At 37.6% G+C, this 72089-nt stretch overlaps 3 protein-coding genes across 6 annotated transcripts; all 3 read right to left on the minus strand.

Moving 5' to 3' along the window:
* Positions 1 to 13649: 13649 nt before the first annotated feature.
* Positions 13650 to 49635, minus strand: flot2a (flotillin 2a). 4 transcript variants are annotated; one of them, XM_052115346.1, is made up of 11 exons: positions 49441 to 49632; positions 36848 to 36929; positions 31412 to 31502; positions 21479 to 21602; positions 20824 to 20942; positions 20550 to 20663; positions 19273 to 19392; positions 18926 to 19140; positions 18151 to 18334; positions 16184 to 16333; positions 13650 to 15951 (listed from the first exon to the last, which is right to left on the minus strand). In XM_052115346.1, exons 3-11 carry the CDS (start codon positions 31484 to 31486, stop codon positions 15913 to 15915), a joined length of 1140 nt encoding a protein of 379 aa, XP_051971306.1. In that variant the 5' UTR covers positions 31487 to 31502; positions 36848 to 36929; positions 49441 to 49632; the 3' UTR covers positions 13650 to 15912. The 4 variants fall into 4 exon arrangements, with proteins under 4 accessions (XP_051971306.1, XP_051971297.1, XP_051971324.1 ...); XM_052115337.1 differs by lacking the exon at positions 49441 to 49632 and adding an exon at positions 48636 to 48858; XM_052115364.1 differs by lacking the exon at positions 31412 to 31502 and having other exon boundaries at positions 49441 to 49635.
* Positions 49636 to 57657: 8022 nt separating this feature from the next.
* On the minus strand, positions 57658 to 58721 carry LOC127635453 (C-X-C motif chemokine 11-6-like). Its single transcript, XM_052115522.1, has 4 exons — positions 58614 to 58721; positions 58337 to 58463; positions 58089 to 58181; positions 57658 to 57932 (listed from the first exon to the last, which is right to left on the minus strand). The coding sequence occupies exons 1-4, from the start codon at positions 58669 to 58671 to the stop codon at positions 57908 to 57910; spliced, it is 303 nt and encodes a 100-aa protein (XP_051971482.1). The 5' UTR covers positions 58672 to 58721; the 3' UTR covers positions 57658 to 57907.
* A 10457-nt stretch (positions 58722 to 69178) lies between these two features.
* On the minus strand, positions 69179 to 70150 carry LOC127635457 (C-X-C motif chemokine 11-6-like). Its single transcript, XM_052115536.1, has 4 exons — positions 70055 to 70150; positions 69801 to 69927; positions 69593 to 69682; positions 69179 to 69465 (listed from the first exon to the last, which is right to left on the minus strand). The coding sequence occupies exons 1-4, from the start codon at positions 70110 to 70112 to the stop codon at positions 69447 to 69449; spliced, it is 294 nt and encodes a 97-aa protein (XP_051971496.1). The 5' UTR covers positions 70113 to 70150; the 3' UTR covers positions 69179 to 69446.
* Between the last annotated feature and the right edge of the window lie 1939 nt (positions 70151 to 72089).

Here is a 72089-nt window from a genome sequence, read left to right on the forward strand (position 1 = left end):
ATTCTCTTATAATTTACTCACCCTCATGCCATCCCAGATGTGTATGACTTTCTTTCTTCTGCAGAACACAAACAAAGATTTTTAGAAGAATATCTCAACTCTGTAGGTCCATACAATGCAAGTGAATGGGTGCCAAAATTTTGAAGACCAAAAATCCACATTAGGGCCACATAAAAGTACTCCAGACAACTCTGGTCATTAAATCAATGTCTTCATAAGAGATATGATAGGTGTGAGTGAGAAACAGATCAATATGTCCTATTTTACTGTAAATAATCCTCAGTTTTTCAGTACATTTAGATTTTATTTTAGTTTTAGTGTTATATTAAGGGATAATTGGAGAATGGGGAAAAAAGGCATTTGTGTAATGTACTGTAGGTCATATTGCTGGACTCCCCAATGTCCAACTTGTAAATAATATTATTACGAGTGGCCTCCAAGTAGAATTTCCTTTATGACCCCACATGCTTTGAAAAGGCCTTGCTGAAAATACGCTTATGCAATCAGTTATTTGCACTTATTTTATTACTGACTGTATAGCTTATCACAATAAATAATGACACTAACTATTTTGTTATAGAATTGTACTCAAATAATTGTTTAAGACTACTAAACAGACAGTAATGAAGGTTTTAGGCCATCAGCTATCACCTTCTAACAACATCTTCATGTTTCAGTTATGGCAGGTTTAGAGATTTAAAAACACTGCAACAAAAACGAAAACTAAATCTTATTCAAGATTATTTTTATTTTAGTTCAGTTAGTTTCAGAGCCAAATATTAATTTTTTTACATTTAGTTTTAGTTTTCACATGGATTTAACCACTGAAGTATTATGGATTACTTTTATGCTGCCTTTATGTGGATTTTGGAGCTTAAAAATGTTGGCACCCATTCACTTGCATTGTTTGGCCCGACAGAGCTGAAATATTCTTCTAAAATCTTAATTTGTGTTCAGCAGAAGAAAGAAAGTCATACACATCTGGGATGCCAGGAGGGTGAGTAAATGATGAGAGAAATACATTTTTGGGTGAACTGTCCCTTTAAATCTGCCAAACGTTCTCCTTTTTGTTATTTTTTATTAGTCAATTTCTCTTGACACTAAATTTATGAGGTGTTAATCAGCATGTCCATGAATCTCAATTAAACTGCCTTTAGGACTCCCATAGTGCAATAATGTCATGTACATATGTAAATTCACTCATATTTAATTCAATAACAGTACAACCCCGCCTTACACATATATTACCACTTGCACATGTACATAGGCCATTCTATGTTAAATGTCCTATTTTTGTATGTCTATTTAAACTCTTACCTTATTTTATATTCAGTGTCTCACTGTAATGCTCTGTGTGCACTTAATCACCTTGTGTACGTGAGCACACTTGGCAATAAAGCTCATGCTGATTCTGATTCTGATCTTGCTGATATGGGATCTTGACAGTTAATAAGAGAGGATTAATTTAAATTCTTGTGATTATTAGATCAGGTCACCAAAAATGAGAGTGAGAGTGAGAGAGAGAGAGAAAAACCTCCCAGCACGGAATAATCTCGACCATATTTTAAATAAAAATGGTACAGAATTAGTGCACCTCTGCCAAGCCTCAGGCCTGTACATACTTAATGGTAGGATCAGAGGGACCTCTTAGGGAGGTTCATGTGTTATTCAAGTCTTGGAGCTAGTGTAGTTGACTATGCCATCACTGACATGGACCCCTCCTCCTTCAGTGCATTCACTGTCAGACAGCAAACTCCACTCTCAGATCATAACCAAACTAATATATATATTAAAAGACACCACACAGCAAAACAAAGAATGGAGAACTGTCAAATGTATCAAGTCCAGCAGAGATACAGATGGACTCCAGACAGCACAGACAAATATATCCAGGCCCTGAATTCTGAAGAACTGAAAAATCTAATCACTACATTTATGCACAAACTCTTTGGAATTAACAAGTATGGTGTAAATTTGGCTACAAATGAAATCAATTATATATTTCAAAAAGCAGCCTGTAAAACTGAGTTGAAAAAGACAAACAAAACGGAAAAGTGGTTTGAAAACAGACTGCAAAACATTAAGAAAATAACTTAGAAATTATCAAATCTGAAACATAATGAACCAAACAATACAGACATAAGAATTGACTACTGCTCCAAATTACAACAATACAAACAAACAATTAGAGTAAAAATGCATCACCATCTCACCAAAAGCTTACTTGAAATTGAACAATTGTTAAATCAAAATCAGTTCTGGGATTTGTGGAATAATTTGAGCACAACAAAACAACAGGATTTGCCAATCCAAAATGGAGAAATCAGGAAAAAACATTTTGAAAACGTATATAAAGAAATCCCACCAAAACAACTAAATGACAATTATAATCAGGTCAAACAAAAACTACAAATATATGAAAACACAATAAAACATAACCAGAATCCACTGGACTTTCCAATCACATATAATGAATTAGTCCAAAAACTTAAAAGTCAAAAATGCTAATAATCTTGTGGTGCTGACAACATCTTAGGTGAAATGCTGAAGCACAGCACACCTGACCTGCAGACGGATGTGCTCAAATTATTCAACCTTGTACTTAGTTCGGGCTATTTCCCTGACATCTGGAGCCAAGGACTTATTACCCCAATACACAAGAGTGGGGACAAATTGGACCCGAATAATTTCAGAGGCATTTGTGTGAGCAGTAATCTTGGGAAGTTATTTAGTTGTATTTTAAATAATAGAATTGTAAACTTCCTTAATGAACACAATGTCCTGAGCAAGAGTCAGATTGGCTTCCTTCCAAATTATAGAACTATGGACCACATTTACACCCTACACACCTTAATCAATAAACACGGAAACCAGACCAAACAAGGGAAAATATTTGCATGCTGTGTTGATTTCAAAAAAGCATTTGATTATATTTGGCATGACGGACTATATTACAAATTGTTACAAAGTGGTGTAGGGGGTAAAGTTTATGAAATCATTAAATCAATGTATTCAGACAACAAATGTGCAAAACAAATTGGCAACAAACTATTCTTCACCCAGAAGAGAGGAGTGAGGCAGGGCTATAGTCTGAGTCCAACAATCTTCAACATTTATATTAATGAATTAGCGGTGCAGTTGAAACAGTCTACAGGCCCTGGACTCACTCTGCAAGACAAAGACATCAAGTTTTAGCTCTATGCAGATGACCTGGCGCTGCTGTCACCCACCCCACAGGGACTACAGCAACATCTGGACCTACTGGAGAACTACTGCCAGGGCCCAGTTCTGAAGAAGACAAACATTATGGTCTTTCAGAAAAAGCCCAGATGTCAGGAACACAGATACCAGTTCTCTCTAGGCATCACCGTCCTAGAGCACACTATGCAGTATACTTACCTTGGGCTGATAATCACTGCATCAGGGAGTTTCAGTAAGGCAGTGAATGCACTTAAAGTAAAAGCTTGAAGAGCACTATACGCTATTAAGAAAAAGTTCTATAATATTGAATTACCAATTCCAATCTGGTGTAAGATCTTTGATAGTGTCATACAGCCCATAGCGCTGTATGGAAGTGAGGTATGGGGAGTTCACAGTGATCAAAACTACACTAGATGGGACAAACATCCAACAAAAGTTCTCTTACAGAAATCTGCAAATTAATTTTGAAATTACAAAGGAAAACACCCAATAATGCATGCAGGGAAGAATTAGGACAATTCCCATTGATTATTAATGTACAAAAAAGATCTCAAAATTTTTGGATGCATTTAAAATCAAGTCCCACAGAGTCGTTACATTATAAAGTGCTACAAACCCAAGAACTGAACCCTGTAAAAAGTCCCCTCAGTCAGCTGGTTCTGAGACTCACTAACTGTAACCAGCCTCACATCAGCACTGCTTTACAACCAAACATCAGAATAAATCAGATCATCAAACAATCTCAAATCACCTATCTGGAACATTGGGATCAAGACACTAAAACAAAGCAAATTACAATTCTATCTGACACTAAAATCAAAGTATGAATTCTCCTGACTGTCAGAGATACAAAGCAGACAGATCCTGAGCAAGTACAGGCTCAGTGAGCACAGCCTCACCATCGTGAGAGGCAGACACAGAAAAACATGGTTACCCAGAGAAGAAAGGGTGTGACACTGTATGACAGGTGAGGTTGCACTTTCCCCTTCACTGCCCAAAATTTCAAAATAAAAGGGACATTTATATAGATAAATTAACAAACAGCATAGACAAATTTATTACCATGACAGAACAAGAAAAAGTGAATATAATACTTGGAGAGGGACACACAGCAGCACTGGCTGCAAGATACGTTTTAACGTGTCACAGCCTGAGAGACAGTGGGTGAATCTGTGTTATGTGTTTTACCCCCATGTGTCACCCCAATGTTCACCACAGTGACCCTCAGTGTATGTGTGTACATTCATTTATGTGTAAGTATATGTCAGTTCTCTTCAGCTATTTTAACACTGTGGTCTTCAGCAGTTCTGATCTTGTTTTTGTATTTATGTTTATTATTTATTATTTATTTTTATATTTGTTAAATTGTTCGACTAAATTTAATTATAGATGTAGTTCTGTCTTTATACAGCCTCTGCTTTGGCAATATTGTACTGTTTACACTCATACCAATAAAGCTACTTTGAATTGAATTGAATTGTGAGAGAGAGAGAGAGAGAGATGAGAGAGAGGGAGAGAGAGAGAGAGAGAGAGAGAGAGATGAGAGTGACTTGACTTTTAAGGTCTCTTTATTACAAAAAGTTGCAAACAGTAATAATAATAATAATAAATAAATAATCACACAATTATGATTGTTGTTTAACAAGCAGCATTTCTCAAATATATATTTATAAACAGTCTATATTCTGGTGGTAAAAACTCATACATTTTAGTCAACAGTCTCTCTACCACCCGAACTGATCAAAATGACCAATTTTGGTAATATTTGCAGTCCACAATGCTTTTCTGAGGGATACTGAATTAAAAAGATCTAAATCTAGTGCAGAATTAAAAAAACAGTGGTTCTTCTCACACCATTTTGCTCCCGAAAAATTTCCATGATTTTAACATTGATCTATAAAAACAAATGTCAGACCTGACAGGTCTAGTTTTTCGGTATCCATAAGAAACAAGTGCCGGTCAACTCCCATGTTGCCCGCTATCTTCAGGAGGGCACAGGCTATCCCAGCCCAGCTTACATCCTCACCATATAAGAGTCTCTGAGCCGCCTGGAGTCTAAAAGCTCTGACTCTGGATCTGATGTCGACAAGTCCCTGTCCTCCTTCCTGTATTGGCAGATAGAGCACTGGTGCCTTTAACCAGTGCTGACCAGACCAGCAGAAGTCCACAAGGTGCTGTTGAATTCTTCTTACTAGGTCATCTGGAGGCTCTAGAACCATAATTTTGTGCTACAGAGATGATGCAACCAGGTTGTTACAGACCAGGATTCTCCCCCTGTAGGACAGCTGGGGTAGCAACCATTTCCAGTGAGACAACAAAGCACACACTTTTTCCACTAGACCCTCCTAATTATTTTTCCTATATTCATCTGTCCCTAAAAATACCCCTAGATATTTAAAACCTGTTCTCCCCCACTGCAGCCCACCAAGTAGTGATGGACTAAAAAGTCTTGACCACACCACAGAGCATCACTTTTTTGCCAATTAATTTTGGCTGAAGACGCTGTCCCATAACAATCTAAAGCATTTCCTAGACATTGAACATCACTATAATTTCTAATTAAAACAGTGACATCGTCTGCATATGCCGAGAGCCTGATAAGCCACTTAAAATCCAAAGTATTGAGCTGTAAACCTGTTAGCTATCTTCTCAACCTACACAGCAAAGGCTCAATGGCTATACTGTAAAGTTGCCCAGAAATAGGACAACCTTGCCTAATGCCTCTGTTGACTTTTACAGGAATACTGAGGCCACCAACTAATTTAATCACACATGTGGCCACAGCAAACAACAGTTTTATTTTGGAAATAAAATTGTCCCCAAAACCAAAAGCCTTTAAGGTATCAAAAAGAAAAGTATGATCAACTCTGTCAAAAGCCTTTTCCTGGTCTAATGACAGAAAACCTATATTGGTATTGTTAAAAGAGGCAAAATCATAAATGTCTTGTACCAAATGTAAATTATCTATTATGGATCTATTTTTTAAACAATATGACTGATTTTTTTTTTGTATAATTGTATGCAATACACCATTTACCCTATTGGACAGACATTTAGAAAATATTTTGTAATCAGAGCCTAAAATTGCTATAGGTCTCCAATTCTTCAAGAGAGTTAGGTCACCTTTTTTTGGGAGTAGAGTTAAAACTGCCCGCTGACAACTCAAAGGAAAAATTCCTTCCTTGATGCCTTTTTGGAGTACCTCAAAATAATCATGTCCAATAACATTCCAAAAACTCTTATAAAATCCGCCAGGTAATCCATCCAATCCTGGTGTATGTCCTGAGGAGAGTCCCATAACAACAGCTGTAACTTCTTCAAATGTGAGTTCAGTCTCTATAGATTGTTTGTGTTCTGCTGTTAACACAGGAAGACCTTGTAGCAGTTGATTTCTTCACTGTTCATCTGGGTTGTCAGCAGCATATAAACTAGAATAGAAATCTACAGCAAGTTTGCGCATCAGTACTGGGTCTGAAGTGTTATGTCCATTGTCATCTTTTAATATGAACATCTGTTTTTCTTGTTCTGCTTTTTGATCCAAGTTAAAAAAATACGATCCATGTCTCTTATTTTTTTAAAACGACTTCTTACAAGAGTTACTTTAACTTTTTCATTTAAAAAGAAGCTCAGCTGATTTTTTTTTTCAGTCCACAGTTCTTGTAGATAACCAGCAACAATATCATTCATGTTCTTTTCAATGTCCAAGATCTCTTTTTCCAAACACTCTAATGTCTTTTTCAAAACTAAAGAGGAATGAGATGTATATTGTTGACAGTAACCTCTTATGTGCACTTTACCAACTTCCCACCACTGAATAATACTTTCATAAAGACACTTTTCACTTTAACAGGTTTCCCCAAAAAGTTTAAAATCCTCACAAAAATGTTTGTCTTCCAAAAGTTTAACATTAAAATGCCAGTAATAACTTGTATGCTTTCTTTCAGTTAAAGTACACTCAATAGTGATAAGTTTAGTTGAGTTGTTGGGATGATAGATGTATTAACAATCATATTTCTTAAATTGTGTGATTATATAAAACCTGTCCAAACGTGCTCCAGAAATGCTGCCATTGCTAATTTTCAACCATGTATACAGCTGTACTGATAAATTATGCTCTCTCCACACATCTGAGAAATTACGTTTTTTTTATTATACTAGCTAAACAAAAAGCTGACTGTGCATGAGGTTCTTCTCCATTCCTATCTTGTATAAAATCTATAGTGCAGTTCCAATCTAATACAATAAAATCACCATCCTGCTGTTGTTTTAAAATGTGCTCTAGTTTGGTAAAAATATGCACTCTGTCTGGGCTCCTATATTAGGGGCATAAATGTTCACAAACAGAAAATTAAAATTCCCAATTTCAGCCCTTACAATCACTAATCTCCCTGGTACCACTTCATTTTTGAGTAAAATCTTTGTTTTAAGAGCAGGGGAAAAAAGCACAGCTACTCCAGCACTTAAATTAGTCCCATGACTGAGAATGCTCTTTCCTTAAACCCCAATCAATCTCATTATTTTGACTGCTATGGGTTTCTTGCAAAAAAAAAAACAACACCAAGATCTTTCAAACTTATAATTTCTGAAAATAAACCAAATTTTCTCCCATCCCTCATTCCATTTACATGAATTGATCCCACCCGCAAGAACTCCATAAGAAATGGGACAAGGAAGAAAAAACAGAGAGAAAAAGAAAAGTAAGCCATTAAGATTATTTAGTTTTCCCCCTCACTTTCCCTGTCTTTTGCCTTGTCTGAGAAATGTGATATGCTTTTTAAGACGAAACCGCTTCTGTTGTGAGAGCTCGTCATAGCTACTCACTTTCCTAACCCATATCACAGAAGAAATACATTTATCAACATCAGGGAAGTAATTACCTATTTCAACACCAACTTTTCCTTAGTTTTATCAAGAAATGTTTTAATTTCATCAACAGTATACAGATCTTTATCAGTTCCTCTTGAGCCATCTGACAATTGATCATCATCTCTTAATCCATCATCAGTAAACTGGGATAAACTATCCATCTCATCATCCATATTTTCCTCTAAGCCTTCAGCCTGTGCCACATCATTAACTTCACACACATATTCATATTCCACACCACTCTGTGTCTCACACTTATCAACATTGTCTAATAGATTCCCAGGTTTATCAGATACAGAACTGCACCCAACTTGCTCCACACTCTCAGCATTTACATTAAACTCACTCGCCTCTTGCACCTTGCCCTCCTCTGTGTTCCCTTCATCCTGCCCATCAATTCTCTGTTCTTCACTTTCTTTTGTTTGTTGGTCGGTATTAATTACATCATCACGAGATGTAGACGCACGCTGGTCATCTTTATGTGGACACATGAAGCGTTTATGTCCCAAGTCTCCACATTCAAAACGCTTCAGGCTCTCAGTGCTGGCGTTAAAATATACAAATTCTCCCCTCGAGTAACATGGAAAGAGACTTCTAAAGTTCGCTCCTGTGAAATCAAAAACATAAAGACTTGACGTCTAAAAGAAAGAACGTGCTTGAGCGCGCTGTTTTTACAACAAATAGCACCACATTTTATTGCATTACCAAATCCTGAAAATGTAAGGCATATTTTGGGAGAAAACTCCATCTTGATCACAACAGCAGCAAAATATGTAGCAGCTTGCCACAAACTAAGAGAGTCAGCCATCGGACAAAACTAAAGTCAGAAATATTCTATCTTAACATGTCTGAATGTATGTAGTTTTCTTTTTTCTTTCTTTTTTTTCAATCAATAATTTTCTTGTTTAAATTTTTTTTATTCATGTATTGATTGATTGATTGATATATTCTTTATGTACTATATAATAATTATTTGTTCATTGCTCATGTAATAGCCAATGCTTTGGCAATACTGCATAAGTCATGCCAATAAAGCTCATTTGAATTTGAGAGATGAGTGAGAGAGAGAGAGAGAGAGAGAGAGAGAGAGAGAGAGAGAGAGAGAGAGAGAGAGAGAGAGAGAGAGAGAGAGAGAGATAGAATCTAAGAACTTTGAAACTCTCCTCTTGATGTAGATTACTTAATATTTTTGTGATTTAATTATAATTCCTTTCAACCAGGACAGTAAATGAGCTGAATTTTAATTAATCATTCCAATCTACCTGATGAACTCATATCAAGTTTTACGTGTAGTGAATCAAACATTGTGATTTAGGCTATTATGTCCCCTGTCCTGATGGCTAAAATGGGATCAACCCAAACCCTGGTCAGTAATTTTGATGTTTTCAGTCAATCTAACCTTCATGATTTCTGACTACTAGGTTTAGAGAAAAAGAGACCCAGGATTCAGACAGACAGGTCAAACAGGATTTGAATGTGGCAGAACAAGCAAGGTATGATTTCCTGAGACCTAAAGTGTAATGACTAATCTGAATATATCTTTACATCATATTAAACAACTTGTTTTTGTTGTGATGATCTGGTGCCCAGCATATGAAGACTCTTTTATTTTATCCTTGGCCTACTTAATTAGCTTTTTTCTGCTTTATCTTACTACTCCTTTTGCTTCTCTAAAATTCAACCCTTTCCCCATGTTATGTTTATAGCTTTATTTTAATTGTGTTAAAACAATCAGTACTTCATTGAAAAGGTGCGATTATCAAAGAGAAGTTGTAAAAGTGTTGTAGTTTCCACACCCTTCACTGCTACTGCATATGTTTATTGATAATATTTCAAAATAGTTTCATAGATATTCTTGAACATCAAGTGATTAACTTGTTAATCACTACATTTACTACATTAACAGTAGTAAATGTCTAACCTTATCTCAGCACTTTCAATTCATTCATGATCGTGTCATAAACTGATAGTCAGCAGCCACAATTTCCTATAAAGTATCATGCAAGCTGATAAAAGCTGACTAATAAAGGACTTGAGAGACTCTTTGAAAAAAAGATGCTTGCACACAGAGAGTGCTTCATGGAACAAAAGCTTAAGTGAAATGTATTAGCCTTCTCACCAATGGAAAGGAAACGTCATGCATGTGTAATAATCATGGAATAACGTTATAAGCACACACCTATCTGATTCTCTCAGTTAAAATTCTATCTTTTGTCCAACACTAGCATTGGGACATCAGAGGAAGATGAGGATGTGAATGTGACTGTATCCAGTTCTGTTGACTGCATCAGTGCATTGATTAGACAGCACTGCTTCCTCTGTCAATCCTTTTATATCAGCATTCATAAACCCAAGCAATGCTGGAGTATATTCACCACACCAAACACACAACATTCTCAACCTCAAAAACAGAAACCAAAACAGGTTATTATGGGTCTGGTTACGCTTCAGCAATATTGTATTTCAGTAAACATAATGCAGATTTTGTATTTTTGTTGCAGTGCTAGAAAATTATTGTTTTTGCACTGATGATAAAAAGTAATTAAACGTATTAAAGAGGTTGTTCTCCCAAAAATGAATTCTGTCATAATTTACTCACCCATCATTTTGTGTTCCAAAAGGGGAATTTTTACAGACTATCCAGGCCACTGTTTCCCATATAATGAAAGTGAATGCGGTCCAACATTTATTTTTGTTCCTCACAGAAGGCTATTGCATAGCAGATGAGTCGTATGGACATGGATGCCTTTATTTTGTATTATTATTATTATTTATTTATTTTGTCATTTTATAACTTGACAACCTCAGACTTCATTCACTTTCATTAAATGTAAAAGATAGGCCAGGATATTATTATGTTTGAAATTACATGAGGGTGAGTAAATTCTGCTTATCACTTCTAGACAAGAAATACATATATGATTGAGACTTGGGAAAAAAGCCAACAATACCACAGTTTTTGTCTGAACTGATACATTTACATATGGTCTAAATGTGTCACTCTGGTTCCCCAGTACCAATGAGGCTAGACCCTCCAGCCTCCATAGTTTCTGTGCAGCGCTGTCCATGGCTCAGAGCTCCTGTGCCCTGTCATCCACAATAGACACCAACCTCAGCAGACTGCCATCTCAAATCGGTGGCCCGCTGACCCCTCAGCAGCAGCACCACCACAGCCCAGTCTCTCAAGCCCCCAGCAGATCAATAATCCATTCCATCCAGGCCAAGAATCCTCAGCTCATGCAGCCTTATCTCCAGACCCTCCTCATCCTTCCCGCCAATGCCCTGACATGGAGCTGTGCTCTCTGCCTCCTAAACTGAGCCGCATGCAACTAATTGAAAGTTCTCTCAGGAACCTGGAGATGAACCCAGCCTCTGACTATATTAATCCATGACCCCTCACCGACATCTTCAGTAGGAACCATGTCCAAGCATTAGCCTCAGGAACATCAGGGAAGGTCCCTCAACATGAGCAGTATCTCCAGGAGATCGAAAGAGAGATTCGCCCCCATATTTATCCAGCAGTTCAGGAATACATTGGTCAGCAGTTTACATTAAACAGCATGCTGGCTCAACAGGCAAGAGACAGTCAGTCCGAACACAGGTGACAGATGGACTATCCCACTGCAAAGCCACAAACTGAATACTATTGCAAACAACATATTGGGAAATTAATTTTATTTTGTTCTTAAAGGAATATTCCGGGTTCAATATAATTCAAGCTCAATCGACTGTATTTGTGGCATAAAAAAGGCAAAAATCAAGTTTACAGCGAGGCACTTATTTTGTTCTTAAAGGAATATTCCGGGTTCAATATAATTCAAGCCTAATCGACTGCATTTGTGGCATAAAAAAGCAAAAATCAAGTTTACAGTGAGGCACTTATGATCGAAGTGCATGAGGCCCATTTTTGGAGGGTTGTAAGGCAGGAATTTGAAGCTTATCATTTTATAAAATTACTTGCATAAATGTTTCTGTTGAAACTTGGGTATTATTTGAGTCGTCATGGCAACAAAGTTATTAAATTGGATATCGTTTTACACAGTAAAGGTTAGTAAGAAATTTGATCACACTAAAATCATGTTAACACACATATTGTTTTTGTCTTGTGGCTATACTTTTAAAATCTGTGAGTATTTTAATGTTTACGGATTGGCCCTCTTTCACTTTTTTTTCGGAAAAGGCAGAACAAATAGAAATGAGACTGAGCTTAAGTTATATTGAACACAGTATATTTTGTTTAAACGGTCAGTGATCATTTTGTTGCTCATTTCCAATGTCTACTGCTCTGCTTTATTTTCATGATTGCCTGCGTCACTCTGAACAGATTAAGCTTGTGGACTAAGTGCATCGCAGGCGAACAATGTAATATTTTCAATGGGATATGGGGTTGTTGAATGCGTGTAAGTCAATATTTATGTTTAGGATTAATAGTGTGTTAATGATCTGTGCTGGCTTCAAGACATACAGCTCAAATGTTTTCAGGATATGAAAATCATGATCAATATCACACTTTTAGCGTCATAATATCTGCTGTTTTATGGGCTTCCTTTTTATACTGAACCTAACTATAGTGTCCTGTGTTGACAGTATTTGTTAAAGGAATAGTTCACCCATAAACTCACCCTCATGCCACCCCAGATGTGTGTGACTTTCTTTCATCTGCAGAACACAAATGAAGATTTTTAGAAGAATTTCTCAGCTCTTTTGGCCCATACAATGCAAGTGAATGGGTGCCAAAAGTTTGATGCTCCAAAAAAAATAAAAATCACATAAATCAGCACAAAATTTATCCATACAACTCCAGTGGTAAAATATGTGTATCCAGAAGGTATTTGATAGGTGTGGGTGAATAAACAGATCAATATTTAAGTCAACAATTTTGCTATAAATTCTCCTCCCTGCTCAGTCATTCTCCACTTTCAACTTTGACATTCTTTTTCTTGTGTTTTTAGTGATTCACTTTCTTCGTGCAGACACCCCTTCTGGGAAGGAAGTTGAATTCCAAGAAAAAATCTATTTAAATATTGATTGTTTCTCTCACACACCTATCATATCACTTAAGAAGACATGGATTTAACCACTAGAGTTGTATGGATTACTTTTATGCTGATTTATGTGTCTTCTGGAGCATCCACATTTTGGCACCCATTTACTTGCATTTTATGGACCTACAGAGCTAAAATATTCTTCTAAAAATCTTAATTTGTGTCCTGCTAAAGAAAGTAAGTCAAAAACATCTGAGATGGCATGTGGGTGAGTAAATAATGAGATAATTTTCATTTTTTGAGTAAACTAGCAAAAACATTCTCAGAACTGTAAAGTTGCCTTGGATATAGCCCATATACCGTATTGCTACTTCGGTGTCTGTGTACTAATCTACTGTACCACAGTGTATTCAGATTTTTGGTAGCTCACAGTGTACTGTTGTGCATGTAAACACGCTCAGTGACCGCATTTCTCAATTATTTTTTAACACATTAGGTATGTAATTGTCTTTCCTATTCTCCTCTCTAAATTTCTGTATGTAAATGTAATGTTAGCAAACATTAAAATAAAACAAGACACATTTATTGAATGTGATATGAAACAGATTTCTAAACAGATACATATATCTTATGTATATTCATAGCAAAGATGGAGGAATTAGAATGCATTAATAATATTCACTGCTATAGAACACATTCCCAATATCTGATTGTTGGTGGAAACAACAATACAAACTTTGGAACAAACACACTCAGCTAAAAAAAAAAAACAGCTGAGGTCATTAGTTTGGATTAAGCATGAAGAAACAGCCTTTGAAAAGTTAGTTTTAAATGTGTGCAGCATCTTCTAAACAATGGCTACATTTTCAACCAACAGCTCCCTTTTTCGCAGTTAAAATGTGAATTCCAAGAAAAAAAATCTACTTAAATATTGATTGTTTCTCTCACACAAAACCAACCAAAATGCATAGAATACAGAACCCAGAAATAAATTTTTAAGTTTAAGTGAACTGTTGTTCACAAAAAAACAAAACAATACATGCTTAAAATATTTGTATTCAAATGCTTTCCATTTTATATCATTGTGGTTTGTGTTTACCAAGATGGTAAATAACTTTTCACAAACACCCTCATGGCAAACATATGTGGCAGAAAATTTTTTTTAACGTTCAGAATTTTTAAATTCACACTACCGGTCAAAATTTAGGGTCACTTCCTCATTCTTTATTAGTATTGTTGTTTTTCACATTTAAGGATAATAGTAAAGACATAAAAATAAAATAAAAACTGTGTTATATTTTAGCATCTTCAAAGTAGTCACCCTTGCCTAGAATTTGCAGATATGAACTCTTGACATTTTCTCAACCAAATTCTTGAGGTGTCACGCTGGGATGATTTTTAAAAAGTATTGTTTAACAGAGTTCCCATCTATGCTGGTCACTTATTAGCTGCTTTTCTTTATTATTTAGTCCAAGTCATCAATTTCAAAAACTTTTTTTATTTTAGTTTTAAAATGAAATTAATTAATATGTTGGCACAATTATATTTTTGTCTACAAAACTAATTTCAAACATTTAAGCATACACCTTCAAATCAAAAGATTTTTAAGATCACGAGAAAACTTCAGTCAAGTGACCCCAAATTTTTAAACGTCAGTGTACATGATAAAATACCTGACAGAACCCTCACATTACCTGGACTTTGATAATTAGTTTCAACACACTTCAAGAACAATGAATACACCTTAACAGGCATATGACAATTAAAAAAACATTGATTTAAAAAAAAAAAAATAATAATTTTTATCTACTAGTTGGCTTGTTATTTTCACAAAGCTGAAAGAAAAATACTAACCTTCTCTGGAAAAACACACAAAAAGCAGTTTAGGTGATAGACTTTCAACTCTATAGTACAGTGTGTTTACTGAACAAGATCAAGATCAAAACCTCCAGATCACTGCCAGTTTAACAGTAGAAAACAGAGGGTTCTATAATATTAGTCTGTCTGCAATCACAGCGTATAAAACAACATAAATGCAGTGAATGAATGAATGAGGACTAAAGCTTTCAACATCTGCATAAACATTAGGCGAGGTAACATGTCTGTTTTTTTTGTGATAAAATAACATGTGTTCCTAAATCTATCAAGTTTTAGCCTTTGATTGGCATACTGAGAAGAATGCACTTGGACTGCTATTCATATAGAAGAATAGGTAAAACTTACAAAAAAAAACCTATACATACCAAAATGTTAATGTACCACATGGAGCAGACCCTACAACCCTTTTGAAGCAGACTGATTGTCCACAATCAAAACAGGTCTGAGCTCATCATGCCTGAATTGTACAAAGACACATTTCTAAATAAATGAACGTCTAAATGTCTGGTTAAAGATATAATAAAAACGTCAGTCCTCTTCATTACAAATTTCAAAGACCCTGACACCATGTGTACTGCTATCAAATCACTAAACATGTTCTACCAAATCTAATGGCTCTTCTATACTTCTATATAAATTCATACATTGCATAAATGTAACCTGTGGTGACAATCGCAGCCACCCACCACAAATAGGAATGGCTGCTCATTTCTGAATTTTATGAAACAGCTCTGTGATTAATAGTATATTAATGATGAGGTACTTTGTTTAAACAAAAATAACAAATACAAAAGACAAACATGATCAAAAAATGCTAAAAAGGGCACATGCAGACAATCTGGTGCTGCAGAAGTAAGGCACCAGGGGTCTAGAAAATAAATTTTTCATTTCTGTAGAAAGAAAACTGCTTTCAAGTGTTTCCTTTCATGGCAATCAACGTAGAGCTGAGTGTCAGAAAGACAGCTGAGTGGAAGGGGTGTGTTCATGCCTGAGGGTTGGTCATTTTCTGAAGCAAAGGTATCTGCAGAGAAACAAAACATTCAATGAAAACCAAATGACTGAATATAAAGAGGAATTCTTAGATGGACAAATAAATACAGGCTACTGGAACACAAATCTATTTAAATATATAAAGTGTTAATTGTGCTGGTAATATCTATTCAGTCTATGTGTAGGAGATCATTCCATGGGTCCAATACAATATTTCCCAATATTTAATGCCTTCTCTATTTTCTTAATTATGCCTCACTCACCTTGGACAGATCCACTCCCGTGAGAGCGTTTACAGAAACAGGTAGTTCAGCCAGCAGTCGATTAACTTCCCCAGTTATACGGCCACCATCTCCACTCAGGATCACAATCTCATTGGTGCGGGCCAAGGGTGCCGCCACCTTCCCAGCAATCTGTGAAGATGCAAATTCAGGCATTAAGTAGTAAACAAAATCACTTCAGATTTATTCTTAAAAAAAATTGAATAGACCTTTTTCATTGTAGACGACATATTTATTGTGACATGAATGAAAATGAGCTGGGAGAGACAGACACACAAGATATTCATTAGGGGTTGTCTTGCATTACTTAAAAGGGATAGTTTACCCAAATATGAAAATTTTGAGCGTTGTTTCCACACCCTCATGTTGTTTCAAGCCTGTATGACTTCCTTTCTTCCCGTGAGCACATGAGAAATTTAGGAGAATGTTGATGCTGATTTGTCCCCATACAATAAAAGTGAAATCATACACTAAAGGCCCCAGCACACTCACGACAAAGTGTTTCTTCGCTCAGAGTCAAAAAGTTCAGAAAAGCTGAGCAACAAAATACTGTCTGAAAACATTCAGATACGTTTAGAGGTACATTTAAATAAGAGGACGCTCAAGACTACATGTAAAACATCTTCTATACATTAAAATGGATCATCAATGACTTCATGCCTCATTCTATGCATAGAATTCACACAAGATCAGTAAAAGAAGCTGTATTAACTCTATGATTATAATTAATATAGCTGCACAAGATAATGTGTAATTTGTAATGTTTACCTTTTGCAATCAGGACGCAAATGCAAACTTGCTATACGCAACCATATTATATGTTGATTACACTATTATTATTATTTTAGGTTGAAACTGATACTACTGCAGAGATGGGTGTATAAAAGAGTGTTAATGGGTAGAATACAGACAAAAGAATGATGATAGGAATTTCTTACTTTTGGCATGACATGTTCTTGGAAAAAGTCTTCACGCAAACAATCTTAAAGATTTAGGTAAATTTGCACCAGCTCCCTAATAACTCTACACGCCAGTGTGTTCATTTTGACTGAACTTAACTGACTGATCAGGAATAAGTAGTGGCCTAAAATAGGTGGAGCTCCAGGTCACAATGGCCGATGAAGTGGACCAATGGCAGAAGGTCTTTAACAGCCTAAAGGCCTTTTCACACCAAAGGCGACCTGATTATAAGAGGCGAATGGCCCTTGAACTTCGAAACGATGCGAATGAATGCCATCAGGACATTCACGGTTACGATAATAAGCAAGCAATTTTCAATGCACCTTTCAGCTGGTATGATTCACAGCTCAAATTTAATTCATTGGAGCAATTCTTCGCTGGGGGAAGAAAAAGAATATAGACACACTCACCGTAAAAAAAAAAAAAGCTTTGCTTTGTCACCACACAAAGTTTTGTTCTAGGCTCGTTAGGAATCCATTGTTTACATAAAAAATTTTTTATCACAGTGAAGGTTCGTGTTTTGTGTGAAAATACCTTAAGAAGTTTTCCTGAAAGTTTTCCCTGGTGAGTTGTTACGAACCACCAAAACACATTTTTGGAAAGACTTTATTCTCAATGCTGTCATACTCGTTCGTGGTTCGATTACGTAGAAAGTGTGCAGGGGTCTTAACATTCTGCCTAACATCTCAATTTGTATTTCATGTAAAAAAGAAAATCATATAGGTTTGGAACAATATTACGGTGATTAAATAATGATAGAAAATTTGTCAACAGAATTTTTTATTTTTTTTTTTTTTGCGTCAGCTGAATTGTCTAGTTTTGATTTGCAATTTTTTTTTATATGGCAAAAATCACTAAGATCCATAACTACATTTGGATGGTCCTTTCACATAAACTACCACACAGGAACTGAGACTAATGTGGAGAAAGGGACAACAAAGCAAGCAAGAAAAATAAATAAGTAAACAATTTTCCAGACTACCACTCACCTTTGGTAGAGCCTCCAGGACAAGAGCAATCTTTGCAGCCTCCCCGTACTGCTGATAGGATTCAGCTTTGAGTCTCATCTTCTCTGCTTCAGCTTTACCAACAGCTTCAATGGAACCAGCCTCTGCTTCTCCAATGCGCTTGATCTTCTCTGCTTCAGCCTGTGCTATCAACACCTTTTTCATCCTGAAACAGACGAACATAAGAGAGAAAGATCAAGGAATAATGTAGATGGAGGGAGAGCAGTTTCTGGATCGTATTCTCTGAATATAGACATTTTCGTATCATTTCAGACTTATGTAATGTATGACACCCTGGTTAGTGTATGTGTCCATTCTATATTGAAGTTAGAGGGATTCACCCTTGTTCCCATCTGCAACAGCAGAGGGGGAGGAGAAGGACAACGTGTAGAAAAATTAATGGAAGAGATTGTGACCCTCAATGTGTCAGCTGTAAGAATGGAAGTCCTGCCTTTCTGTTAAAAAAAGCCAAGCGCATTTTAAATGTGTTTGCTCACTCTAGAATGCACATGCATATTATCTTGGAAGTTTAAAAAGTAGGCTTTTCTAACAGAATTTGACCTAAAGAACCAAAAGGAATGATTCCAGATTTTATGCTGATTTGAAACAGTTTCAGATTTAGGTCTTTACCCATTCAAGTAGATAAGAGATGTACTTGCATAGTGTACATATTGCATACATAGAATTAGTATGAGAGGTACCAACTGCCTCATTCTCTCCCTTTGCTCACTAATTCCGTCTCTTTCATGTCACTCACTTGTTTGCCTCTGCGAGCTGCTGCATCTTGTAGGCTTCAGCCTCAGCTGGTCTCTTCACTGTGGCGATCAGCTCTTTATCTGTCCTGACAATCTCCTTTTCCTCAATGGAGATCTGCTTTTTCCTCTGAACCACCTCAATCTCAATCTCCTCCAGTCGTATCTTCTGCTGCTCTTTGGCTGCCTGAAGCTCATAGGCCAACTGCGCCTCAGCTTTCTGAGAAAGAAAGAAATAATTCCATGCATGTTCATTAAATCACACCACATCTATGAATGATCAGTGTAACAACTGCAGTGTTTAAGGCATTTAAGAAAGATTAAAGTAACCCGAGGAGCAACTCAGCCCTACCTTAGTGTTCACTTCTTGACTGAAAGCAGCTTTCTGCATCTCCAGCTCTCGCTTTGAGTTGGCCATTTTTGTATCAGCTTGGAACTTCACATCCATCATCTCTTTCTTGCAGTCTGCTTCCTGTAGCATGGAATTAAATTACGTGAGAAAACAAAACAGAGAACACAAGCTTAAGGCTCTTTCACATCATTCGTATCAGAACTTCAACACATCACTCTTCACTCTGATGCTACTTGCCATGTAGTAAATAAGCAGGAAACAGTAAACTGTGAAAAAGGCTATTGGAGCTTAAAACAAAATCAAAATATAATCATCTGCTACACCAGTGTAGTTAAGCCATAGTTCATACAAAATAATGTAATTACACACCTTTAATGCAGATGTCGACTCTGACAATCTTGTTGAGCAATGTAATAACGTTGGATTGCATTTCTCTGTATGTTTAAATATATCCTCTAAAAGACTAAAATACTTGTTTGTGGGCAGGTAAGGTAGTCACATGAAACTATCACGTAGGCTATGTCATTGTTTATCTCTCAAGTCAGTGGAAAAGTGCAGTCATCTTACAAAAGGATCCACATTGCCCTGGTAGTGAACCAGAGGAGCACAGGTTTAGCATGAGAACCATCGCCATTTCAGCAGAAAAGGGCTATTTGTGAATTTAAATTAGTTCAAGAACTGAAGCACCATGATGTCAGGTTCCAGTACCATTTCTCGCTGGACAACAACCAGTATTGTCCTTCTTCAGGGACAATTTTGACCTTTTTTATTTGCTTTTATAAAAAGTTTTTCTTTTATTAAAATTACGCGGTATATACATGTCGACAATTACAAGTCACATGGAAGCATATAAAACAAACATCAGCTGACAACATACAAAGGAGAAGAGAGTATTATAAATAAACAAAACAAAAATTGAAATATAAATTTTTCCATTTTTTGAATAAAAAAGGCATTCAAGATCTCTTAATAATGTTAAACCATATTTAAACATTTCTTGTTGCTTTGAATTTTTAAAGATATAATAAGTGAGGCAAATTTATAGGAAGAAAACATCAAGAACGTCATTGCAAAGTCAGACATTGCATATGCTGTGTCAATTGTTGTATTTCGAAGTTCAGTGGCAAAAAGAGAAAAGTTGAAACTGACTGGCGAGCAACATGGTACGCTACAGTTCAAACCATTGGGGAATGTTGTCATGAGTCACTTTTCTCCAACTCTCACACAGAAACATCACACAGAAACAAACTACATTTGCTTCTGGTTCAACAACTCACCCTGATCCCAGCGTCTCTCTCTGCCTCGGCCACTCCGATGTCAGCATCTCTCTGAACAGCAGCAGTCTGAGATTTACCCAAAGAGCTCAGATATTCCACCTTATCATAGACATCCTGTAAGAGACAAATGCACAAACACAAGATTATCCTCATCAACATGTGTCATCACCTGACAACTGAACTGAGCTTCCGATTCCTATGAGAGCAAATCACACCTGCATCAGTTGCAAGCAATATTATGAACCTCCCTCCAGACTGATTGATGTTGGCATACCTTAATAGTAAAGCTGAGGATCTCAATACCCATCCTGCCCACATCAGGTGCCGCCACCTCTCTCACCAGTTTGGCAAACTGATCTCTATCCTGGTAGATCTGCTCCACCGTCAGAGTCCCTATGAACAGAAGTCTGAGGTAAGTGAACATGTGAAGACAAACTGTACAATGAATGGCCCAATATTTCATAATATCTCAGAGATGGAAACTTGGGTCTGAGACTCGTATTCAGTCACACTCAGGTCACAAAATTGACTTGAGACTTGCCGTGGAGATCTAAGAACAACACAATCCTCTATATTTACAAAGATAAATATTTTCTCTGAATATTAAAACATTGTTTTTTGTTTAGATATAAGAGAATCGTTTAGATATAAGGTAGCCTCTCAGCACTTGTTGTTGCTTTTTTCTGTGAAATTGTGGGTTCATTTGCTCACTTTTTCTAGATAAAGAATCAAGAATAAGTTAATTTTCTTGCAACAGGGTTTATAAAACTAATCTGCAGCATAGAGAAACGTTTGTTGAAGTGTTGGCTGGGTACTGGTCATGTACATTTTACATCTAACTGACAGTGCACACTGTATGAACTCCACTGGACTACAAAAAACTTCATTAGAGTAACTGGATAGAGACTCAAGTGACCAGCGTCACTCACCCAGAATAGAGCGTAGATGACCTTCCAGGGTTTGCAGAATGACACTTTTAATCTCTACCACGGTCTTGCCCAGGAATTGCTCACAAGCATAACCCAGCAACTCTTTGTCATTCATGACCTTCACCTGAAAGAACACATATACAGTCATGTTCCTACACAGACATCCACTAGATCACATCATTACACACAGAACTAATCAACTGTTGTATATCTTTTTATGTATTATACACATTTGTGGTTATAATGGTAACAATGTTTCAGAGACATATCCAATTTTCTCACTGTACACAGCACTTGATCGCTACTTGCACTTTGACACAATAGGCAACTTTCTTCCATGTTTAACAAAGCAAACAGCTGTTTTATGGAATCTCATTCTTATCTCTCACTCTCACTTAGGCTGTTGTTTATATCTATTCTGTATAAGGATAAAGCATATCACTCCGGAGGAATGTGGGGACAGACATTAAGCACACGCAAATATGCAGAATGTTTCATGTATAACTGAGCCTCTGATTGGAAATGTGATGTGTGATTGGTACAGGGATCCGCTCAAATCATTATTCATACCACTCTGAATGTGCATGCAAAAGATTCAATTAACATAAATAAAAGAAGCCGGTTAAATGAATTTGAGTGCTTTTCAAAACATAGATAAATGGCTGAAGGAGTCCCAAAGTGTAACATTCAAGCAGTGTGAGGTAGGATTGGGTGATATATTGAATATTCTGTATATATTACATTATATCCTAAATCATTTTGCTGGCGATTTAACAAACAAGTAATATCATGATCAGTGGCATTACTACAAGCAGTGCAGGATGTGCAGCTGCACTGGGGCCTGGGGTGAATGGGGGCCCAGCTACCCGAAAGGGAATGTTAAATGCTTTGCATTGAACATGTGCTTTGCTCCGGGGCCTGTGAGATCCAAGTTACGCCACTGATCATGTGTATTTAATGCACTTTTTTGTGGCCATTAAGTTTTCTATGACCATGTCATTAGACTGGTTTCATGATCATTACATGTCTTGCTAAATTTCAGTAATAACAATGGCATTTGTGTAAGGAAGTTCAATTCAATTCCTTGAATCTGTTTAAATGGTCAGGTGCAATAAACAATCTTCATTGCATTTAGTAAAAACATAATGTGGTGTTTATTGCAATATATTGTTATACTGGTGCATATAAATGTTTTGTAACAAACAGTCTGGAAAACATGTTTTCATTTTAAAACATTTCAGAGCAAATATTGAGGTATAATTGTTTAGTTATATCACCCAGCCCTAGTTTAAAGCAATGGCACATACAATCATCAGTACATACAAAAGTAAAACCAAACCTGCAGAGATTCTAAAAAAAAAAAAGGGATGAGAACTCAAATCGCTAAAAAACAATAGGCATAAATGTTATATCTGCATGCAAAAATGCCAGGGATATCTGATCAAAATTGCTTAAGATTTTGCAAGACACAAACATAAACACACAGCCCAGAAGGCCTGGATTTTAAGTCTATGAAACATCAACTTCAAAAATGTAATCTCTTCACAGATATGAAAAGGAGAATGCTCATTCTTCGAAAATAAGAGGGGTGTTTTTGTGTGTCTAAGGTTTCGGGTATAAGAAGCCGCTCCTTTGCACTGAACTACAATCAGTTTCCCATTCACACATCAAAATCAGATTTTTTCAAAGCTGAACCTATTTTGAAGTTCAATTACTTTTTTATTTTTTTAAATGCTAGCTTCTTGAAGCAGTACTTGCTTATGAAGAAAGCTGATTTTATCGCAGTATCAAAGGTCAACTTCAACAAACAATGACAGGGTGTCTGTGCATTCTCCCCACAGTCAAGCGGTCATTAAACAATTAAAGAGGGGGTATACCACAAGAAGTGCAATACAGGCAGTGTTGGGGACTAACAGAAAACATGTAATGGATCACATATTTAAAATACAAAATATAAGTAACTGTATTCCACTACAGTTACAATTTAAATAATTGGTAATTAGAATGACTTGACTTGGGCTCCGTTAGTGTCAATACGGCATCTGTTGTCGCACTGAGGAGGCCAAGGGCAGAGTATCTCGGATTATTCCACGCCATTGATCGTGATTTAGTGCAGTGTTCTGTGAAAATTGAAGCCACCGAGTTCATCCACGTTTATTTCGGAGCGTTTTTTGGTCGCTCAACGTTTAAGCATTGATTCGGTAGTCTGATGGTCTCCATGCGACAGAGAGGACCAAACCACCTTAGTCATTGCCGTTTGATACATGTTTCAATTGTGCTTTGGTTTTTGGCAAGTTGGTAGAACATCCTCATTTTTCCACCGATCTCTCAGGGTGATATGGTGATATGGTGTATGCTGCGAAGGCACCTAAGTTGGAATCGCTCGAGCAGATTTAAGTTGTTTTTGAGTAACGTCCATGATTCTGAGCCATATAATAGGATTGTCCGTATTGAGGCATTAAAAATGTGCATCTTTGTTGATTAATTCGAACATATTTTGTATGAACAATTAGTTACATACAAAATACATTTTGATTACTGAAGAGATTAATTTGCATTTTATTGTCATTTGTTTCATTTAATATTTAGTCCTTTCAGATGGAAAACATTTATACATATAAATGATCCGATCCAAAGTGCATTTGAACAGCAGTGAAACACTTTATTATGATGTGTTACATTCATACGAGCAGACAGAGAAGTAAGTTTGAAGTAAATTTGGAACAGAAGAAATAGAAATAAACCTTGTGTCAATTGTCAGCTTTATGCGAAGATAAAATGCTATTTCTAGCCATTTTACATGAACACGTTTCCAGGCACGATAATATTTTTTTTTATCAAGACAATTCACGTTGGATCACAATTATTTTTCCTAGTAATACCTTTAATATTAGGGCAAAAATTTTATTCTTGATAATAATTTTTGTATTGTTTTGCTGTAAAAATATCTAAAAATCCTTAAAACAAGATCAATTTGATTAATCTTCTTTTAGAAACAACACTGCATAAGATATTTTTAATGTTTTTTTAAAGAATGTATTTTAACATGTGTATTTTGTCTTACTGTATTGAGTTTTTAAAGTCAAAACAAATTAAAAAAAATCTACCAGTGCTGAAGAAGTAATCCAAAGTATTTAGAATATGTTATTGACCTAACAGAAGTAATCTAACAGAATACGTTACAAATTACATTTTACAGCATGTATTCTGTAATCTGTAGTGGAATACATTTCAAAAGTAACTCTTCCAACTCTGAATACAGGGCAGTATTTTCTGCAGTAGTTGAAGGTGGGTGGGGGGGGGGGGGGCATCAAACACAAACTGAATCTCAAATGACTCCATATTGCATACATAATGGTCCAGTATCTCTGATGTTCTAGAATCTAGATAAAGGTTTCTCTCAAAAGCTATCATGAACCATCTCTCAACATATCTATTTTGACATTAAATGATTAGAGTCAGAATACTGGTAGAACAGTGAATAAGGACAACAAGGCCATTATTTAGTAAGTGGAGTAAGGAATTGTGTGGAGTGGATCTAAATGGAGTTATTTCAGAATCATCAGTCAGTCAACTACAAGCAGATATTACAAATTTAAATAAATGATGGACTGTTCTACCATCCACAGTCAACAGGGGGAGCATTGGGAAAGCATTCATGACAACAATATCCCCCCCAAACCCAACTGACTCATAATTCACTCATGGGAAACCACAGCATAAACACAAAGGGGGGATGCAAAACAGTGAGAATGAAAGTAGGGCAAGATTGAAAACCTGAGTGTTTTAAGGTTCTTGTAAGGAAACAAAGTTATCTTCAATTTGGGACAAATTAAGAAACCATAATCCAGGCATTATCTAGATCTATATCTGTGTCTGCTAGTTAAAACTCATGGAGATTGATTTATTTTAGAAAACAGGAACAAGCAGTAGGTCACTGCAGGGGAATGAATGGGTCATCAACAGATAAGTGGGTCCATTAGCTCAACAGCTGCAAGAACTCCATTTACAAAACACAAGAGAGACTTCTCAGAAGTGTTCTAATATTGAAGGGAGTGTAACTTGGAGAGCTGAAGCAGCACATAACAGAATAATTATTACTCAATTCAAAGAATAATATGTTCTAGTTTGATACAAGGTACACAAGTAATCATATAGGCTCTCTATGGAGAGACCTAGAATCTAAGTCTCTATTGAGAGTGAATTGTGGAATGCCTTGTTTAGATTCCTCATCCAATCACATGTGGTTATTTAATTGCAGGACTGCTTTTGTGTTTCAATGCTCTCATTGCTCACAGAAACTCCAGACTAAGAAATCACAGAAAGCAATAGAACCAGCTCTGAGATAAAGTCTTCTGAATTAAGGATCCTACAAGTACAGGTATGATGACCACAGGTTCAGTTGTAACAGTTGTGTTTGTTGTAAATGAGTTAGTTTCCTTTTCCTGTTTGAAGATGGCTTTTCAAAAATAACAAAGAAAATGTTCATAAGGGTAAACATGTAACTTTAGTTAAACATTGCACGTTTTGGCATACTGACAGTAGAAGATCCAAATATGTCTGAAGATCTGTTTGATAAAAGCTTTTAGAAACTTTAAAAAGGAAACAATGTCAAAATATCTATAATCACTACATTATATAGACATAAAGGACACACGACATCATAACATCATTATATTCTTATCTGTAAATTGCTTACTAGTTTTCTAGTAAACAAGAATTGTAACCGTAACAGATACAGTTGAAGTCAAAAGTTTACATACACCTTAGCCAAATACATTTAAATGCAGTTTTTTTCACACTTCCTATTTCACAATTTTATTGTAGTAAACATTCCCTCTAAGACCATCTATTTTGTGAAGTGCACCAGTCCCTCCTGCAGCAAAGCACCCCCACAAAATGATACTGCCACCACCTGCTTCACGGTTGGGATGGTGTTCTTCGGCTTGCAAGACTCACCCTTTTTCCTCCAAACATATCGATTTTCATTGGTCTGATGAAACAAAAATTTAACTGTTTAACCACAGAGGACATTTCTCCAGAAAGTAAGATCTTTGTCCTCATGTGCAATTGCAAACTGTAGTCTGGCTTTTTTATGGTGGTTTGAGCATGGGCTTCTTCCTTGCTGAGCAGCCTTTCAGGTTATGTTGATGTAGGACTTATTTTTTTTTTTTTGCTGTGGATATAGATACTTGTCAACCAGTTTCCTCCTCACAAGGTCCTTTGCTGTTGTTCTGGGATCATCTCCTTCCTGAACGGTACAGTGGTGGACGAAGTACACATACCATGTACTTGAGTTAAAGTAAAGATACTCAAGGTAAAATATTACTCAAGTAAAAGTAGAAGTGCTGCCTTTAAACATTCACTTGAGTAAAAGTACAAAAGTATTTGCCTTCAAATGTACTTAAGTATCCAAGTACTATGATTTTTTATGGCCATAATGTCCTATTATAATTTGTCACAAGACTCTTGCTTAACTCAGTCTACATGAAGACTAATGTCACTCTTGGCACACCAATCTATTAATAAAATGACATTAATTAGTCAGATGTGTATATATATATATATTATATTGGAATTGAATACATTTTTGTGTGTTTAATTTTGGAGGAAGGGACTGTTCCCATAAGGTATAATACATTTACAGTATTTACTGTATATATTTTTCTCAGTGTCTATGGTCATAATTATTAACATCCTAATGTTATGAAACATTCACATAAACCTGCACAACGCCATTAAATATATACACACACACACTACACACACACATACATACATATATATATATATATACACACATACATAGAATATATATATACATAGAAATATATATATATATATATATATATATATATTCTATGTTATGGGAGCAGCCAATTTCCCTCCAAAATTAAACACAAAAGCGTATTAATGCAGTGTTTCTGCTACTCCCCTGAAAAAAATGCTATTATATGCAAGTCATTTTAGTGTCAACATAATAAGCAATGTACATTATGTGTCAATATTTACCGATAATTGCTGCAATAATAGCTGCTGCTCTCTGCCCGCTTAAAATCATTGGCAACGCAATTTGTTTGGAACTATTGAGAGCTACACGAATCACGTGACGCTGGGCGGCGAGATCACTGTCGCAACCGTCTGTTCGCGAACTCTCATATTTAACGGCTCTGGGGTGCGTTTCCCGTACGACGTAACTTGCTGCTCCACTACCGTACTACTGTTGAAGAAATCAACTTGCTAGTCACGACTGTTTCCCGAAACCGTATTGTCGCAAATTGGTTCTTCAACCACGTTGGTTAATGATGTCACACATGTGGTGGAGTAAAAACTACTTTTAATGAATCTGTTTGCAATCGAATTAATACTAGATGTTTTGCTATAAATTACGGACATGTCATCTGAGGACTATCTCATATTTTTCTCAGTTATTTGCTTTATTTCCAGATTCAATCATAGGCTCGTTCTTACGCACTAGAGCACGTTCACACATGCGCACTCTTCAAAAACGGTGCTTTAAATCTATTGACAAACTAAAAGACACAAAGGACATTTGTATGTCTTCTAAATAAAAGATACTGATTGTACTAAATGTCATCTTGCTTATTTGGCTCAAGATAATAATTTATAAAGTCCACATGTTATAATAACAAGAAACTCTGCTTCTAACCACAGGTCGAGAGCTGTCGTTCCAACCACACAACTCTGCGATGCTGTTTGCGAATGTTCGTTGGAACGATGGTTCCGGGAAACACCGACTCGTTGAACTATGATGATAACGACGGAACTTGCGACCATAGTTGGCTAACAATGGTTTTGGGAAACGCACCCCTGGTTGGCGCTTAGTAGATGCCGCCAAGGCAAGTTCAATACAAAGCCCGCGCGCTGTACTGTGATTGGTGGCTCGTTTGACCAGTTACGTTTTTATCCACTCATAAATAAAAAGGAACGACTGATTTTGAAAATGTAGTAGAGTAAAAAGTAAGATATTTGACTTTGAAATGTAGTGGAGTTAAAGTAAAAGTCTCCCCAAATTTAAATACTTCAGTAAAGTACAGATACGCAAAAAAGCTACTTAAGTACAGTAACGAATTACATTTACTTCGTTACTGTCCACCACTGGAACGGTATGATGGCTGCATGGTCCCATGGTGTTTATACTTGCATACTATTGTTTGTACAGATGAACGTGGTACCGTCAGGTCTTTTAAAATTTCTCCCAAGGAGAATTTTCTGAGGTTTTTTGCTGATTTCTTTGAATATTCCCATGATGTCAAGCAAAGAAGTACCGAGTTTGAAGGTAGGCCTTTAAATACCTTAAACATCCTCACACAACAGGGATGTTGTGTGAGGACGTACACCTCCACAGGTACACCTACAATTCAGTACACATCCTACACAGCAAAATCCCCGGTGTTAAATTAACATCCCTAGGTGTCTCCACGAGTCCACTCTACAAGAGTGTTAAAAACCAACACTGAACAGAGTTGAAACTGCTCGGTGTTGTGTTGAAACTACTCTTATGTTGTGTAAATGTTGAATTGGCCAAACAGTTCATGAGATCAAGTAGGTACATTTTCTGAATGATGACTAATCATTAGTGATGACAACTGCTGTTAACAAGCAGAGCAAAGGAAAGAGGAACAACTAGAACAGGGAAACGAGAACAAACCAGCAAACACTACAACTATTGAATCTGCCTAATTGAGATGTACATCAACTGCAAATAAAATAGATTATTGGACAACAGTCTCTTAATATGTTGTGTGAGGATGTTTAAGAAATGCAGGTTATTTTGTTTTTCAAACGTGTACAAAGTTATTTTTAAAAGTGGTTGGTCTCCATTTAGTGTTGCTGATGTAATTTTGTTTCGATTTACATTCCATTATGGTGATTAGTGTTCACTTTGATTAAGCACTCAAACTTTCTTTTATCGTACAACAAAATTATTTCCAGACTATACAATATTGTTTAAGAGAACAACAATAATGCATTGTGATAGAGTAAAATATTTGGTTTAGTTCAAGTATCTCTTACGAAGTCTTAAAACACAATATTCTAATATGATTTGGGGAAAATTATTTTGAAATTCAGACTGCATATGGTAATAAAGATGGGTCAATGCAATACTGTTGTGACAAGTTGAGCAGTTACTGTCTTTAGAGTATAAAATCATTTGAGCTGTCAATAAGACACAAAGACATCAATATTTCACATTCAAAACGCAACAAAGGTGATAATCAACAAACTCATTTTCAGGCTCATGCCGTAATGCATGCTGGGTGCCAATGTTGAGTTCTGTACTATGTACACACCCACAATGCACTGCGGCATGCATCTAAAAATTAGTTTGTTGATTGTCACTGTTGTTGTGTTTTGTATGCCGAGTCTTGATGTATGTGAGTATCATTGATGACTAAAGAATTATATCCCTCAGAGGAAGAATGTGCTCAATTTGTTATAACATAATTGCATATACCCATCTCTGTTATTTACAAATGCAAACTTTAAATTAAGCTATGACTTTTATTCTTTGCACTTTGAAAGATGTCTCAAGGTACTTGACCTCATAAAAATATATTCTCTCCATAGTGCATCACAACTGTTCTCTTGAACAATACTGAACTGACTGGAAAAGTTTTGTACTGTTAAACAAAGTTCAAATGTCTAACCAAAGTGAACACTTATGACAATAATGGTGACTTCAAATGAACCTCTATTCATTCTCAATAAAGAACCTTTGAACACATATGAAAACAAAATAACCCATATTATTAAGCAACCTCACATGGCACATTAAGAGATTGTTGTCAAATAATCTATTTTATTTGCAGTTGATGTATATCTCAGTTACACAGATTCAATAGTTGTAGTGTTTGCTGGTTTGTTCTCGTTTTTCTTGTTGTTCCTCTTTCGATCGGTAGGCTCTGCTTGTTAACAGCAGTTGTCATCACTAATTATCAATCATCATTCAGAGAGTGTGCCTACTTGATCCCATTAACTGTTTGGCCAAACAGAGTAGATTCAACACTGTTCAGTGTTAGTTTTTAACTCCTGTAGAGTGGACTCGTGGAGACACCAAGGAGTGTTAACACCAGTGATTTTGGTGCATATCAGAAGCTAATTGTCTAATTGTCTAAAGGCTTCAAATAATTTTCTGGAATTATCAAAGCTGTTTAAAGGCACAGTTAACTTGGTGTATGTAAACTTCTGACCCACTGGAATTGTGATAGTTAATTAAAAGGGAAACAATCTGTCTGTAAACAATTGTTGGAAAAATTACACGTTATGCACAAAGTAGATGTCCTAAATGACTTGCCACAACTAGAGTTTGCTAATATTAAATCTGTGGAGTGGTTAAAAAATGATTTTGAATGACTTATACCTTATTGTATGAAAACTTCTGACTTCAACTGTATTAAGGGTGATTTACACGATATGCAAAAATACTGTGGCTTTGTTTTGCACAACTGCCAGTGTTGGGTGAAATCTGATTACAAAGTAACTAAAAAAATCTGTTACATTCAAGTACATTAAAAGGGTTCCACATATTTCTTTTATTATGTTTACGTAGAATACATTTAAAACATTAATTATGTTTATATGTATTGTACGACTGTTTCTGTTTTTGCAACAGCTGAAAAGTGTACGCAAAGCTCGCCGCCCATTGCATGTCACGTAAAATGCCCTTAATATGTGAAGTTTTTCTAAGACATGTTGTTTTCAAAGCCTCTTTCAGTCCTTGATTGACTGAACATTAAAACAGGAGTAAGTCAGTGACCTTCCGTCTGATGAGACCTACAGTACTAAGAATGGCACAGTTGCATTATGGGGGGGGGGTTAAGGTGGCTCAGAAGAGGGCTGTTGGGTCAGAAACCAGCCTGGCAAACCTAAAAGAAGCATTTAGAGCTAAGGTTAGGTAAGGTGGTTTACCTGTGCCACACCTGTGACAGTAATAGCTACCCCCTCCGCTGTCTCTACATCCTCACATTTGGGTTGCAGGGTCATAATCTCAAGGGTTATCCTGTGGAAATGCAAAAAAGGGAAACAAACCAAAATATTTGGCTATGAACTATGGGAGAATGTAAAGGAAAGTGGTGCAAAAACTGGAATGAAGGTGGGATTAAAAGGAAGGCATGAAGGTAAACAACACAATATGAATCTGACTGTAGGGTGAAAGTATGAAGACAACTACTTGGGTCCACACAAATCAGATGTTTTGACTGTGGGCTGTAATGAAATGCTCTGGATTCAGATTCAAAGACCACTTGCTTATATACAGTCTTCCCATATTCCCTCAACCACAAGTCTATTTGCAATCAAAACGAAATTAATTTTCCTAATAGCCCGGCATCTGATCAATTCATAATTCATTACAGTAACCCAGCAGTCGGAGCACACTGACGTGAGCCATTACTTATATGAACCATGAGCGCGCTGCATAGCCAAACACCAGACAAGTAACGTGAGAAATGATTCTTTCTCCTTCACTGTAGAGGAAGACGCAACATAACAGTGTGGAAGAGAGTGTGAGAGCACATGTATGTGTGGGTAACGCAGGAAATGGAACCAGGTCACTGTCTTTCACATCCTGAGTGCCTGAAAATGTTCTCTCTTTCATTTGGTTGGCTTTTTTCATTAAATGTGATTACCTGAACGACCCCAGTCATATCCAAGGGGACACCCTCTGAAGTTTCGATATTCTCGCAGCGACAGAGGATGGTCATTATCTCCAGAGACAGTCTATGCAGGGAGATGGGGCGGAGAGAGGGAAATGAGGGGTGGGTTGGGGAGGCAGGACAGCATAATATTATCAGTGTGTTAAAACATGTGAGGGGGAGGGATAGATGTCAGGGTTCAAGGTTATGGAGGATGGGTGCTGTTGTTCATTGCAGTTGTATCTGGACTGTCAGGGAGCAGTTGTTTGCTGCAGGTGGAGATATATTCTGCATCATATAATTTCCTTCTCATGTAACTGATTATGAGTGGGTGTCTTTCAATATGTCTATTAAAGATGTAAAAAATGTCCATGCGAAAATAAAAAAGGGAACATAACAACATATTTGTTTTCTGCATAATCATTGGTACCAAGTACCGATTCACTTTGGTGTCTCCAATGAAGCCAAATAGAGCATCTCTGTCATTAGTATCAATCAGAAAACAATACTGACAAGAAAGAGAAAACCACTTACTGTACCATTTACTTCAAGCTATGTTTACTTAATTGAGGAATAATTAAAAGGTTACAAGCCATTGGTTTAATTTCTAAATATTTACTTGAATATTTAACTTTTTAAATAAAATATAGTGTTTAAAAGGATATTAGTTTGTACTGTGGTATTAAAATTAGCATTGAGAATAATGCAATTCCCTTGGTATTAGTACCGTTGACTCAAATGTAGGTTTTATGACAATCCTCATTAAGCTTTGCACTACCTTTTATCATTTGCATTTTGCTCCCAAAACACTCATGTATAGATTCCAAAGCAACTTTCATTTTTGATAACTTGTTCAAGCTACAGGTGGTTTTCGACTGAGGAATTCCAGCCTAAACACTGCTAAATTGCAACATGTTAGTTTCTGCATCACCATTGACAGAACTAATGTTCAGTTAGAAAAGGTTTTATGTCTTTAACAATATTAAGCAATCCATTCAAAATAGTGCTGCACGATTAATCATATCGCAATCGCGATGTCAGTCTGTGCGATTATATGACGCCAAATTCGGCAATTTTATTAAATAAATAAGTGCATGTGTGGATGTGACAGCCCATTCTCTCTGAAACCTGTTTGCCCATTTTCTACACCGCTAATAAAAAGATGACCAGTCAGTCTCAGTTTAGAGAGTGGCACGTGTGGTCATGTCATGCGAGTTTCCGGTGTTCAGTGTGGAAATCAGGTGAAGATGATGCAGAGCAGACAGACACTGAACTGGTGGTCAGAAAAAAATAACACAGAAACACAGATTACAGCTTGGCGATATATCTTTATTTCATCAATAATTAAAGTTAATATAATACGGGCACGTGACATGTAAATAAACACAAACTCCAAAACTGTCATTCTCGGTGCGGTCAGAGCCGCTTCAACCAGTGGCGGAAGAGACACAATCTGAGCGGGAGTCGAGACCGGGAGAGATATAAAGTTCCGCCGGTTGATGCGCACTCGAACACGAGACGCTCGTCTCTCAATCTCAAAATGTGTGTATGTATATACACAACAACAACAACAATTTGAGTGATCCACACTTTTATATCCAGTTTCCTTTTCAAAAGAGTTTATACAAAATACATGTTACATCCTGCTTAAATGTCCCTGTTTGTTTGGACAATCTTATTTTCGTGAAAATTCGTATGTTCTTATTTATTGTTCTATTTTATTTAGGTGTAATATTGAGAAAATAACAAGTTTGCAGTAATGCAAAGATGTTATTTAATTTTGTAAAAATATTTTTGTTTGAAAACACTGCATTTATAGTTGTTGTTGCTGCTAGTTTGTATGTTTGAGTTGAAAAATACACATTTCAGCATTATCAGTAATCTATTTGCACATTTTCCTTGATAACCAAGCAAGTTGACTCATGTTACCTTTTGTTTATTATATCGCAATCGCATATTGCAACATTAACCTCAATAATCGCATTATGACATTTCCCCCAAATCGTGCAGCCCTAATTCAAAACATGCTGTATAGCTAAAAGTAAAAGGTTTCTACCACATTTTAGATGAGCAGTTTGTCCTGTACCTTTCAAGTTGGTTTTTACCAATGAAAAATGTTTGGTATTTTTGTTGGACTGGAACGGCGCATGTCTGAATGAGTAACATCTTAACAGTATATGCAGTACAGATCACTCAACTGTATGTTGCATTTCAGCCCTTGTGCTGCAGCAAGCCTCTCTCTCTTTCGCAATGTTAAAAAAATTAGATCAATGTAGCTCTTAGAGCTGCCAGTAAACCAGATTACTACATTATGTTTCAGGAAAGGGGGGGGAGGGTGGGTGGAAAGAGATATCCCACACAGCCTTGTTTCAAGGCTATGCACTCAGTAACAACTGCTGGGACCATAGCTTACAGAAACAAAGATAAATCCTTTATTAAATTTTTTTTTATGAATGTCTAGTTTTTTTAGATGCCTACATTTAGAATTTCTTATTTAAATGTTCTTATAAATGCAACATTTTATTTTCCCATCTTCTTAACGACTCATTAAATAGAGATGATACAGTATATTGGTTTTACAGATTAATTGGTGCAGACAGTAGCAGAACTATCAGATATCTGAAAAAATCTATGCTGATATATATATATATATATTTTTTTATTATTCCTCCGTGTTCCTCACTGGACAATTGTACAGTTAGAATGGCTTCTTTCTACCGTTTAATCACAGTCTCTAGAAGTGAAATATAAACAATAACGGACTCCTGGGGATTTGGAGTATCCAAATCTTTTTTTCCACGCATATTTTTATCCCCCCTATAATGCATACTTTGCTATTTTGATTAAATAATCAAATATTCTGAATTGAAGCAAGGGCATGCAAAAACAAATGCTAACATATGGAAATGTGCCCCGTCAGCAACTTCATATATTTCAGTGTCTCCAACTTCATATATTTCTTAGAAATATAATTATACAAAACCATTTATCTGGTGAATATATAGCCTATAAAAAGTATAATTGGGTAAATACTTAAATATAGAGCATTGTAACAGAGCCAAGTATACATCATTTCATAATAAGAGTTCCTGTTGCATTTAATGCTTGCTTAGAGTTAAAAGTCCCACGTTATGCAACAAATCATATTTTTTTCTGGTTATCATTGGGATTTTGGTTAAACAATAAACTGCATCTGGGATTTTATTCATTTTGGACACTTGTGGCTTCTGCATCATTGTCCGTCATTGCAATTTTTAAATATCAGCCAATATCAACCTTTTCCATCACCTAGTTATCAGTATCGGCAAAAGCCACTATTGTTCGACCTCTTACATTAAGATTAAAATAAAAATGTTCTACTGAAATGTACTTCATGAACTGACACTTAGCTCCAACATTTAAACTTATATTTGCATTCCATCAATATGCCGCAGTGTTGATTTAGCACAATAATCCGGAAACAGACATTTGACACGCAAAGGCACAGTGCACGTAAGGCAGGTTAGCTAGGCAAACACTTATAGGAATTAACAGAGGAGGAACATAAAAAGAAAAAGCCAGGCTGATTATTTTAGATCGTTTCCTGAGAAGGTTATGCATCTACAAAGTCATTAAAAGGAAGAAAAAGGAGGAAATATAACATTTGTTTTTTAAATAGTCGACTTGCGAATAGACACATATGACTTGGTGTCTTGTAAATGTGTTTACCTGTTCATGCATGTGTGTCCTCTACACAATAACAATCCAAATACTGAACAACGCGTTACCACGACAGTATCACAGATATTTAGAATGACTACACTCCCATGCAGTCATCAATAGATGTCGCTCCATTAATTAGCATCTATTCGTAGCCATTGACGCTGAACCATGGTCTACCCTGTAGTATTGTTAACTCTTGTTAAGTATTGTTTATTTTTCCAAACACTGACCCTGGATACGGAGGCCTTGCTGAAGCGAGTTAGGAAGTGTTCATGTGTGTTAGAAAAGGAAGGGTTGGTTCTGATATACAAGACATAATGTTTGTTTATAAAGACTGCAACCATCTAGATTGGAAGGAAGGCTGGGTGTGGACAGCAACAATATACCCTTTCTGGCAATGAAACATTTATTTTTGTTTTCAAGGTTCATCAGATTTTCCTTAATGATTTACAGGCTTTAAATGGAGAGTTCACCCAAATTTTTTTATTCTGTCATCATTTACTCAGCCTCATGTTATTCCAAATCCATAAGACTTCCTCTGTTATGGGGAACACAAAGTAGATGTAAGGCAGAATTTTAGCCTAAGTTGACCTTCACTCTATAGAAAAGATATGCAATGAAAACAGCCTTCCTAATGTCTCCTTTTGGGTTGCAAATAAAAAAGAAAGTCATACAAGATTGAAACAACATCAGAGCAAGTAAATGACAGAATTTTCATTTCTGGGTGATTCTTTAAAGGTTTAAAATGTGTTGGAGAGCATAACAACAGGCACAGGTGCGTGCACTTGAGAGTTTCTTTTAAGCAGACATTTTATTCAGAACTGAGTCTATCGAGTGAAATGTGAGCATGCGGCGACGTGTCTCTTAAATGGTCCTAATCCCCATGCTGTGTGAATTGAAATGTAAATACGTGGAGAAGAGTCATTCATTCAGTGAGAAAATCATTTGTTTATATTGTGAATTGATAAACAAAAGAGAGTGAGTGAATGAGTTTAATGGACATTCTTACTTTTGTATGTCGGAGATAAGCCACCATGCCCAGGCCCAGCCTCCCACTGTATAGCTCTTCTCGTCTGAGCCACAGCAGCCACCTAGGAAAATTAAAAAGACATATTTAGGCTATTACAAATGCCTCACACTAATCCCACTTTTAAATGTGAAAATTAGTTTGATGCAGACATTTTGGGATTTTAATACAATATTCGACCCTTTTTAAAAATGTCTATCTAGAACTTACATAAAGGGATAGTTCAACCAGAAAGGAAAATTCTGTCATAATTTACATAAATGATCATGTTGTTCCAAACTCATACAACCTTTTTCATAGGTCATAAAGGCTCAGAACTTATATTTTCGGAACAGTAAATGATGACAGAATTTTCATTTTTGGGTGACCAATTATTTTTAATCCGTATTTGCATTTTTAATCTCTCCATGTCAAATCTTTCAGCCCATTTTACAAGTCCTACTTAAATGTCAAACTGTCAGTCACCACTTTTACCACCTACAGAATGTTACAAACCCCATGCAAGCCTCACCAAACTGGTTTACAATCAAAGTGAACAACAACCTGTTTATAAAACCACAAGCATTGAAAATCACTGGAAACCCCCTGCACACATTTACAACCACCAAATAGTTTGGTAAAATTGTATGATTAGCTAAAGTCAATAATCAACAAGAACTGCTGCTCTCACAAAAAACTAAAACAACACCTAGCATATACCTAATCCAGCAAATGTTGTGTGTAGGCATAGAATGAACAGCTGTATAACTATATTTTGCAAACAAATCGGACATTCACAAACCATGCCAAGTTATGTCGCAGTTTCCAGGTGAAATTAACACTAAAGTTGCTACAACGGTTTGTTTTATTCACTTTCAGAATAATCATGACTACAATGGCTGATTATGACTTTATAAACACATTTTCTATTAAATCACACACTGCTTATTTACTATAACATATCATTGGAAGTACATCTCCACTTTTTCATATCGATAAATTTGAATGCTTTTTATTACAGATTTGCCTACATTTGAACACTTATTCCAACATAATTAGCATTTGTGGTAGCTCACCTGAGCATTGGACTTTGAACTCGGCAGACTGCAGATTAAGGTCAGTCAAGCGTGAAAGCTGACAAAGAAGCAACATGAAATGATGTGGTTGCTCTAGTGCTTCCCATTTAGCATTTTGTTTTTGGACATTTCTAGGCATTGGTTAAGGGTAAGGATGTATTTTGAGTCTACTTCTCATTAAGTTAGGGAGGTATGTTTTACTCAAAACATCAATTTAACATTCACCTTAAAAACCTTGTCCGTTTACAACACCATTTCATTAAATTTTGGTGGCCCCCGCTGAACATTTAACTGGGAAACTGCAGCAAAATGTGTAATAAGGCTCATAACTTTGTTTTGCAAAACTGTTGCTTTGGTCAAGTAAGATCCATGAGACCAGGCTGAAACAAAATGACTACTCTGTTACTAACATGTTACTAGTGCATCTGATTACAGCGTAACCATTACTGAATGGCAAGGCCATACTTAATACTCTGAATTAGTGGTCGACTGATATATAGCGTAGTCTGATAATCTGACTTTAATTATCGGCATTGGCAAATACATTTTCCGGTTTGGCTAATTATTTTCTTGAGGGCACTGAAAATCACCTGCTTGCATGTGAAGCGACTGAGACGTGTAACTGACCAGTCATGGTTCATTTTGTTGTTACGTGCCATCGTGTTACTACAATAGACCGGTGTGCAACACAGTCTCATTTAAACTATCCGCAAATCAGAGCCAGGGCTGAAACATTTGTGCTCATAATGTAAAAGTGCTTGTCCTCATAATGTAAAAGTGCTTGTTTCATTCTCTCTTTCTCCTCAACAGTTCCCTGTAACTTTGTACTGTCTTATCTAATGATATAAAGGCAAATATCAATAAAACTTATATACCGTCTACAAATATCTTGTTTAAACAGATGTAATTCATGAACCTCACGAAAATCCAGCGTTTTTTTTCCCATCGAGTGCTCATCTAATATCTTCCCCTAAAGCACATATTCTATCAGCCAGAATCAAACTTCAGGATCAGGATCAAAAGTCAGGTCTGTCTGTGACAATCCATACAGGCGATCCTTTTTCACAGACTGCGATGACGTGTTTCTGCCTTATTTAGCAGTGTAAATCTCACTTTTTTTTTTTTTTTTTTTTTTTATAATAAAGTTTTTAAATATAGAGTGTAAATTAATAACATTATGCTTTGTGTTATATTACCCTTTAATTAGTTTAAAAAAAAATATTACCACAGCTACGAAGGGGTTTCTATTACAGCTGCTGAGAGAGTGACAGTAAATTTGGCATCTTATCCCATTTGTCTGTCTTAATCCACCACTCTCTATTTTATTCCTCTTCTGGAAAGTCATTCAAATGTAATAGTGGATTTTTTCTTTTGGTCTGGGAGCAAATGGTTAAGTGAAAATAACATATGCTGTGATCTCACATTCACTCCCATTCACTGCAGTAGAAATTTACCCTGCAATTGTTTACTTCCACATTTAAAATCCAGAGTTTGAAAAGGGTCTAAATCTAAATGAGCACGTGAGTCAAGACTGCGTCCGAAATTATTTTATGTGTTATATATGAGCATTGTATCAGCCAACCTGCTCTCTTCACATCAGTCATTAAAAAACTAATATTGGTCGAACACTACTCTGAATAAATCTTGTAACAACAGCATAAGAACAGTGCTCATGCAAGTATCATGCTTTTTCACCAAACAAGGTGAAACCATGCTTACTATATGCCTTTACATTCTCATTCTTCTGCCTCATGAACATATTACATACATGCTTTCAGCCTTTGATTTCCATTATGCAAAATCTGGTCTGTTGTATGTTGTGATTTGGCTAACAAACGAAGGCTGCTAACTGGCAAGCAAACAAGTAGATAGGGAATACCAAAGGCACAGTACAAATACACAGTATAGACGTACATATACATATACACACAGTTCTGTGAAAAAGAATTTGCCCCCTTCCTGATTTCTTCTATTTTTGTGCATTTTTCATTCTCAATTGTTTTATAACTTCAAACGAGATATAACATAAACAAAGGCAACCTGAGGAAACACAAAATTCAGTTTTAAAATATAGGCTATATTTTTTTATTGAAAAAAGTTATCCAAAACCTATATCACCCATGTAAAAAACTAACTGCCCCCTTAAACTTAGTGCCACCTTTAGCAGCAACAACTGCAACCAAACGCTACAGATAACGAGATCAGTCTTTCACAACACTGTTGTGGAATTTTAGCCCACTCCTCTTTGCAGAACTGCTTTAGTTCAGCCACATTGTAGGGTTTGTGCATAAACTGCCCATTTAAGGTCCTGCCACAGCATCTCAATTGGGTTTAAGTCAGGACATTGACAAGGCCACTCCAAAACTTTAAATTTTCCTTGGTTTGAGCCATTCAGAGGTGGATTTACTCCAATGCTTTTGGATCATTGTCTTGCTGCATAATCCAGTTGTGCTTAAGCTTCAACTCATGGACTGATGATCGGACGTAGAATTCATATTTCCCTCAATTATTGCAACATACCCTGGTTCTGAATCAGTAAAGCATCCCCACACCATCACACTACCATAACCATGCTTGACCGTAGGTATGATGTTCTTTTTGAGGAATTCTGTGTTTGATTTACGCCAGAAGTAACGCCAGAAGCGTCTTCCAAACAGTTCCACTTTCCACCGACCATTCTCCCAAAAGGTTCGAGGACCATCACGGTGTGTTTTGGAAAAATTCAGATGAGCCCTAATGTTCTCCTAATGGCCGAATTTTGGAAGGTCGGCCACTTTTGAGAAGGTTTACTACTGTGCCAAGTTTTTCCATTCAGAGATAATGGATCTAACTGTGATTCTTCAGAGTCCCAGAGCCTTTGAAATAGCTTTGTAACCCTTTTTCCTCATCATTTCTGGAATTTCTTTCAACCTTGGCAGAATGTGCTTCTGGGTGAGACCTTTTAACCAACTTCATGCTGCTGGAAAAGTTATATTTAAGGTGTTGATTTGATTGAACAGGGCTGGAAGTAATCAGGCCTGAGTGTGTCTAGTCCAGATGAACCCCATTATAAATGCAGTTATATATAATTGAGGATATAGTAACTAAAGGGGAAAATACATTTTCAAACAGACCCAGTGAGTATTGGATAACTTTTTTGCATAAATTTTTTTTTTATATTATAATTTAAAAAACGTATTTTGCGTTTACTCAAATTGCCTTTGCTTTATGTTGGATTTAGTTGGAATTTCTGAAACAATTTAGTATGCGATATACACAAAAACAGAAGAAATACTTCAAGTCTCACATTGACATAACAATTCTGACCCTTAACTCAGCACTTAGTTGAAGCACCTCTGGCAGCGATTAAAGCCTCAAGTCTTTTTGGGTATGATGCGACAAGCTTTGCACACCTGGATTTGAGGAATTTCTGTCATTCTGCTCTGCAGATCCTCTCAAGCTGGACAGTCATTCTCAGGTCTCTCTCCAGAGATGTTCAATTGGGTTCAAGTCCACGCTCTGAGATGTCCCTAAGCCACTCTTGCTTTGTGTCTTGGCTGTGTGCTTAAGGTCATTATCCTGTTGGAAGGTGAACCTTCGACCCAGTCTGAGGTCCTGAGCACTCTAGACCAGGTTTTCATTAAAGATATCTATATATTTTGCTGCGTTCAGATTTCCTTCAACCCTGACCATTCCCCCAGTCCCTGCCACTGAAAACACCCCGACAGCATGATGCTACTACCACCATGCTTCACCATTGGGATGGTATTGTACAAGTGATAAGCGGTGCCTGGTTTTCTCCAGACATGACACTTGGAATTCAGGCCAAACAGTTCAATCTTCATCTTATCAGATCAGAGAATCTTGTTTCTCACAGTCTGAGAGTCCTTAAGGTGCTTTTGTGCAAATTCCATTTGGGCTTTCATGTGTCATGCACTGAGGAGAGGCTTCCGTCTGTCCACTCTGCCATAAAGCCCAGATTGGCGAGGTGTTTCCAAACATGATCTCTGGAGTTTGACCAGAGTGGCCATTGGGTTCTTGGCCTCTCTTGCCAAGGTTCTTCTCCCTCCATTGCTCAGTTTGGCCCAGTGGCCAGCTCTAGGAAGAATCCTGGTTGTTCTAAACTTCATCCATTTAAGAATTATGGAGGCCACTGTGTTCTTGGGAACCTACAATGCAGCTGTAAGTTTTTGTAGCCTTCTCCAGATCTGTGCATCAACACAATCCAGTCTTTGATCTCTGCAGGCAGTTCCTTTGACCTCATGGCTTGTTTTTTGCTCTGATTTTCAGCTGTAAGACCTTATATAGATAGGCGTGTGCCTTTCCAAATCATGTCCAATCAACAGAATTTGCCACAGGTGGACACCAATCAAAGTTTAGAAACATCTGAAAGATGATCCAGAGAAATGGGATCACAAAGAAATGGGAAATACAAAATTTCAAGTATCATAGCATAGGGTCTGTATACTTATGTCAATGTGATATTTCAGTTTTTTCTTTTTTAATAAATGTACAGAATTATCAAATTCTGATCAAAAATCAGTTTTTTACTTTGTCATTATGGGGTATGTAGTGTAGATTGATGTGAAGAAAAAAAGTTAAAGCATTTTAACATACACTCACCTAAAGGATTATTAGGAACACCTGTTCAATTTCTCATTAATGCAATTATCTAATCAACCAATCATATGGCAGTTGCTTCAATGCATTTAGGGGTGTGGTCCTGGTCAAGACAATCTCCTGAACTCCAAACTGAATGTCAGAATGGGAAAGAAAGGTGATTTAAGCAATTTTGAGTGTGGCATGGTTGTTGGTGCCAGACGGGCCGGTCTGAGTATTTCACAATCTGCTCAGTTACTGGGATTTTCACCCACAACCATTTCTAGGGTTTACAAAGAATGGTGTGAAAAGGGAAAAACATCCAGTATGCGGCAGTCCTGTGGGCTGAAAATGCCTTGTTGATGCTAGAGGTCAGAGGAGAATGGGCCGACTGATTCAAGCTGATAGAAGAGCAACTTTGCCTGAAATAACCACTCGTTACAACTGAGGTATGCAGCAAAGCATTTGTGAAGCCACAACACGCACAACCTTGAGGCGGATGGGCTACAACAGCAGAAGACCCCACCGGGTACCACTCATCTCCACTACAAATAGGAAAAAGAGGCTACAATTTGCAAGAGCTCACCAAAATTGGACAGTTGAAGACTGGAAAAATGTTGCCTGGTCTGATGAGTCTCGATTTCTGTTGAGACATTCAGATGGTAGAGTCAGAATTTGGCGTAAACAGAATGAGAACATGGATCCATCATGCCTTGTTACCACTGTGCAGGCTGGTGGTGGTGGTGTAATGGTGTGGGGGATGTTTTCTTGGCACACTTTAGGCCCCTTAGTGCCAATTGGGCATCGTTTAAATGCCACGCCCTACCTGAGCATTGTTTCTGACCACGTCCATCCCTTTATGGCCACCATGTACCCATTCTCTGATGGCTACTTCCAGCAGGATAATGCACCATGTCACAAAGCTCGAATCATTTCAAATTGGTTTCTTGAACATGACAATGAGTTCACTGTACTAAAATGGCCCCCACAGTCACCAGATCTTAACCCAATAGAGCATCTTTGGGATGTGGTGGAACGGGAGCTTCGTGCCCTGAATGTGCATCCCACAAATCTCCATCAACTGCAAGATGCTATCCTATCAATATGGGCCAACATTTCTAAAGAATGCTTTCAGCCCCTTGTTGAATCAATGCCATGTAGAATTAAGGCAGTTCTGAAGGCGAAAGGGGGTCAAACACAGTATTAGTATGGTGTTCCTAATAATCCTTTAGGTGAGTGTATAGTTGTAACATAAAATGTGAAACAAATGAAGGGGTCTGAACATTTTATTAATCCACTGTATAAGGGTATATTTCAGTAATAATGTCCCTTTTGCTTACATATGACATAAATTATTTCCCAGCTAATGATGATATTTATACACAGGACCTGTATATTTTGTAAATGTTTCATCATTGATCACATTTTGGCTTTTTAAAAATGAACAAATCCATGTATTCAATCAATAAATAACATTATTTTTCAAATTATTTTATTAAATTTTTTAAAACTGGCATTTCTCTGAGGAGACTGGGCACCATGCAATGGTCGGACGGGTGAACGGCAAGCTCTGAGCACTTTGCTAGTTTTTAATACTTTTTGTCATAAACCGTTGAGATTCTATACACCCTGTTCCATAACTGTTCTTTGAAGACAATTTGTCAAATAATTCAAAATCCTCGGGCTCTGGAGACATTAAAAGACACTTATGTGCTAAAGCTGTTACCCCAGACGGGGCCGCAGACCAGGGACTCAGTTTGGATGGTGCGCAGGAGATATTCAGCGTCAACTGTCAAACATGTCGGCAATGCTGGCAAAGGTCATTGCTGACTTGGAGGATCCTGCTGCAATTGGTCGAGCGATCACTGCCATGGAGGCGAAATTCTCTGAGTTGTTTACAAGTGTCAGTCATTGAAAAAAATGGATCGATTATCTGCAGTCAGCGTAGAGGGAATTAGCTGCTAATAAACTAGCAACCAAGATAGACTTGGAGCACGTTTTGGAAAAGTTAGAAGACTTAGAGAACCGTAGCCGGCGAAACAACGCCTGAATAGTTGGAATTCCTGAGCGTGATGAAGGCCGAGATATGGTGAAATTCCTAGAGGAGCTCTTCCCAAGTCTGCTTGACATAACAGGCCATAAGCTTGAAATCGAGTGAGCTCACAGAGTCCGGCTCGGAGATCTGCCGAGGGAGATCAATTCTGGCCAAATTTCTAGATCATCCGATAAAGATCTTGTGTTACGCAAGCAAGGAGTAAAGGAAGGCTTTATTGGAAGAACCACAGCATTTTCTTGTTCACAGACTTTGCGAATTCAACAAGAGAAACGTGATCTATTCAAGGAATGCAAGAAACTCTTACATCAACGGAAGGTCGCTTTTGCATTGATGTTCCCAGCCAAATTGAGAACAGATAGTAAGGATGACCTTCAAAATATTTACATGCCCACAGCAAGCGATGTCCTTCATAAAGTAAATGGAATGAGTAAGATATTGTGTGATACTGTCTATGCAGCTGAGTGGACCTGATTCACTGAACATTCACTTGACCGGCCGAGGAAACCGGGCATCTTCTTTGTTTCTTTTTGTGCTGGTTCCTCCTAACGGCTGGAGTATGATTTGTGGAGTAACACTCCTTCGGGACAGTTTGTGGATGAATCTGCACGTTCTTTCTGCTTATGCCTCCTATTGGTTGGAGTTTGTTCTGTGGAACATTTCTTGCAAAACACTGGATTGATTAGGGCATTTTTGCTCTCGTTTGATGTTCGAGTGGGCCTGACTCACTGAACGTTCACTTGACTGTCCGAGGAAACTGGGTGCCTTATTTCTTTCTTGTTGTGCTAGTTCCACCTATTGGCTGGGGTTTGTTTTATAGATTATTTTCTGTTGTATAATTCTGTCTCACAAAACTTGTGCAGAAGCACCGGATTTGAACAATCTGATGGCAGAGTTGCCACGCGGGCTCTTGTATGTTTGATACACAATCTATTTTTTATATCTCAAAAAAGGTCAAATGTTAATGAGTGGATTGTCTCTCTCCACATGGAATGTGGATGGCTTGGTGCACCCCATAAAAAGAAGCAAAGTTATTTATTTTCTTAAACGTAAGAGATATGATATTGTGTTTCTTCAAGAAATCTTTCCCCACAGGAATCTGAAAAATTTGGGAAGATATGGGGTGGACATGTTTTCTTTAGTGCTGGTTCAAGTAAGAGCAGGGGAGTCATTACACTGATAAGTAAACATCTATCATTCAAATGTCTCAAACAGATTAATGATGAAGTCAGGGGCAAAAATTTATTTTAGCTAATATTTATGCACCTAACACTGATGATTGGGGCTTCTTTATAGATCTTGAAGGGATGTTGCAAGATGCTCGCACCCCTCTTGATATAATATTGGGAGGAGACTTTAATCTTTTGATTGACCCAGATTATAGTGAAACAAAAGTGTGCAAGCCCCCTAGAGCAACATAGACGCTTTACAGGATGTGTAAAAATCTGAGTCTTATAGATATTTGGAGACTTTTGAACCCCTCTGGTAGGGACTATTATTTTTTAAGAATTAAGATATTGTTTTTAATATCAAAGTCCCTCATTTCATCTGTTGTTGATTGCTCAATTGAAGTCTCAGATCACAACCTGGTGAGTTTACAGGTGTTGCCACATACAGAGAAAAAGAAATCATATAGTTGGCGCTTTAATGCATCCCTTTTGCAAAATCCTGAATTGCAACATACGTTAAAGGCTGAAATCAATGTTTATATGGAAACCAACTGGTCCTCAGTATCCTCTGTGAGCATGTCTTGGGAGACACTTAAGGCAGTTCTTAGGGTTCGGATCAAACAGTATGCCTCATTCACCAAAAAATCCAAAGCACGAGAACTCGAGAACACGAGAACTCAAACTATTTTGTTGTGGAAGGCAGAGTTTTGGATATTCAGGGCAAGGTAGGGAAGCTTTTGGCTAGATGTATATAAAGCAGAGAGTCTTTTTCTACCACCCTCTCAGTGAAATATGCTGGTGGTGAAATATTTACCTCGGGCATTTATATTAATAATGCTTTTTAAAAAAAATGATCTCTTGATCTCTATAGCTCCACATCTTCATCTACTGATGAAGATATTAGAAACTTTGTGGAGCCATTAAAACATCCTAAACAGACAACGGAGCAAAATAATTCTCTTGATTCTAAGATAACCTTGGAGGAGCTTGGCGAGGTAATTAAGGTCTTGCTCACAGGCAAGGCTCTGGGCCAGATGGCTTTTTTAGATCTTATGCTACAGAACTGGCTCAAGTTTTGTTAGTGCCAACCATGATACAAGCCCAGATCAGTCTGATTCTTAAAAGGAAACCTGAAAGATTTGTGCAGTGTGTAGACCACATCACTACACTCTCACAAAATATGACTGCAGTTCATTGAGTTGTGATGGTCTGCAAACTACCGGACTTACAACGTTTCGGACCACAAAGCCCTGCAGAGGATAGTGAGGACAGCCGAGAAGATCATCGGGGTCTCTCTTCCCTCCATCAAAGACATTTACACAAAACACTGCATCCAAAAAGCAACCAGCATTGTGGATGACCCCACACACCCCTCACACAAACTCTTCACCATCCTGCCGTCTGGCAAGAGGTAGCGAAGCATTCGGGCCCTCAAGACCAGACTGTGTAACATCATCTTCCCCCAAGCCATCAGACTCCTCAATACTCAGAGACTGGACTGACACACACACACACACACACACACACACACACACACACACACACACACACACACACAGAGTTGTGTCCTGAGTTGCACTTCAATTATTGTCACTTTATAGCTGGCTGCTACCTCAATAACTGCTATGTGCATAGAACACTATCTCATAGTATGTTATGTTTACATTTGGCATTTTTAGAAACGGTCATCTTTTTGCACTACTGTATACTGTCGGCGCTGCACTGTCTCTCACTGTGCCTATTGTCCTGTTAATTTTTAGTAGTTTATTGTAATGTCTCGTACTTTTTGCACACGTTTGCATTATTTATATTGGTATGTTATTTAGTCTGTGTAGTCTCATGTCGTTCTGTGTTTGTTTTATGTAGCACCATGGTCCTGGAGGAACGTTGTCCCGTTTCACTGTGTACTGTAATAACTGTATATGGTTGAACGACAATCACTTGACTTGAATTGACACTTTTTTAATTGCCATTAACTAGGAAAATATAAAAATGGCACTTTATGTAAAAAAGGTTTCTGGCCCTTACTCTGCAGATTCTCTGCTTATCAAATGCTTTGTTGCTTGAATCACTTCAAGCACAATTGAGACCTGATCAATCACGTGAATCAAAGCAGGCCAACTGCAGTCTCTGTCATGTGACTTTATTGCAAAAGAACATGGCCAATGTAAATGCATCGTTTGGGCAAGTTACAGGAAATGACTTTATGCAGAAAACTTTATGTAGTATATAACTCAATGAACCGCAGTCATATTTTTTGATAGCGTAGTGATGTGGTCTACACACTGCACAAATCTTTCAGGTTAATTAATAGGAAACCTTGGAGCACTAGCAACATTACTAAGAAGGTTTGATAAACCTTTTCACTTTATACATCATGCATCTCCGTAAATCTGCGTTTGCAGTTTCTTTTAATTTACTTGTTTAAATCACTGCACTCTCTTGATACTCTCAGGTCATCGTGTTTCAATAGAACGCGCCCACTTTTATTCTGTTGCGTGTCAAGTCTTCATACAATCACACAATATGATCATGAGCTGTAATGTGATATTTAGATAGATCCAAGTATTTTAAGTAAAATAGACAAATCAAAGTGTTTACATTCATCATCATCGTCATCATCATCAATGGACATTCAAAAACCAAACAAGAATTTCAAGGGCAGTAATGGTGTAATTGTGGTATTTGTGTAACTCCAGAGACACAAAACACATGTCGGTGGTGATGGTCTTTTCACATGCAACAGTCCAAATACAACAAGCAAGCATATGGATGTTTACGCACTATTCGATCAAAACGCTTGAGAAAACATTGTACAGTTGCTTCAATTCAGACTAATAGAATACATGAAAAGTATTCTATGCTTAAGTTTTGTTTCTTAGCATAGAATACTAAGAAGGCAATGGAGAGGTTACCTGACACCACCAAGGCTTCGTTTGGTCCTACCGTGTAGCAGTTCCCCATATTTGTATTATTACCCTGTCCGGCGCCTTTAAAAAGTTGTTTAAAAGGCGAGATTCTTTCCCCCCAGAACAGTGGAACAATTCAATGAAAATAGTCAAATGTGAAGGCTCTCAAACTAGATCTGTGAACACCAGTAGGTTATTAAGGGTTTGCTGTTTTCACACACCAGCAGTCACCGCCCTTTCAGCGATATGACCAGTGTTGCCAGATTTCTTTAGTGAAACAAGCAAATTGGGATGGAAAAACAAGCACAAAATAAGCGACCCTTGCAGTTATATATATAGGCCTATATTATGTATTTCTTTTTAAGACTTGATAATTGATTAATTTCTAAATAGCTCAACAGCAAAAGACACTTTAGTAACTCCTGCCAGCATCCATGGACTACAAAAACGCTTAGCCTAAACTATAACGTTATAATTTAATAATGATCTTTGCAGCTTTACACGCTGCCTACTGACATTTTGAAAATATTAAGTCACTTAATCTATTCAATACATTATTGATATTACACATAGCCTACCATATAAAAAAAATATATTGGCAAATCACATTTTCTTGATGTAAAGCCAGATGAGGATGGGTCATCATAAGCGAACATTAAAACTAAGTAGGCTAAGAAATAAAAAAAAGTTCAAACTGTATGTATAATTTTAATTACAGGTCTCTCAGTCAAACTCCAACAGTATCATATCAAATAATGCATCCAGTGAACGCTTGGAAACAACGTTCACTGGAAACAACGTAGAAACTCACCTTTTACCTTTATTTTTTCATATCATGTCATTGTGGGCTGCCTAGTGACCGTGTAACTCACTGATACAGTTTTTCGGTGTAAGCGCGAAGATGCGCGTTTGCGCAATATCGCGAGTGCTGCGCGTGTCAGTTTGGACAAGGACAAGACTCTTCTGCTAGCCGTATGATGGACACGCCTGATGTAGAGTGCGGCTTGAACAGCAGTTATTTAGTCGTGGGTCATACTTTATAGTGCTAAGTGTTAAGCCCCAGCCCAAAAAATGCCGACTGAAAATAAGCCCCGCAAAAATAAAAATTAAAAGACGCAACCAGCGACTGCTCATGTTTGCAAGCGACTTCCTGAAAAAAAACAACAACAACAAAAAAAAAAAACAAGCCAAAGTCGCTTAAAATAAGCGGAATTGGCAACTATATGACGCCTCTACTATGCGCTACACATTAGGGGTATGCCAGTCCAAATGCTCATCCCTATGTCCTCTCTTCGAAGGGTGTACCCTCTACAATGAGAGCCTTGGAGAGTTGAAGGGTGAAAATCAGACATATTCATACATGATTTGCTTCCCTAATAACCACTTTAGAATGCAAACACAAAATGCTTACATTTTTATAGACTGAAAAAAGTCTAATTTAAAAAAAAAAAGTATTTTAAATAACTAGTTAAACAAATATTCCATTACTAAATAAATAAAATGCCATGGTGTGTAGGCTATTTCAACTGCTTTATAAGAATAACAGATCAAGCTTATTTCAAACAGAACGCTAAAGGTTTAAATGTTTTAAAAAGTCCTTATAACAAGTTTAAAGCTTTTAAAAACCACGAAGATGATGAAATGTCCCATGTTTTTTGTTTATAGAACCCGAGTAGCCTATATTTAGAAGTGCAGCTGGTTTAATTTACATTAGACTACTCTGGATGCCAGCGAAGTGTCCATCAGTTGTTCAACCCTACAGAGACTGAGAATGTTTTTACATTGTTGCATGATGTTTTTCACCAAATGAGCTCAACCTTGCCAACAGTTTCAGATGTGACATAAAAAGCACATTGAGCTGACCATGCAATTGCACATATACTTACCAGCAATGCTCAAAGCCAGCAGGTGTAATACCCCCCTGAATAGTAAGTGTTTCAATCAATGGATTCAAATGAGATATGAGACATAGCGTGCTTCTTATGAAAATGCAAAATAACTATTTGTATGCCTTTTTGAGCATCCATACAGAATAATAAGGGAGCTAGGCAGAGGTGTAAAAATGGTTCTGATAATACCCCCCTGAATAATATAATATAAGTGTTTAAGTCAATAAAATCAAAAGTGTTATGAGACATTGAGTGTTTCTTGAAAATGCTGCATACCTATTTTTAGGACTTTTTGAGCATCCATGCAGAAAAATGTGGTAGAATCCATGTAGAGGTGTAAAAATGGCCCTGCTTAGATAATACTCCCTTGAATAATATAAGTGTTTAAGACAGTAGAACCAAAAGTGTTATGAAACATAGAGTGCTTCTTGTGACAGGATTCAGGTGGGGCTTCATATTTATTTATTCTATGTCTTGCCTGCTCAAATAAAGAAATGCCATTATTATGTGGGTTGGCATGGGATGTGTGTGTGCACTTACTCTATGCTAATACATTTTCAAAACAACCAAGAAGAAAAACTGTTTAAGTAAATAGAATATGTTATGGGACAGTGTTGCTTGTGTCAGAACACAGTATATATTTGATATTCACGTGTGTTTATGATGTTTTTGTTTTAATACCCGTAACATTAATTATCATGCAAATTAAATACACTTGGGTTGAGTGTGCCAGATTGACAAACAAATTTTATTTTGTAAAGCATGTGACACCTTAGTGTAACATCTACCAGTAGGCTAGTGATTTAACGTTCAAATAGCAGACAAAAGAGACTATAATCGACTTGCTAACACAAGCTATGTAGAAACACAGATAACTGTTTCCATAAGGACGTAGGACAATGACGTTTGAAATCCTATGAATTACATTTCAGAATCTGTGCTGTCATCTACTGGAAAATGTATAACTTTTCATCCTAACTGAAATTACGGACGGCTTGAATGAAGACGAAATTCTGCCATCTAATGGAAGCACGGTGGTACTGTGCGCGTGCACGCTAAGGGGGGTAGGCTTCAGCCGGGCAGAAACAACACCGGCAGATAAGTGCGTCCTTCATCAAATACAGTACATACTGATACAGTACGCGGAACAGTCTAGTAGCCTATTTAAAACAAAGATTTCGGAAGCAATGAATCTTTCAATACAAATGCACTGAAATGGGATTAGAAGCGTCAGAACACGGCTCAATTTACTGCCATCTGGTGGTCAAAAAATGGCAGCGCACTGCAAATGGTGCTGATTTATGATCATTTGGTATGGAAGCATATTGCTGACTTAATTCAATTTGCAATGTAATATGCTAAATGGTAATGCATTTATCTATTTGAATTTACATTTTCCATACATTTGTGCAACATTTGGTGCAAAATGAAAATTCGAATTCAATAATTTGCATTTGCCAATTCCTAATCTAGTTTTATAGTTTGAATTAAACATTAATTTGATTGCATTATGACTTGCAGAATTAAAATGAATTACGCTTGGTTATGCTTAGAAAATTGTTGTTTGGTGAAGCGAAGATCAAAAAGAATCAGAATGAGCTTTATTGCAAGTATGCTCAGACAAGGAATTTGTCATGGTGACAGAACACAATGGAACATACTTATTTATCATGCTTTAGCAGCGGAGACAACATGAGATTCAGTAGCTGTACTGCCGAAGAAGAAAAAAGGTCTGAAGCAACTTGCTTCAAGCAAGAAGACAGAAAGGCAAAAAACTAGTGTAAACATCGGTGACATCTTGATTTGTTTAGTGCAAAGTAGCTTGGCACAGCGATTGTTTTGGATTTTGTGTAAACCATGATGTTGGTTGCTTGGAAATAACATGAGTTCTTCAAAAACAGTATTCATGGACATGCTAAATTTGATAATCAAAAACAAATCTAATATTTCCTTTACCATAACATTCTGTATCGCTAGATAATTGAGGCTTATTTTATGCTAAGCATTAGGGTAAAATAAGGTAATAACTGAACTAGAAATAATGTTTAAAATAAAACTGTCTACAAACATTATTGATATGAGGGACAATATGAATCAACCCTTAACAGTAGAAGCATGTTCACTTGATTTCTGATGTTTGTTTTTAGGCAAAGCAATTATACTATAGGAGTAATAATTAACTTTAGAAATTAATTAATTCATTTAGAAATTAATTAATTAATTTAGAAATTAATCAAAACTTTTAATTCTCATTTTCCAGATGCAAATTATATTCCAGAGCTGGCGGTGGCAGCAGAGGTGATCATGTCACAAAGATGGCAGTATAGCCTCTAACACCACTGTAACATCGGTACTTAAAGGATCATGGATGGCCACAAAAAATGTACATGCCCATAGCAAGCGATGTCCTTCATAAAGTCAATGGAACGAGTAAGTTATTGTGTGATACTGTCTATACAACTGAGTGGACCTGACTCAATGAACATTCACTTGACTAGCCGAGGAAACCAGGCGCCTTCTTTATTTCTTTTTGTGCTGGTTCTGCCTGGTGGCTGGAGTATGATTTGTGAAGTAACACTCCTTCGGGACAGTTTGTGGATGAATCTGCCCATTCTTTGTGCTTATGCCTCCTAGTTGGTTGGAGTTTGTTCTGTGGAATATTTCTTGCAAAACATAGAAGTGATTATGGCATTTTTTGCACTCATGTAACAGCCGAATGGGCCTGACTCACTGAACATTCAATTGAATGTCCGAGGAAACTGGGCACCTTTTTGTTTCAGCGGCTGGAGTTTGTTTAGTAGAAAAACACACCTTTGGTCCATTTGTGATGATGAATCTATTAGTGATGCGCTTGAGCATTTAGGCCTATGTTATTTTAGTTATTTTTTCGCTTTGAATTAGTTAATTTCATTCATTTAAAGCTTTTCATATTCATATCTTAATTTTTTAAAATATTTTTTATAAATAGATTCTTCTGATATGCGAGTCGGCTCCCAACATTCACCTTCAAGAGCCGGCCCTTAGAGCTGACTCGTTCACGAACGACCCATCACTAGAATGTATATGCCTTTGTGTTTATCCCGTCTATTGGCTGGAGTTTGTTTTATAGATAATATTTTGTTGTGTAATTCTGTCTCACAAAATTTGTACAGAAGCACCGGACTTGAGCAACTTGAGGACTTGTTGTGGGGGCTCTCATTGATGTACATGGACTGTTTGAGTTTAGAGGGATGGACGTCAATTGCCGCTGTTGTGTACTGGGATAATGCGCACCTTTTTCTTTTTTCTGTTTGTTTGGTTCAGGGAGAAGTTCGGGGTTTGTTTGTTGCTCTAATGTTGGAAGTCCTCCAAACTGTGGAATAAGAGTATAACTAAGGCTAAGGAGTTTAATGAGAAATAAACAAGTACAAATTAGGGGTAAAGACAGGAACAAATAAAACATGCACAATGGGAAACATGAACAGGGGCAAACATATACGAAGGGCACTGATCATTCACAGGAGGTCAAAACACATAACAACTGACAAAGACTAAGCAAACAACAGGGCATTATATACACAATAAATGAAAGACAGGTGAAAACAATTGAGGACAGCTGGCAGTGATGAGGGCAGGGAATTATGGGAAGTGTTGTCCAGGAGAAACAGATGATAGGGGAGAAACTCAAGGCACACAACAAAAGCTTACTCTGCGGAAAGACATTTCCAGGTGTTCCAGGTATTTCAAGCCAAGCTCCTCAAGCAAATGGATGAGCACGGTTTTGATCCAGAGGCATTCAAAAAGCTCTGCACCCCTACAGACTGCATGTCATGAAAGTTACTGCGCAGGCCATCGGCAAGTCTATGGGCATGAATGTAAAGTAACAAATGACAAATACTCACGTTACTGTTATTAACTACTTTTTCCAAGAATTGTACTTTATTAAGTAGTTGAAAATTTTTATGATTTACTTTTACTTAAGTACATTTTAAGTGCTGTAACTGTACTTTTACTGCGCTATTTTCCCACTGTCTTTGTTCGCTACTGCCCTGTCCTGATTTTATTTGTATCTATCAACATGATTGGCTAGGCAGAGTCTCGTGATTCCCATCAAATCAAATCACATGAAAAAAACTTGAACAGCAGCTACAGATCTAGTGCCAACTGTGGAGAATACCTCAAGCACAGTTTACAGCTGAACATAACCGACCGCAACTGAAAGGGCTTTTTCCAGTGAAAAAAGCAGATTGCATGATCATGTCATGTGAGTTTAACTTGCTCAGCCTGACATCAGCTTTAATCCTGCCTCTAATTTGAAGAAATGTATCTAGATTCCGTGTGTCTATAACGTAACCTGTAATTTAACTATCTATCACTGAGATTATTGGGCTGCTGTGAGAGATCAATGCAATGTTATCAATTGGGCTGGGCAACAAATTGATCTAGAGCTACAATAATCTTTTGTTTATCGAAAAAAAAAGAGTAGTTTTTGAGTAGTTTTCTATATTTAGCCTATGTTCTACATCTAGAACAGGGGTGTTCATTACATCAATTGCGATATCAAGAGCACCACTTGTTGGTTGATCTAGATGAAATATAAAAGATTTACTTTTTATTTCCTGACCTCTGTAGCTGCAAGCTGTTTGATTGACAGGCGTCTAATGTTTGAAAGCTCTAATGCGTGTTCGCTCCTAAAGGATCAATTACACTTTATAATTCCGACAATGCCCGTCTTGATGAGGATTTAATGTAAACACAGTCGTTTATGTCTAAAGTGAATTTAAACAATGGGACAAAAAGCGTATTTGCATCAAAATGTTGGACTTGAAGTGTACATGGCTATGTCATATAAAGGTTATTAATCAAACAACAATAACAAGGAAACAAGAAGACCACTCACTACTTTTGGCTGAATAAATTTAGTAATTTTAAAAGTATTAATGTAATAGAATAAAACAGTGACATTTGTAATAATAATATTTTTTTGAATATTGTTCATTTTTTAATAATACCTACCCCAGATGTAGAGAGTGTGTTTATTTGCATAATAAACTACCTTGAAAGTAGAGATGATAAAATAATTTATAATAATGCTTAGCCTTTATAAAGATAGAAAAGTATCAACCTTTTGCAGAGCAATACTTCAGCTGAACATTTCACCAGTCTCAAACTTCAGAAAATTGTGCATCATGCATGAGAACGAGAACACAACTATTTCTGAGCTTAAAATATCTAAGAACTAAATCATTGTAGAACATTGTATCTCAAAAGTAGGACAATATGCCCACCCATGTGCTATTTAAAGAAATAATTCACACAAAATTGAAAATTCTCTCATTATTTTCTCACCCTCATGCCATCTGTCTATGACTTTCTTTCTTCAGAACACAAATTACGATTTTTAGAAGAATATTTCAGCTCTGTAGGATTATTCAATGTAAGTGAAGGGGTGCCAAAATGTTGATACTCCAAAAAGCAGCATAAAAGTAATACATACAACTCCAGTGGATTAATCCATGATTTCAGAATTGATATGACAGGTGTGGGTGAGATACTGATCAATATTTAAGTCAATTTTTGCAAGAAATTCTTCTCTCTGAAAAGAAGGTGGCGATATGCACGAAGAATGTGAATCGCCAAAAACACAAGAAGAGATTGAAAGTTAAAGTGGAGACTGTTGAGACTGACTCATCGCCTCCTCCTATGGAACAAGCATCATCTCCTCTCCCTGAGAGCAACATATGTCCCAGGCCGCCTGAATAACGGCATGGGAGTACTGTCACGCCAAAAGGTGATACCAGGCGAATGGAGACTTCATCCTCAAACTGTACTGAGGATTTGGGAAATATTCGATAAAGCAGAAATCGATCTATTTGCCTCAGTGGAGAATGCCCACTGCCCCACTGGTATTCGAAGTCCCAAGCCCCGCTGGGAACGGACGCAATGGCACACAAATGGCTGGCGAAACGCAAATATGCAAGTATGCCTTATTCACTCTGTCATATGCAAAGTCCGAGAGGACAAGGAAACAGTTTTATTAGTTGCGCCGATATAGCCCAACCAGCCATGGTTTCTGGAAATGATGGAGATGCTGTACATCTCACCATGGGAAATACCACTGAGGAGGGATCTCCTCTCTCAGGCACGAGGCACAATCTGGTATCCCCAGCTCCAGTTGTGGAAGCCGCATGTGTGGCCCCTGAACATGTGCACTACACGTGCCAGAACTGACGTGTTTAGTCATGAACACCATTTTACAGGCCAGAGCACCGTCCATAAGACGCCTCTACACACTAAAATGGAAGGTGGTCACTGATTGGTCTCTTACATGCCTTGGACCCTGTAAACTGCCCCATACATGAAATTCTACTATTTTTTCCAGAGCGATTAGATGCAGAACTCACCCCATCAATGCTCAAAGTGTATGTGGCAACAATATCTGCATATCATGCACATGATGCCGGTGCCTCTACAGGCAAACACGATTTAATCATAAAGTTCCTTAAAGGAGCAAGACGTTTAAACCCACCTCGGCTGGCTATAGTCCCTAATTGGGACTTAACTTTAGTCCTTAAAGCTCTCGAAGGGCCCCCTGTGTGGGCACTACATGCATACGCTGAGTGTACTTGCCAGTTCAGACCATCTGATCAGCTCTTTGTATGATATGGAGGATGCTTCAAAAGGAATGTCCATCTCCAAGCAAAGGCTCTCTCAATGGATTGTCCATACAATGACCCTGGCTTATGAGTCGCAGGGTAAGACTTGCCCAATTGGTGTTAAAGCACACTCAGCTAGAGGCATGGCCTCCTCATGGGCATGGATGAATGGTGTGTCCTTACAAGACATATGTTTTGCAGCAGGATGGTCCTCTCAAAACACATTCGCAAGGTTTTACAACCTAGACGTGACGTCTCTTTCTTCACAAGTCCTCTCTGTTTAGAGCACTTGCTAGTCATTGGCCAAATATGCCTTTTTGAAATTCGAATTACCTGATCTAAAAGTATTTTTAATGATATGCTTATTTTACATTTGCTGAACTATAGAAATAATGCAGATGATAAAGACAAAAATTTACTTTAAAGACCACATAAAAAAAACAAAGTTTATTTTTTAAGATAAACTTTTAAGTTTATTTTTTATATGACACTTTGTGCTGTGACCAGGAAAAATATGCATTACAAAAATATTACTTTGAAAAGTACAAATACATAGTGAATCACGATAATTTTATAGGTTAATCAGTTAAGGAAAATGTACATAATGAAGCTTTATGAACACTGGATTATGAAATATTTTGTGTATGAAACTCTGCTCTGTCTTGTCGGGTGAATGAAGGATATCCAGTTGCTTAGTGCATGATGCTGATATCAGGGTGTTATTCTCTTGGACTAAACAATAATTTCTCTGAATTCATATTGCAAGCTTCTGCTGGCTCCTGGAAATAATCACAAACAGTTGAAAGTGTATCTTCTAACTTATAGTCTGAAGAAATGAGAAATATAAGTCGAACTCTGCAAGCTTGTAAGTTTGTGCCTTATGAACAAAGTTTTGTTCTAAACCAAATATATTACTGTAAAATTCTTGTACTAACCTCTGTTTTTTAATAGCCTTCACAATGTAATTCTTAGTGAAATTTGATTCTGGATTTAGGCATTTTCGCTCTGTGCTATTCTTCAGAGTAACACTACAAAAAAAAAAAAACACACATTTTGAAAATTTGCTGCATGCTTATGTCATTCAAGATATTTACACAGGGATATTATTGAGATATAGTATTGAGAGAATCACATTAACAGTTCATGTTTAAATATGATGGTTAAACTTAATTTATGTACATACACAATCTCCTGGTTTTCACAAGATGGACTTGGTGGTATAATTTCAACCTTCTCAATCATTTTTGGAGGAACCATGTTCACTCCTTTGTCAGCACATAAACACCTGCCCTTCAGAACCTTTGCCTGCCCTGGAAGAGAAATATCATATATTTGAAATCACTAATAGGCTATAAACTTTTTATACCAATGCAGCACAGAGCCATGTCATGCAAAAGCTGTTTCTGATCAAAATATACATGCAAAATACACTGGGTTGGGTTGTCAGATACCAAACTCACCTTTCACCACAACAGCAAACAGGCAGATAAGAAGAACAAAAGCTGTAACTGATTTCATTGTGTTTTTGCTCTTGATGATCTTATGTTTAAAGAAGTTCAGCTGCTGTTTTATACTCTCGTAAGAGGTTTTCCCCTCCTTCCTCAGCTGCATTTCTCAGTTTTTGTTTCATTAGTCCAGCATATGAACATTTCTTCTTTCTTGGAAACACTTACTCTTCAAAATATTGCATGCAACAAAATGGACCTCAGAATACATGACCTTTCAAAGAATGAGGAAGAAAACATTAGACTGTCAATTTCAGACTGGATAATATTAGACTAATATCTGGTCAAACAAATGCTAAATCATGATGGTTCCAATCATTACTGCAATGCAAAAACATTAGCATTAACATTTTTTGATTGCTTACTTGCATTACAGCCCTCTACATTGCGAGAATATGGAGGACTAAACATGCAAAAATAATAAATAAATAAATAAATGTAATAATAAGAAAATAAATAAAGGATAAATGTCTTGATAAAACAAATATAATTCGTTTTTAATGAAAGTTATTCCTGAATTTATTTTTGTATGACTTTTTTTTCCTTTATTTATTATTTTCTCTTTTTATTTATTATTTTCTCTTTTTATTTTTATTCTTTAAAAAAAAATATTCTTTCATTTGTTTTTTTTTTTAATTATTTATTTATGCATTCATTTATTTTTATATTTATTTATTCCCACATGTATTTATTTCTATATTTAAATATTCCCACATGTATTTATTTTTGTATTTATTCTTACATTTCTGTCTCTTGTATGATAAAGATGTGGGCGGGTCCTGTTTACCATTGGTTTATTATAGATTGAAGTGTGTGCTCGATTACTCTTGACTTGTTTTGTTGTGACGTTAGGTCATAGCCATATCGGGTGTAAACTATAGCTATTTGTGGGGCTATAAACATAAGAGCTTCAGTCAAGCCAAGATTTATTGGTTATACTACAATCACAAAATAAATGGGGAGCTGTTTCTTCAACAAAACCACAAAATGAGCAAGTTTCATAAATGATATGATTTAACCTTGTCCTTTTCTTATTTTTCTGCGTATATAACTTCATATTTTGATGTCTGCAAATCCATAATATTGTTTTCTGTTGTTATGATTGTTCATTGTAAAAGATACAACCATGCTTCATTTCCCTGATCGTTTATGCATGTATATAAATCACATATATCTAGAGAGTTGCGCGACATGCTAATGAAGTGGATAATCACGCATCAAATAACTGTTTCATTTAGAGTAGAGGTGCTTATTGATGTTTTAGGAGAGCTGTATGCCGGTATGAATGTCGTAGCACATCCTGGATTGTTAAACTCTCTGCAAAACGTTTCCCTGCATATTCAAAATCTGTGCGAGTCAGAGGGTGCTAAGGTGGGACCTCCATCTGCTCCCGATAATACTATTGAGCTCTCAACCAATGATGCACTGGAGCTCCGCAAGGACCGCCTCCCTCATTTACATGTTGCACACAGAAAAGTAAAAATAAATACATGTATAAATAAATAAATATATATGGGAATATATAAATATGGAAATAAATATATGTGGGAATAAATAAATATATAAAAATAAATGAATAAATAATTAAAAGCTAAAAAGAATAAAAATAAAGTGAAAAATAAATATAGAAAATAATAAAGGAATAAAGTCATACAATAATAAATTCAGGAATAAATGTAATTAAAAACTAATTATATTTGTTTTATCAAGACATTTATTCCTTTATTTATTTGTGTATTATTACATTTATTAATTTATATTTATGCAGGTTTGGGCCTCCATACTGAGAAAATCAGTTGCATAGGCCTATGCGAAAGAATTGCACATTATGCGACCAAAAACGTCTGTTATTAGCCACTGGCAAATAAATATTAACATTTCAGATAGAGTTGTGTAGTGTCGAAGCACCGAGGCCCTTTTACTGAATAAAAAGCAGTTGATTAAGAAGCTGGATTCAGCCTCGTCTTGCCCTGTATGCTATCTCATGCGCGCAGTAAAAAGCACTTGCGTCTCATTCAGTTGAACTCCGAGCAACTCAGGGAACCGCACCACTGACGTCACAAGAGCAGCTCTCTTGAGCACGTGTGAAGATGAACCACGTCGCAAGAGCTCTGATGTGCACGCCGACTACAGAGACTTGCTCCAAACTCCCGCGAAAATATAAACAAGGTATAAACGTATTAATTTTGTGAACAAAGCGCTAGAGTTTCAATTAACGGCCATGCGATGTTAAATGTCCGTGGTCATTGTGGGTTTATTCACGCAGTGTTAATAAAATGCAGTGAGACAGAGGAGATGCCCTGTCCTATTTCTGTGGAGATGATAAAATGCAAGAAACAGAATCTCAAAGTCTTCCTTCATGATAAATAAGGGCTTGCGAGTTAATCAGAGCCGTATAATGTGTGAAAGTTAACAATTTAAGGCAGAAATATTTTACTATTGAATAATATAATAATATAATGTAATATAATATATACTACAGGTTGGCTGGATTACAAAAGATGCAAAAGAAAACAAAACATAGAAAAAGTCAAATGGATCAAAAGTAAATCAGACAAATAAGACAGATATATTTTAGTTATTTAGACATATTTTGATCATTAAAAAATTATTTTAATTATTTTAAACAATATACTTTTATATTTGACTGTCATTCATAAATTTTTGAAGCCTGAAAAAGGAAACGACTCGGTTACGAACTAAGTAGCTTACGCTATGGGAAAACTCAGTTTCTCGAGCGAGGCAGCTCGGTCATTGGCTGTGCTGCGGCAACTGCTCGAACCAATGACGGGGCGACTCTGAACGCGCGACCAATGGGCGCTACCTGCATTCAGCGGCTCAGAGCCTGCCGAAATTAGCATAGCCAGGCTATATAATGGGCACCCCGTCATACGAGTTCCTTTAGGTTCAATCGACTGAAGCGAACTGACCAAGCACTAGCATGGCAGCTTACGCAATACTCGTTCCCTCCTCTCAGGGAACCGAGGTTACGTTAGTAACCGAGTCGCTCCCTATCGAGAGGTGTCTCCTATTGCGTAAGTAGCTTACGCTATGGGAACACCATGCAAAACGCCGTGCGTGCTGACTTCGCTCTATAAAGCCAGATGCAGATGCCTGAGCCTTAAAGCAAAGTGATTATTCCACGAGCCGGCCAACGGCGAGCTACATAATGGGATAGTATAGAGCGCCCTTCCAAGGTGGTCCATGGTGGGCGCTCATAGTACAAACACAAGCACATATCTTATGTACTGAGTTTTCTATGTGCTGATATGCATAAAAAATCCTTTAAGTCAGTCAGAGACGGACCTTGTAAGGGAGGAGATAATGCTCAGCATATACATACTCCAGTCCATTCTACAGTCAGGCTGATAGAATGTTGGAATGCAATGAGGGGACCTGTAGGTTATAAAAACCTGATAAATGTCGAAGGCTGAGGCCCAGCCCAGCCGCAGCACAAATATCTTAAATGGGTATCCCACTCGACCAAGCCCACGAGGAGGCCATGCTCCTCGTAGAGTGAGCTCTGACGCCTAAGGGGCATTGAAGGCCCTTGGCTTCATAAGCTAGCGCTATAGCATCCACTATCCAGCGCGATATTGTTTGCTTTGAGACTGCGAGACCTTTAGTGCGGCCGCCAAAGCATACGAATAATTGTTCCGTCTGTCTGAACAGGGCAGAACGTTCCAAATATACTCTGAGTGCCCTGACGGGGCAGAGTAAATTAGCGTCGCTTTTGTCTGCTGGGGACGATAGCGCTGCCAGAGATATCACCTGTGCTCTGAAGGGTGTGGAGAGCACTTTAGGAATATACCCGTGCATTGGCCTAAGGACAACTCTGCAGTCGTTAGGTCCAAATTCCAGGCAAGCAGCGCTTGATGACAGCGCGTGCAGGTCGCCCACTCTCTTGACTGAAGCGAGCGCCAGCAAGAGCGCAGTTTTGCTGTTTAAGGTGCACGGTTCGGAGAGGTTCTAACGGGGCACTCTTGAGTGCGTCCAGGACCGTGGCCAGGTCCCAGATCGGCACCGAGGGGGGGCGAGGAGGGTTCATCCTCCTAGCGCCTCTTAGGAAACGAATGATTAGATCGTTTTTCCCTAATGAATGTCCTTTATCAGGATTGTGCGACGCCGCTATGGCAGCCACATAGACTTTGAGCGTGGAGGGTGTGCGGCCCGCCTCCAGCAGCTCTTGCAAAAAGGCGAGTACACTTGGTATCTCACACGATTTGGGGTTCAAGCTCTTGGTATCACACCAGTCACTGAACACTTTCCACTTTTGGGCATAGAAGCCGCCTCGTAGAGGGTGCTCGCGCCTCAGTGATGGTTCTCAAAACTCCACTGGGGAGGTTCTCGGGAACCCGTTGAGGGGCCATGCATGGAGGGCCCTCCATAGAGTGCAGGGAGCTCAACCTAAGTCCACCCTGGCAATTTATATACGAAACTACCGTCATGTTGTCCGTTCAGACCAGGACGTGTTCATTTTTCAGGTACGGAAGCAGGGCTCTGAGAGCCAAGGCGACCGCCTTCATTTCCAGACAGTTTATATGTAGGCGCTTTTCCCGGGTTTGACCAAAAGCCGGAGACAGGCCTGCCCTCGTAAAGGGCCCCCCATCCTATTTTGGAGGCATCTGTTGTGATCATTTTTCTCTGCGTGTTCACGCCCAGACTCACGCCGGTTTGATACCAGTTGATGGCTTTCCAGGGCGTCAGGGCTTTTATACAGCCGTGATTCGCTCTGATCAAAAAGTGGCCCGAGGCCACGCGTGAGTGGGGACACGGCTCTTGAGCCAGCGCTGGAGAGGACGCATGTGCAACAATCCTAGCTGGAGTACAGCTGATGCCGAGGCCATGAGACCGAGCATTCTTTGAAATCGTTTGACGGGCGCATGCCTTTCTGAATGATGTTGCAAGGCGTCGAATAGAGAGCGCAGCTCTGATGAGAGGCGCTGTCATCTGCACTGAGTCTAGCACTATTCCCAGAAAAGAGATATTCTGGCTGGGGGATAGCACGCTCTTTGCAAAATTGATTCTCAGACCCAGGCATTCTAGATGGCTGATAATCCAAGATCTGTGCGTCGTTAACTGACCCTTTGATTGTGCTATGATAAGCCAATCGTCGAGGTAATTCAATATTCGCACTCCCGCTGTCTCGGGGAAAGTGCCGCGTCCATACATTTCGCGTGAATGTACGGGGGCCAATGATAGGCCGAATGGTAGTACTGTGTACTGGTATGACTGTCCCTCAAAGCGAATTCAGAAAAGGCCTGTGATGAGGCGCTATCGAATGTGAAAGTAAGCGTCTTTCAAATCCACTGATAGAAACCAACCCCGGGCGAACTTGCGCGAGGATATGTTTGGTTGTTAACATTCTGAACGAGCGAATCATAAAAGCTTTGTTCAGATGTCTGAGATCTAGGATGGGGCGGAGGCCACCGTCCTTTTCGGACGAGAAAATAGCGGCTGTAAAAACCTGCCTCGCTCATAGAGGGAGGAACAGTTTCTATAGCGCCCTTCTCTATCAGTTCGAGCACCTCGGTGCGTAGAACATGTGACACATCTTTCCTCACTTTCGTCTCGACCACCGCTGAAAAGCGGGGTGGTCTGCGAGCGAATTGAAGTGAGTAACCGTATTTTATTATGTTCAAAACCCATTTTGGCATGTCGGGGATTTTTTCCCAGGCTTTTGCTCGCACAGATATGGGCTGAATGTTGGCTGGGGGCGTGTCGCAGTGACGTATGGGCCCCACCGGCAAATTGCCTTGTGCTAACACTGAGTTTACAGCTCCCAGAGGCGCAGGTGCGCGCTGAGCAGCCTTGTTGAGTGCCGAGTGCAGGGGTGCGTGTGAGCTTACAGGCATGCACGCTATCTCCATAATGCTCGCACCGTGAGCTGGAGAAATGTTTGAAACTGTATAGACAGTGTTTACAGGTGGGGGTGCATACATTGTAATAGGCACGCGCGCCACTTTCATAAAGCTTCCCGCTCTTGGCGGGGAGTTTCTTGGCTCGCGCGTCGCATCTGTGATGCTTGCGGCATGAGACAGAGAACTGTTTGAAACTGTATGTGCAGCGCTTATGGGTGGGGGTGCATCTACTGTAGTAGACACGCGCACCACTTTCATAAAGCCTCCCGCTCGCGGCGGGGTGTTTTTGGCCATGCATACAGTGTTTGTAACTGTGGGAATGCGCACTTTAGTGTGGACACGTGACCCCTTAGTAACACAGGCAGAAAATGTGCTAACACTGAGCTTACAGCTCTCAGAGGCGCGGGCGCGCGCTGAGCAGCTGTGTTGAGTGCCGAGTGCAGGGGTGCGTGTGAGATTACAGGCACGCACGCTATCTCCGTAATGCTCGCAGCCGGAGAAATGTTTGAAACTGTATACATTGTAATAGGCACGCGCGCCACTTTCATAAAGCTTCCCGCTCTTAGCGGGGAGTTTCTTGGCTCGCGCGTCACATCTGTGATGCTCGCGACATGAGCCAGAGAATCGTTTGAAACTGTATGGGCAGCGCTTATGGGTGGGGGTGCATATACTGTAGTAGGCACGCGCGCCACTTACATAAAGCCTCCCGCTCGCGGCGGGGTTTTTGGCCATGCATACAGTGCTTGTGTGTAGTGGTGCATACATGACAATAGGCACACGATCTAAATTTATGGGGCGTCCAGCTCGAGCTGGGAAAGTATTCAGCACTGTTTGGACAGTATTGATATGTGGGAGTGCGCACTTTAGTGTGGACACGTGACCCCTTAGTGACACAGGCAGAAAATGACTCTTTTTGTGATTTCTGTGTGTTGCCGTTAAAACGGCGTTTGATTGCAGGTGAGCGAGTTCTGTGACTGGCCCATTGACTGCTGTACAGACATTTCCAGCCGCCTGTAAGGGGACTGGGTAATGTTTTACACGTTTTGCTCACTGCAGTGAAGCGTTCAGCGAACGCTCGTGTCCGCTAATGTTGACGGCGCGGGGTCGAAGCCCGAGCCCGGCCAGTCGTCGGATGCAGCGCCAATTGGAAAGGCTGTCATCCTTTTCACCGTCGTCCCCTGGCGCGCCGAACGAGATGAGACCCACCGCTCTGTTGGAGGGGTGCTGGTCCGTCTGCGTGAATTGGACTGGCGGCGGGGAGTTCTCGGGTGGTGGTGAAGCACGCGGGGACTGGCCCGGCGTGACGTCACTGAAGTCCGCGTGCTCTGGCGGCCTCCGTGTGCGGCGCTTTTTCTTGCGCGGCTCGAACAGAGGGACGGCAGCACGGTGGTAGCAGGCTCGTCTCGCGGCGAAGGCGGCGAGCGCAGCGGCTCGTTGAGGCCCAGGGAGTCACATTCGGGGCATCCGCCTCGAGTGAAAGCAGCTTCTGCGTGGTCAGGTCCCAGGCAGCGAGTGCAGATAATGTGATGGTCCCTGTCAGGAAGAAGGCCTCTGCACGAGGCGCAGGTCGAAGGCATTTGGAACAACGCTCGAATTTGCTCTTTTACTAAATACAAAAAGTGTCGCAAAGGCGAACACTTGCAAAGTAGCTTAGTAAAAGGATATAGTGATCGCTGCCGGATGGCGTAGCAGAAGGCTTCAAGGCGGCTGAAGGTGCCGGCGTCCTCTTAGCAGTCCTGCTGTAGGCTTGTCAACGGCAGGCTGAAAGACTCCAACAATCCGGAGGATCCAGCGAAGAGGAGGTCTTCGCTGAAGGAGATTAAATCTAAAGGAACTCGTATGACGGGGTGCCCATTATATAGCCTGGCTATGCTAATTTCGGCGGGCTCTGAGCGCTCGAACGCTAGGCGCGCGCCCATTGGTCGCGCGTTCAGAGTCGCCCCGTCATTGGTTCGAGCAGTTGCCGCAGCACAGCCAATGACCGAGCTGCCTCGCTCATTACTGTCTGCTGTGCAGCTGCAATGCGTTTTACATAAAGACTTCACTATTTCTCGAGAAACGGAGTTTTCCCATAGCGTAAGCTACTTACGCAATAGGAGAGACCTCTCGATAGGGAACCCTTATTTTATTATATGACCCAAGTCAATTTTGTATATAATAAATTTGTTGTGTGCATGAATCACACACAGTTAGTTTGTAAGGTGATTAATCATCATATTCGTGAAACACCTAAAACAGACAATTAATCACCATAATCGCAATTAATTTTTTGACAATTAATTGACGGACAAATTTAACAATCATGACCCCTAATTTTCATTATTAGGTTCCTACCTTGTGAATTGTTTTGTTAAAATGTGTACAAAATGTTAAACAGTGACAACAACTTGTATCATTATTAAAAATGTGATTTCATGACACATGAATTGATAGTGAAATTTGTACATTTTTAAAAAGCTAAAATGTGATTAAAATCATAAAGCAAAATATATATATAAAAAATACAATATACTATATTGCGTGAATATGAAGAGGCCCCCTCTCTCAATTTGCTTAATATATTTTTAGTTACATTATGCTTACATGTTGTCAGAAGTCTGGTGAGTAAAAACTGAAATTTACTAGTCAATGACGATTCTTTCTCCAACATGATCGTAAAGGGTTGGTCTATAAAATCAGCTGTTTAATTTCAAGTGCATGTACTCATTATGCAACAACTGCTTAAATGTGTCTGGAAAAACTGTGTGACATTCATTCAATAAATTTGATTGTAAAGTTAGTATAGAATATTATAATGATCGAAACCAATGACAAGATGCACTGATTTCTTTATTCGCTTTTTAGTATAAGAATTTTAAAATAAGAAATTCTGTGGAGGAGGGTCAAACCACAGTCAAAAGTACAGGACACAACGTCTCTCTTTAGTCGATATAGGCTGAAGGTTAGAGGCTCTCACTACCCTTTTACTACATTTAGTGTTACTTATTTTATATTGAGTCTCTACTTACGAAAACAGTCTTTTGTTATTTGGAAATGCATTCCTTTATTTCTGCATATACATTATATTTGTATTTTAAGCAATCCTGGTATTGGGCTACATTACATATAACCTGTTGTAATGATAATACAATAATAATAATAACTAACAAGAACATACACTCACCAATAACCACAATGACATACAGTACATGTACCAGAGGAAAAGATAACACTTTACAAATGACAGTGTTCATGTTAGACTTATTACATATGAATATAATTCCTTACAAGTGTACAACAAAGTGTTGCAACAAATAATTACTTATGCTGTTAGTTTGTATTACTCAGTACTGTATTTGTAGAATAACGGAAGTAACATGGATAAAGACACTTTAATGGAAATTGTGATCAACTTTAAATTAAATGTATTTCAAATTACATTAATAATGAGATTGCAATGTAATGATTAACCAATTAAAATTGAGATTGAATTAAATGATTGCATGTTTGCAATCTTTCAAACACATTGAGACTGAAGTAATAAATGAGTGACCTCTTCATCTAACTAGCCCCTTTTCAAGTGAGGCAATAAAGAGTCTCAGTCTTTTTTCTGTTATCGGAGAGGATTTGCCACAGGCAACTGAGTGACATAAATGAAGTTCCCACTTTTAAGACTTATTGACTTAAGATTTTAATGATATAGAGGATGCTTCAAAAGGAATGTCCATCTCCAAGCAAAGGGTCTCTCAATGGATTGTCCATACAATTACCCTGGCTTATGAGTCGCAGGGTAAGACTTGCCCAATTGGTGTTAAAGCATTGACATTTTGAGTAGGCATGGCCTCCTCATGGGCATGGATGCTAGTTTTTAGCTTTGGTGCAATTTAGTGCAACTGATAATATTTAGTGTCTTGTATATGTAATTGTGTATGTACAGTAGTCCCAAAAATTAAAAGCAAGGATTGGGAAAATGTTGTCTGAGGCTACATTTCTGGCATTGATTTGTCCAAAAGGGTCAAGTTGCAATGTAATAACTTTGGAAGATATAGGAAGTTATAACCTCAGCAATTTACTTGAAATAAAATTAATTTGGCAAACTCTGTTTACAGTAGTAATAGCTATAGAGTTATTAGGGAGGAAATTAGAAATAAGTTATGTAGGGACCTAAAGTTCTAATTAAACACATATTGCAATGCTTTGTGTTCCTCCCAGACTACACTTCCCATAATTCCCTCCCCTCATTACTGCCAGCTGTCCTCAATTGTCCTCACCTGTGTTTCATTAACTCATTATCCCTTGTGTATATAATGCCCTGATTGCTGTTTATGCATGTGTTTCTCAAGTTCATGCACTCATATAGTTCTTGTATTTTTATGTTTTATTCTTGCTTCATTGTCCCGTTTGATGCTGTCTTTTATTTTGATTTATTAATTTATCATTAAAACTTGGATCCTGCTTTTGTGACCTCCTTTCAGACGTTACAGTGATAGAAAGACAAACTGCTCACTTCGCAGAACTTACACAGAAACATACCCACAGAAATAAACTGGAAAACATCAGACATTTTTATTTAGATACAAAAGCTTTATTTGACACTTCTTTGTGCATCATTGGGACAGTACAAAAATTGACAAACTACAATCATATAAAAATCATGAAAACTATACATATGACACAGTGTTCAATGGTTTTAAGAATACTGGGAAAATGAAATAATTATTTATAAAAGGAAATGCTTTTTACAAGCCATTGTTAGACAAATAATTTAGGAAATTATTTTACGAAATGTTTTCAACATGATTTCTGAAGTTAATTTCATTAAACTTCAAACTATATAGGAATTGTATAAATACAGTAATCTGATGGGTGTTGGTGCTGAAGGTGCTGATTTAAGGGTGTTCTTCAGTGGCACAACAATGTAACTGATCTGGATTCATTGAGAATCAAGTCAAGAAACTGGCTGGCTCCTGTAAAGGTCAGAAACAGTTACAATACTTGTATTTCCCTTCTATATTAATTTATTTAAGAAAATACCATGGGTCTCACTCTGCTGGTATGTAAAGCAAAAGTAAATATTCTTACAGATTTACTCACCTTTTTTCAAGAGCCTTCATGATGACATTTTGAGTAAACTGAGACTCTGGATTCAGGCATTTCCGACCTGCACCTTTCTTCAGAGTGACACTGTCAAAAAACAGAAGATACAGTGAGTTGAATGTGATAGTTAATAAAAAAACTAGAGCTAGATTACGCTGAACTAATGTACTACCATTTAGGCCATGTAAAATGTTTTGCTGCTTACATTATCTCCTGCTTTCCACAAGAGGGACTTGGAGGGATGATTTCAACCTTCTCAATGTTCTTCACTAAAACCATGTTCACCCCTTTGTCAGCACAGAAACACCTGCCCTTGGAAACCCTGTCCTGCCCTGGAAAAGATATTTCATATATTGTATTTAAATACATTTTTAACTGCAGAACAATACACATCAATCAAATATTTAGATACAACATGAAGGCACTTTGAGCTTCTAAAACAATAATTCTCAAACTCACCTTTCACATCAATAAAAAGCAAACAGGCAAGAATAACAATAGCTGCAACCGTCTTCATTGTAGTTTTGCTCTTGAGGATTTTTGCTTTGCTTGTAGTAATGTGTGAAGCACTGAGCTAATGAATGAAGGTGTTCAGGAGCTTCATTTAAATACTCTAAGATTAGGGGGTTTTCCCTCTTTGTGCCAGTTCTCAGTTTCTGTTTCACTACTCAGTTTCCTATCTTTTTATTGCAATTTATCAGAAACACTTTCTCCCAAATCAGCTAAGGAGAGCGTATGACACAGGTCACACAGAGTGGAACTTTGGATGAATGAGGAAGGAATTATCATTGCTAAATCAGACTGCAATATTAATGAGTTAAGACATTAACTTATTCTGCAAATGTAATTTAACAAAATAATTATGTCCTCCTCATTATGTTAAAATATGTGCACACAAAATGAGCCTTGAGTGTAGCTTATCATAAAACCTTCTGATGTTGGCTTTACTTTACAAAGGCATTAAGAAACCACAAACTTGGATGTGGGACAAAATGTGTCTTTTCTGTGGAAAAGGATCATGTTTTCACTACCTGTTTACTTTTAAATTCAAATCAATAGTTCTGTAGTAAAACATTGAACATTAATATGTGCTAACTGATTTGTCCAGTATTTGCCATTTATCAATATTGAAATTGTGCATAATGTAATGTACATAATATTCTAGAAACATTTCTAGGTCATGTACTCCAAACATGGCTTTCTTGTTGAGCCAGATAAGTTTTGGAATAACTTAAACATAAACCAAGATTTTATGCAATCTTGTAGTTTAACCAGCAAAATGAACAGAGAAAAATATCTGACATCTCAAACCATCTCACTGCCAGATTAACTATCTGATCTACTGTGTTAGTTGTGAGAGCTCAAATTCAATGACTTATTAAGTCGTGGGAGAAAAATCTTTTAAATTTACTTTAATTTGAGTTTGCAACACAGCACAATGAGCAATAATGAGGGTGTAGATCATACAATATTTTAATGAAATTCAGTTATTAATTAGAATTCTAATGAAAAAATATCAAAGTCAGTTTAACAGAAGCATAAACAAATCGCAAATAAGGGCATGAGACAAAACTTCTCTTTTCAATGGAACATGATCAAGTGTTTTCACTACCTCTTTACTTTATATAGAGTCTCATTCAGACATTGTGTTGTCATGCTGATGGAAATGAAAATGATAATGAAAATCTGTTTGTGCAATCTGGAAATCTCACTTGTACGCTTGTGATTTTCAGATGGGTCAGTGACAAATAAAGCTTCTAAAAGGCATTTTTAAAAAGTCTTTTCAAAAGGGATGTGATGCATATTTTTGAGTCTGGAACAATGTGTTTCAACAAGTCTCATTTGTTAAATAACATTTCAAAGTGTTTAAATAAATATTTTGACTGTTGATGTTTTTTTTTTTAATTCACCACCCAAAAGATTTAATATAAAATATATAATAATATATATATATATACACTATTAATTCTAAGTGACACCTTTGGCAAGTATCCCTTAGAGTGTCTACAGGGCCTAACACATTATTACTTTTTGGATGTGTTTTGTATTTACAATAATTTAAGATGGCTTCATTCTAGTGGCCAGGTATTTAGTATCTTTAGCATCCGATTTTGCATTTCAAGACAGAAAAATAATTATACAAATATACAGATGAATGCATTCAATACAATAACTATTCACATCATAGTTTTCAGCCATTTGTTCACTTTAACCTATTATTTATTGGTTTAAATTAATATTTTACATGGTGACGATACCACCTGACAATTATCAGTTATGCCACCTGACAACATTAGTAATGACAGGAAATATGCTGAATAATTGCATTTTTATTTCAAATACAAAGAAATTTGTTTTCAGTCTCTATAGAAGTAAAAGTAGTAAACTAATCAAAAACAGATTCACATGAGATCACATTCTGTACATACAGTAGCAACTGGAATAGGCTACAGTGCAGTAGATACACTGTAAACGATTGTGACTGAACAACAAC

Source organism: Xyrauchen texanus, chromosome 4, assembly GCF_025860055.1.
Source record: "Xyrauchen texanus isolate HMW12.3.18 chromosome 4, RBS_HiC_50CHRs, whole genome shotgun sequence".
NCBI classification, from domain to species: Eukaryota; Metazoa; Chordata; class Actinopteri; order Cypriniformes; family Catostomidae; genus Xyrauchen; species Xyrauchen texanus.

Excerpts from the sequence above, each read along its gene's own strand:
- flot2a (XM_052115337.1), bottom strand. The coding sequence starts at position 48,684 with ATGGGGAACTGCTACACGGTAGGACCAAACGAAGCCTTGGTGGTGTCA. Across the intron at positions 36,930-48,635 it reads CGAAGCCTTGGTGGTGTCAG|GTGGCTGCTGTGGCTCAGAC; the intron begins GTAACCTCTCCA and ends TAATTTTCCTAG. Across the intron at positions 20,943-21,478 it reads TCATCTACGCTCTATTCTGG|GGACTCTGACGGTGGAGCAG; the intron begins GTGAGTGACGCT and ends TTCTGTTCATAG.
- LOC127635453 (XM_052115522.1), bottom strand. The coding sequence starts at position 58,671 with ATGAAATCAGTTACAGCTTTTGTTCTTCTTATCTGCCTGTTTGCTGTT. Across the intron at positions 58,464-58,613 it reads GTTTGCTGTTGTGGTGAAAG|GGCAGGCAAAGGTTCTGAAG; the intron begins GTGAGTTTGGTA and ends TTTCTCTTCCAG. Across the intron at positions 57,933-58,088 it reads AAGGCTATTAAAAAACAGAG|GAGCCAGCAGAAGCTTGCAA; the intron begins GTTAGTACAAGA and ends GATTATTTCCAG.
- LOC127635457 (XM_052115536.1), bottom strand. The coding sequence starts at position 70,112 with ATGAAGACGGTTGCAGCTATTGTTATTCTTGCCTGTTTGCTTTTTATT. Across the intron at positions 69,928-70,054 it reads GCTTTTTATTGATGTGAAAG|GGCAGGACAGGGTTTCCAAG; the intron begins GTGAGTTTGAGA and ends TATCTTTTCCAG. Across the intron at positions 69,683-69,800 it reads TGTGGAAAGCAGGAGATAAT|TGTCACTCTGAAGAAAGGTG; the intron begins GTAAGCAGCAAA and ends GTTTTTTGACAG.